Source organism: Colletotrichum karsti (genome assembly GCF_011947395.1).
Source record: "Colletotrichum karsti strain CkLH20 chromosome Unknown Scaffold7, whole genome shotgun sequence".
Taxonomy (NCBI): Eukaryota; Fungi; Ascomycota; class Sordariomycetes; order Glomerellales; family Glomerellaceae; genus Colletotrichum; species Colletotrichum karsti.
In genome coordinates, this window is record NW_024065907.1 from 1,140,797 (window position 1) to 1,206,862 (window position 66,066).

The window sequence follows — 66,066 nt, forward strand, 5'->3', positions numbered from 1 at the left end:
TATTGGTAATTATTACCTGAAATAATTAAAGTCATAGGCAAAGCAAAAAGTGGTAAAAAAAAAAAAAAAAAAAAAAAAAAAAGGAGAAAAAGGACAGCGTAAGGTCATGCGTGACACCTCATGAAAAGCCAACCTTTTTGGACATTGACGGACATCAAGCGACCTTTTCAAACTTTTTTCAGTGCGACTAACCATGTTTTGTTCCAAATGAAAGAGAAAATTACGTTCGGAGTGTTCGTAGCACATTTCTTCGTATCAATGAGCCGCGGGAACATGGCTGGTCGTCTATCATCTGCTACGGCTCCAAGTTCGGGCGCCCGGCTGGAGTGAATTTATCCGCAAGGCTGACAAATAGTTACTGCTCGCGACTACCAGGCCTTGTCAAGGCAGTAATTGAAGGCGACTTAAATCAAAAGATGAGTTCTAGTATCATGGGGCCGCTTTGTGACCATTATAGAGAGAAGTTGAAAATGTTGTTGGACAGATAATCTTTTCCGGTAACCTCGGTTCATTCCGAGCATCATACACGTAAGACGTACTTCTCTTATAAGGTTATGAGATTTCCAATTGTAAACTAGATGAGAATACCAGGAAGAATGGTTACGTATCTTTTCGCAACCGAGTGGTTTCCTATCAGGCGACCTTGAGGCAATTCTCGTCGCGAACCAGTGATGGCGAACCATTAGTAATTCATTATGTCGCAATATGTACAATTTACAAGTCGGAGTCGGTCTCACCATTGGCTCATACCCTGCCATTATCAATGACTGCCCACTTACAGTTATGACTGTCCACTATTACATGTTTCTCAGTCACGGTCACGCTATGTCGTGCCTCCAAATCCGCTTCAAAATCTACTTCATCATAAGACTATACGATATCTAGAATCTGGTGACGAGTGCCACGCCGTAGAGGTTGACCTCAATTCAGTCACGCAAGCTCACGTAGGCAAGGTGCATCATTCCATCATCGCCTGATTCTGCCTGGCTCTACCTGGCTCACTGAAACGTTCGGTAAAGGACAGGTATCTCGCGTTTGGCAAGGCGTACGTAGGAAACACCATGTTGGTTTCCCAAGACCAGAGCATATTCCCTGGTTCACGTCGTAATTATCAGGATTAAGGCAAAGAAAGCTTCCGAATGATAGGGAATGAGGCGTCCAGCATCAACACCGAGATTTCGCTGGAAAATACGAATAGATTCTTCAAGATGGCCATACTAAATGCCTCTTGCAGGCTGGCATGCCATTCATCAGGGAAGAATTCCACACATGATCCGTCTTTTGCGGGTTGGCATGGTCGCCTCCAGGCCAGGCACCAATCGATCGCGGGTGGCAGCCGTCTGCATCTCTTTCGGGCGTGCAACTGAGTTGTTGTTGTCCACACAAAAAAGTGTTCTTTTTGTACATTTGAGGACGCAGTGAGGCCCCGTAGCCCCGTAGCGGCCGGCCCCTCAGCTTCGGTTGGGGGCCCGGGCGGCTGCTTTGGCGCCCGGTATGTTGCCGGCATGGTCGGTTCTAATTCAATGATCAGCAATGAATGTGCATTTTAAAATTGCATATTCGACCCCGATCGTTTTCTATTCTATTAATAATTTGGTTCAATTCCTTGCAAATATCTTAGCCACGAAGGAATGCCTAGTCCCGTGGCTTTTCGAAAGATCCCTTGCCCTCCCTCAGTCAGCAAGGGGTTGAAGGAATGCTTTTCTTAAGCGCCGCCAACCAACACAATTGAGACTGAATCTCTTCTAATCATCCCTTCCGAAACCACGTCTGCCTATTTGCCTCACAATTCTTCATCATCATTGGAGAGTTTGCCGATCATCCCGTCGCTTTGAGCTGCTGGGCTCATCGCGGTGATTTTGTGGTCAGCGGTTGGCTATCACTATTCAATTCTGAGAGCAAACAACCATCATCTCCCCAACCACGTGCACCCTTGCAACCCAACCCAACGGCCGTTGAGCCCCATTCCATACATGGACAATATGCGCATTGTTTCTCCCTATCACCTCAGGAAGAGCTGCGCCTCGTTGCCTGGCGGAAATCTCGAAACGACTCTCAAAATGACTTTCACTTATCGACATCCATTTCAAGGGTCTTGCCAGGGTAGACGCAGGTTGAGGGGCACCCCTGTATCCGTAGTATGTCCATCATCTGTCCTGTCGCAGGTCTTTCTTTTTCGCCGCTTCGCAGCCTGCATTCAATGCATTCAGGTCGTCGTATCTAGCCATGTCAGGGCAGCAATGTTTCGAGTCCTGATACGCCGTAGTTATCGGTCTTGCGGGCTCACAGGCAAGCTTCACTAACCTCCTTCGTCTCCGTCAGAAAGATTCCGGTCGAGAGGTTGATATCGCGGGTGCTTGCAGGGAGGAAACTGTCAGCTTGGAAAGCGAACTCCCGATTTGGCAAGGCTGCTGGAGAGGAAACAAAAATGACGGGTTACACAATTGCATCTGCTCCGGCTCGGGTAGAGACATGGCCGGACGGAGCGTTGCGGACAGGGCCCCGTATTCCGGCTCTCCACCTATGTCATGTCTCACTTGGATCCCGGCCGGTGCCTGCATGGACTACGGCCTTATCTTAGCAAGGCCCGACGACCCAGGGACTCAACCCGTGCATGAGACTGGAGATGTGATAGGAAAATGAAACTTGGAACTGCCGAATTTTGTTACTCGGTCTTGCGAATACAGGGTCATAGAGCCGGTCGATGACCTGGTAGTTTTTCCCGCAGGATTTGATGATTCCTTGGATCCTGAACACGAATCATCATCTTGTCCCGAATGAGGTCTTGTGCAACACTTATTGACCGAGCCGACTGACCGATGTTCCACAGCGGTCATCTACACCCACCTGCTGAACAACCCAAACAAATGGCTTTCACTTCCTGCGGACTGTCGTTGAGACGATAGATCACGTGGTCTATTTTTCATCGCAGATAACTGCTTGGTATCGTCAATATCTTTCAATAACGGGTTGCATTGGGCTGCGACGACCTCAAGGCTTGTCCTCTTCACCACATTGGTCTGTCCGCCACGATGCATCAGTGGCCCCTGTTCCAGATCACCAATCTAAAAGTGCGGGACGGGCCTCATCTCTATCAGTGTTTCACGGCAACATCTGGGGATACCTTGATCGCCCCACGGTCGCCTCTCAATACTAGCAAGGAATCGCGTGTTACATGCGTTTCTCATGTGGTATCGACATCGTCGTGTCATCATTCTATTTGAGGATGTCAATACTCACATGTCTTGCTTCCGATAATCGGCCATCCTGACATGTCATTAAGACGAATCCAGCCATACTTCACCGGTTGTTGGGCTGAGGAGTGAGCATGTCTGGACGTCCAAGAAAGGAGCAGAGTTCAAAAAGTCAGTGCTCATGATTCATGTTTTCGCTGTCGCGCCAGCCGCGGCTTCGAATATTGAAACAGCAATTCAGAATTGGAATCCAAGTGCTTCTACTCGGACTTTGGGTGGCACTCCCCTCCCGATCGATGCAGGCGAATCCTGGATGTTGTCGGACTTCCCTACGGACTACCCGGCCGCCCATTCATGGCAGCGTGGGTCATGGCATCCAGGTCTCTCATTTGTTGCAAAGGGCCTACTAGTAGCTCACTAATGCGTTGCTTTGCTTCAAATACCACTTCGATGCCTCCTCACAGGCGTTGCTGACTGCTAAAGCCCATAGCACAGATGCACCTCGGAAAAGAGCTTTACAGCAGGCATGGTTCGCCAAGGTTGCATTATGCGTGATGGCGAAAACCACCCTTGCGATTTTCAGGGGAAGCTTCGGCATCCTTTCTCCACGACCGCCTCACTCGCAGGGTTCATGGTTGAAACATCTCGAAGCCCATCGAACACCTACCATCGTACAAGGAGAGAAATAGGCGACACCGGAAACGATGCTATCGCGACAGCCGATACCGAACATGATGATCTCTATGCCACTTACAAGCTGCTGCCTGACGCTGATCTTAGGCAAACTCTTGCCTTGCTCGCCTTACAAGGCGAACTCCGGAGAGGATCGCTCCAGACTCGGCTTACTTGTTTGAGGTCTACCTTATCTTGAACGACTTGATGACTTGAGGACTTGAAGCTGCTCAAGCGGAGGCATCTTCCATCAATTCCTTTCTGACGGCCCACAACCGTCCATGTTGAAGTTCCATCGGCGAAGATAAGAAGATGACACATTGGCAATTCCAATTATGTTGGTCTACTCGAACATGCTGGAAATATTTCAGGATGGAGTCCTTCTTCTTGTTTTTCCTCAGAAGGAAAAGAAAAGGCAATTTCCATATACTGCCCTAGAACCAATGATATTATGAGTCCGGCTTGGCACAGCACCTTACGCACCGAAATATCATTGCGCAACGTTGAACAGCATGAAGACTCGAAACACGACGTGCATCTTCAGCAGAGCGGGCGGGAAATCATGCACAATGCCATGAACTCCGGGCTCGTGCGGTGTCATGAGAGACGAGATGTCGAAGGTATTTTTGGTAATTGCTTTTTGTCAGACACGAGGCATGCAAGACATTCTTGAGTGGGAACGCTGGCTCAGATGCCTCATTCATTGTGTTACATCATGCTCAGCTTGTTCCACCACCTACCCACCGAGGTGAGGCCATGTTACGTTTGTGGCAGATTCTGGACTCCGCGAACAGGAAACATCTCAAATAAGCAGACGCTGTAATGTTATTCAAGGATGAACAGGAAGAAGCCTAAGAAGACATGTGTTTCTGGCATGGCCGCTGATGGATATTGCAAAGACAGATACCGTCCGCCTGATCAGCATGTCTCAGAGATCTATGTGAAGCGGCTCGCGGTGTGGACCGTCTAATGTTCATGCGACATGGCATGGCAATGTCGGTGAGCACATTGCTTAACGAGGTGAGGTCAAGGTAGGAGTGAGGCAATTGTTTCAAGACGGCATAAGCGGTGAGCTTGACTGCTTGACCAGGATCAGCCACTGGCGATATCGTCGCTGCAACCTCTCAGCAGATCAAAGTTCCACGCCAGCAGCTATCGCCAGCAACTCCATTCCCCCGCGGACTGGATCTATATCAGGTGAGAACCTAAGAAAAATGCCATCAAATCTGCTAAACCTTCGCCTACCTTTGTGTCCTGAACTAGGGTTTTCTCACCGCTGGCCCCCGCCCGCAAGCGAGGGCATGGGCAGATTTTCTGTCGCAACAAGTCCTCAAGCATGCTGACTCTCTTGAAGTTTGCATCGTTCGAAATCATTCCCATTCATTCGCATTTTCCTGATATGCAGCAGGAGGTGAGGTTGGGATGACGTCTGTTGGTTGCTCTCCAACATTGAGGCCTCCCGCATTGCTCTGTTGTTCGACGGATGATGGGAAACCATTGAGTGATGTCATCACTACATTCCATTCATGGGTGTAGGTCCGTTCTTGCAGCGTAGCCGACATGGAGAATCCAGTATTTGTTTTGGCTGGGCAGCCGCCTGCATCAAGTTCAAGAGGTTGGGTCCAAGAAGAATGCCCAACACGCCCCCACGCTGGCACCCACGATGGCGCCTGATTCAATATTGGCCATAATTTGGGTCCTCGTTCGCCCAGCATCCAATCATTCCCCTGTATTTTTGCAGTTATATGAGGCAACCAGACACGGGTTGAGTTGTCAGTTCAGAAGAGGTTGATGAACACCTTAAAAGACATCAAGCGTGGGAGTGTGGTTGAAATTGAGAAAAATGCGCTTTTCTCAACAAGAAGAAGTTCTGCATGAAAAGTGCATTGTTTTGCTGTCGTCGTTGGTGCTGGCGGACACGTGAACATAACCACAATTGGGCCTGATGCCCATTCGGGTCGACGTTGTAGACCAGAGCGTTTCTGCCTTAGCAGACATGACATGGCCTGCTGCAGACCTGTGAATATACTCGATAAGTCTTCTTCGGGCAATCTCAATGTCATGAGCCTCGTGCGCCTGCTTGAGGTTGGAGTCCGAAAACGGAACCGGGGTCTGCTCCGTCGATGCAGGTTTTTAGGATGAAGAAGTAAGTTCGGATGAGCGAGGACATCAATCCGGGGTGCATATGTTGTGGATCTTCGTTTGACAGCGGGAAGTTTAACTCAAAGTTTAATGACCCAGGCAGGCATGATACCAAAATAGTCATATTTGCGGTTCTCACAAGGTAGTTACTGGGCGAGTCTCCGAAATGAGACTTCATCATGCGGCCTAGATGTTTGATGAATATATTCAAGAAACTTCCCACAATACACAAGTAACGGATAACAATCTTGGGACCGTGTCCCCTATCTATATCAACTCACTTAGCAACAATTTGATGTTCAATATTATATCCAGTACGTATATTACTAGTCATAGGTAGAACTGTTTTGCTCTTGCCTAAGGCTAAGGGGGACGATAATAAATTATGGACGGATCACAGCTCAACCTTAGCAGCATCTAGATGAGCGTATCAGGACGCAAACCTGCTGTATATCCACGGCACCCAATATGCAAACGACTATGAATAACGGTTTCACCGGGGGTGTAACTCAGAAAACTACGTCTTGTGGATTGGGCCTACGAGCAAAGGTTTGCTCAAACTCGTAAGGGTTCCGTTGCCCGGCGGACTCCGGAGGTCGGCCCACATATGTCGGACATTTTAGCCACTCCGGCTGAGCCGTGCTCCGTGACCCACCCGCCGAGTTCTCGGGGTAAGCTAACAGAACCTAGAGACGGAAAGCCCCCTTAAAAGCATTTTAAATTGTCATTCGGTAATCTTTGGAATGAGTTTTATTTCGAAACCGTACAGCTGGGAGAAAGGGGTCCACGCACTCCCGGTGGCGACGTGGCAATTGTGGCCCCGGCCAGATCACCCATGATGTGGCTGTGCGCACCTGCATGAAGATGTGTCGGAGACTCCGGAATACGGGCAAAAGTTATCCTAACCAGAACTGACCTACTTTCTATTTCAAATGCCTATTGAATCCAACTGTTTCGTTCGGATACTCTCTCGGCCGATATGTCTTTGGAGCAATTACGAGACACAACCAATAGCTATGGTATTGCCGAGCCGTATCACCGCCCACTGACTAACGGCATTCGTGTAAGTTGGAAAACCTCAGCTTTGCCCCTGGATGAAATAACTGGACACCACCGCCAGTAAGAATCATTATCTTAGTAAGTGGCAACCTTTTGGTTTTGATTGGTAATGCTATCTAGCATGTTCGACTCCCGTAATGTCGGATTATTTGACACCATGGCGAATCACGCCCGGGCCTGAGGTCTCTCCACTCAGTCATGTCAATGCCTCAACCTTCAGGTAGATGTTACTACTCGGCTCCATTATTAATAAGGCAACCTCAAGCAAAGCTGAGCCTCGAGCTTGCGTGCCTAGTTACTTCTGCCTTGTCATTTTCACCTCATTGCCGCTGGCATCTACTTGATAGACTTGGTGAAGTACGCATGCAGTTCACTTAGCTTCACCTATTCAGCTTGGACTGTCGTGCTAGGTTTCGGTATCAGTCTGACAAGGGTCGTCAGCATCTCCAGTCGGCTTGGATCAGCAAGGGGTACTGCTGGCAGGCAGCCATTCATAGATGAAGTCTCCTTAACGTCAACTCTGCCAAGTCAGGGCAGCTGTGTGAGGCAACCGCAGGTAACCATTATTCACGCCGGAGGCCTCGTTTCTCACGTCACAGTCTTGATCAACAGGGTTAATTGGTGAGAACATGTGATTAGATCTTGTGGTCTCGGCTTGCACTTACTCAGTAAGGCAACAGTCTTAGGTCATTACCTCAAACTCATTGGGCGTCTCGTACGCCAGATCTTCGGGCCAGGACGATCGGTGAATCATCTTGCTCACTGTGCTGATACGAATGGACGCCTCAAGCCACCATGCCATTTGGGCTGTCGTTTCAATGGATACTCTACCTCGTTTTGGATGCTGTTCGGCTGCCTTAAACGCCATGGTCCATGCTTAATCCAATCATTGTACAGCATTACCCGGACGGAGATATATGTAAACACCAGGAGGCTGGAGATCTTTGTAATTTAAGCCTCAGACCTTCGAGGCAGAAAGTACCTATCCTGTGTCGTCTCGACACGTCTAGCTAACGCTGAGTCTATGGCAACCACTTCCGACATCCACGTGCGATTGTCCTTCAACAAAAACATGCTTCATTGGGTCCTGTTTTATTGTCATAACTCAAGCCGTGATACTCGTGACTCTAAACCTCGATGCAGATCAACGTGGCTGGCGGAATGGCGGAATGTCAGCCGTGGCGTTTTGCAAATTTTCAAACACCAATCGATGTCCAAGGCAAGTTGAAGAATAATCTTGAAGCAATTTATCTTAGATTATGCCGTGCCGTTTATCTTGCCTCACTTTAGGAACTGACTGCTACTTTCTGGAGGTTTTGTTATTTGCCTGGAAAGGCACACTTACATCAACGAGGCTTCCGCTCTTAGAGTCAGAACTTGCGTGGTCTAGAAACTGACCTATCAATCAACACCGTCTGGCTGTCAGATTGGTCGCTTCACTGCTCGAGCGGCCAACTAGAACTAGTTCAGTATGCTGACGATTCTCAGCAATTGCCAACCAGATTTTCAGGGCCGGAGACGTTATGCGTGTGCCATTCTCTGTGGTCCAATGATAAGATGCATCATGCAGCATGATCTTCCCAGAATGCGCGTCATTGTTGCAAATGAAGCGAAGTAACTATAATAAAAGAATAATATATAACGCGTTGATTTTTAAAATTATAAAAGACCAGAGAACGTTCAGGGCGGGAACTGCTGATTTGGAATCGAATCTCTAAGCGATCAAGTATTAAGAGTGCGTACAGATAATTATTCTTGTGGTCTGATACTCAAGTCAAGAGAATTTGTAAGTCTCAATAAAACTGAAACCCAATAATCTATCATATAATTTCTCAGGGAGACATTCAGTACAAACTCAAAGTCGAAGTTGTTTGATCCTAAAGTCTCGCAGAGAATATGCCATCTTATCGATAATGTGGGGGATGATGCCGAAAGTCCGGGCCTGCCCGGAGCCGGAGCCGGTGACCACAAAATGTCGCAATGCAGGTGATATGGCATGCTGCAAGTCACCTAAAAGATTAGCGAATGGGTCCCTCTTATTGGTCAATCCCTTCTAATGCTGCTGATCACACGCTACAGTGGTACTCCCTGGATTTCACCTCCCTCCCTGATCACTCCATCAATCGCATTTCTACCTACGCCCTCAACCATTTTTCCGGTTGTCGCAAAGATCAGCGCCTAGCTGTGACGCTCGTTTCCTTTTTAATTCGTGATGTCCGCACATCAGAAACTTATTCTGAAATGTTTCTCTCACCGATCCTGCAAGCTCAAACGATGGGCTTGGCTCTAGGGAGAAAGAGACAAGAGGTCGACGACATTCGCGATGATGCCAGACTTGGACAACCTGTTCGAGTCGCAAAACAACCATCACGCCACTGCTGCACATTATGTCGTTTCTCATCATGGCGAGCCTAGTATGCCCACTATCAGCCGTTAGTTACCAATGTTCGCCACACTTACGCATCGGTATTCAGCATGCCTAGAGGTCTAGTATGATGTCTCTCCCGTCACCGGTCACCGAACCACCTGATATTGCCGTTTCTACTACTTCAGACAGATCATCACGAACGGGTTGGATCAGCCAATCTGCACCATTCCGGTATCGCCTGAGTATGCCTGGCAGGCGGCAGTCTGGTCAAGCCATCATTTCAGAGAGCATGCGTCACGAGCTTCAAGTTCTCGGCTTCGGTGAGCCACATGCGAGGGATCTCATGTTCGTTGCGAGTACGAATATGCCCTTCGCATGCTACCATTCAGGGCCTGGAAGGCAACCGGAAGCCTGGCGTTAAAACCGGAATGCGGCTTCTAGCCAGGCATGTCTTGTTGCATAAGTATGACAGGAGTATTTAACTTTGATGAGGCTAATCTTATCCCTTCCAGATGCGTCTGTCTTTTTCCAGAAGAAGCCACCTGGCGTCGATATGCGAAAAGTTTCGACTTGGTTGTGCCAGGCAAACAGACAGGCGTTGCGGCCGTCCATTGTTGGACCCCGTCATTTGGTCAACGAGCCGGTGCATCAAGCGATGTAGCCTAACGCGGTGGAGGTTTTGTCACAAACCGGGCGGGTGGCTGCTTCAAGCGCGGCGACTTTCTCAGTTTCATGGCTTGCATTCGCCTGCAAACGATTCAATTGAGCCTCCGCGACGTTAAATCGGTCCACAGAGAGTCTCCAAGTTGATCTCAGCTCTGTTGCCTACCAAGCCCCCTCGGTCGCCTTGCTCATGAAGCCAAGGGATGACCAAAAGTTCTTCCCTTCAAACCAATATGGCTTTTTAGCCATACATTGGAATTGGAATTGCAACCATCTGTTTCCCTCCTCCAGGCTGATTGGACAGCGCTTATCGACCCCGCGCTGTGGCTTCGACCCTTGTAGGAGCAGCAAACATCTCCGTTGGTTGCAAGCGAGCAAGCAGTTGTGGTTTATACTCACCTCCCAGGCTCCCTGCAGTCATTTAACCGCCCTGTTGGTTCCAACGACCGCCTGCTTTCTCTTCTCCCTGCTTGCAAACAAAATCGCCTGGTTGCCTCATGGACCAACATTTATTATGGTGTTGTTGCCGGGGTTCTTGAGTGCGTGAGGGTCTGCCCCCAGCCGCCCTGTCTCCCTCGTATCTCATGCTGCGGGCGCTTTCTTATTTTATCCAAAATGCCTTGCATTCATTCATTTTCCGGACAAGCGTGCAACGTTTCTACCGAGGCCCGTCGATTGGCCCGTCTACGAACGATAGACCAGGCTTTGGAACCTTTGCCGGCCCTTCGGTGTCCAGCACGAAGGCTGAAGTTCTCGTCTGCACTCTACCGGGTGTGGTGGCCAATTATTCGGCTGCTTGGAGGAGAAAACTATGTATGTTGCCGGCATCAGATCTTGAAAGTGCAAAATCAAAAGAGAAAACTTGCCGCTTTCAATTCTAAGTCGGGGGTTACACAGGTAGATCTCTTCAGCTAGGTGACACGGGTAGCCGCAGCGCCACCCGGGCATGGGAGCAGCAGACGCATCGGCGGCTGCATCCACCGATGTTTCACTAATACGGCCCGGGATACGGAGCCCAGCCGGCGGCTGCATGAACGTTCCGCATCACTGTTCGCTACATAACGTGAGCAACACCAGACAGTCGGGTCCTGGACGTTTCAGATCTGACATGCTGGCAGTGCCCTCGAGGATGAAGACGCTGGGCATCGTTCCGGTGATGGTCAAGCCGCCGATCAGTACACTTGAGTAGGGCGGTTACACGACGCTTCACCGGTAGATCGTCCAGCCGCGAATATGTGCGACCAGACTCTGACCGAGGGCGTTTCACGACTGCTGCAAACCACTAAGATACGGACTTCATGGCCTTCTGATATCGTCCCTCCGCAAATGAACGTTAAAAGAAAGCTTCGCCTTTCTTTTCCTGACGCAACGGATTATCGTCAATACAATCCGACAAAGCGCCGCTCTGAGGCGCAAGCACGCCACCTGTTTTCTACGAAGCCTGTCACCCAACTCTTGCCCGTCTTCCGATATGCCAGGAGGTCTCGCTCCGACGATCTGCGGGACGGGACGGGCCTCAAATTGCGGGTGCTGTTTCACACCAGACATTCTGCTCTCCAAGTTCGCCTCGCGGTTGCCTTCTTCATGCTTTCATCTAGCCCTAGCTTGCGTACGTTACTGATGTGCCTTTGGCATTGTCGTGTTCACACGTTATTCGAGGACCTTCTGTTATGGGGTAAGCTGCATCTGGTCATGGGGTTTTGATACGTCTAACAGAGGCGGGAAGCCGCCCTACTTTAGCACACATCAGGTTCAATATGCTGGATGCCCAACCAAAACCTCGGAGCATTGGGCTGGGCTCGGAATGCATTATCGCATTGGCGCTTTCAGCGGCTTCGAAATCGAAATATCGATGCTAAGATCTAGGACCACTGCCTGTTTGCTTTTGCAAAGAATTCGGTGCCGGTCCTTACCACTCCAATGCAGGCCGCTCTGAGAAAGCCCTTCCAGGCTTCCCCGGATGCCCGGTTGCCAGTTGATGACGCCGTGGGTCTTACGGTTCCAGTCCTATTTGTCCAGCATAACTAGCGACATCACACTACTGCGCTGTCAGGGTCTAAATATCGACTAATCATCTACTAATGAGGCCACTTATATGCGTAGTCTTCCAGAAGCAGTCCCCATGCTGACTGGCTATTGCCTCGGGCGCATCAGCAAGTGAGTGAGCCCTACGGCAGACATTGGGGATTGCGCGATCCGCGAAGGTAATGTGGGATGGGAGTGAAGTCGAGAAGGGAACACCCTTGCGGATATTCCGAAATTACAGGATACTCCCATCACGACAGCCTCACTTCAAGACTTATCAAAGCTCACTCGAGATCTAGTTGTGCTCGGCGCAGTAGGCGACACCGGGACACAATGACATTGTGATAGCGATCCGAAAGGCGACGAGTCTCGTGCCATCGATTAGCCGCCGTTCTACCTTGACGATCGTAGGCAGATCCATCGCCTTTCCCGCCTTGCCCCGCCTGGTAAGGCAACTTGTTAACATGCAGGTTCCGGGTTCACGATGAGGGGCTTCGAGACTCTTGACTTCGCGTTCGGTGAGTTCAGACACTTGGGTCTGATGCGGAGACGGATTCCAGGCAGCCGCGATCCTTCATGACGGCCCACTGCGGACTCATCGCTCGAATCCGAGGACGACCACGCGCGACCCCGAAGCCGACGTGTCCGAAGTAGGCAAACCGAGATCCCGGGAATGCTGGAGTTTGTGTTTCAACGTCCAATCTGTCTGAATCGGTGCTAATAGCAGCAGAGGATATCAGTGTTACGGCTGCGCCCAGAAGTGGCCCGAAGTTGAGTAATTCGATGTGTTACGCAGCGTCAGGTTATCAATAAAGAAAACGATGTGGTGATACGATACCTTTCGATCTTCAGTGACCCGAGGCATAACACAGCGTATGTCAGGGATGGAACGCCCGAACACCAGGTCCGTGTGGTCTCGTGTACAGTTCCAGAAGCAGGATTCTTTGCGTTTCTTAATCTAACCTGACGCAAGCCAATACCCGGTTCACTCAATTTAGAACGATGAATCAGATGCCTACTTCTAATCGTCGCACATTATATTCAGCTCGTCCTACTAACTTTCTGACCTCCCGGTGAGGTCGGTCAACCTCCGGTAGCATCTAAATCCTATGTTCCAGGAGGTGTTCCGGATATGTAAGCTGGAGCTGATCACGGTAAGCAGGATGCAGAGGAAGAGGCTTGAGATGTCATGTGGTATTCTGGAAAGGCGGTCAGGATAAGGCAACTACAGCTGAAGACGCCTCACGGATTCTTTCGTTGTTGAGAAGCTCGTGACTCTTTCCGCCTAGAGAATGGCAGGATTAGCAGTATATGGCGATATGTCGGTGAGCACCTCCCCCACCGAGGCGACGAGGTCCGGTCGGGGATGCGAGCTGGTCTAGGAAGCGGTGAGAGCCGAGAACAGTTGGGTAAACCAGAGACATCAATTCCATTGCCATACGCTCCCAGCAGAATCAACTGCCGGACGAGGACATGAGCGATCGTGTAGAATTCCAATCGGTTTTCTTCCCTGACCAGAGCTAAGCCAGGTTCAGGGCTCTTCACCGCTGTCATTAGCGAGACTAGGCAAACTTACAAATCTTGGAAGCGAACATTCCCAACCCCGCTGGTTCTACCTTACCTGCCTTCTCGAAGTCTGTGCGGGAATTCTTCAGCAAACACCCATGTGAAATTGTCATGGATGTTTCTTGTTTGGCTCCCGGTGTCGAGACCGGCACTCTCAACGACTTGCTGTTGTGCTGTTTGCCAACGTCATTGACATCAGAGCACATCATTCTTCTGTGTTGTCGTTATGTCATCGACATGGGTCGATTAGGTTAGAACGCCCTTGCAGCTTGACTCTTTATGAACAACTTACTACATCATTCGAGTGGGCAAACTGCATGAGTGAAGTTGAAAAACGTCGGAATCCGCCCAACACAACATACCCCCACGCTGCGCCGGAGCCCGACCCAGGAATATTTCAAATCTGGATCTCGTATCTACACATCCAATGAGAGGCATGAGTTCGTTCTTGCAGTTTGGTAAGGCAGCCGGAAAGAACACTTTATCAGATCATGTGTCGGGCCTTGAGACAGAATGACTGGAGTCATCTTCCCATTGTCTCGTAGACACAATCGTTTCGGAAGGCTATAGAGATGCATATTGGAGGAAAGTTGCACTTTCAACCTCCTCACAGACAGCGCATACATACTGCATGCGGGTGGGTTGTCACTGGCGGTGTGAGCCAAATTCCAACGGGAGCCTGATGCAACTGCTGTTGGGCTTCAACACTTGGACAGATGTCTGCCTCAGCTGAATTGCCTGCTGCAGAGCAGTGGATAATGCTGCAGAGACGTGTGTTCCTCGGAAAATTGTGCAAGACTTGAGTAACAAACGATACAGGATCTGACTGAGGAAGTGGATGAATATCACGAGGGACGGACGTGCCTTCTTCTGAGGTGGGCGGGTGAGAAGAGAGCATGGGGTCTGATCAGTCGACGGTGGCCCGGAACTCGGCCTGGTGGGATGAAGGGTAACTTCGGATGAACGAGGAGATCAATCCGGGGTGCATGTGGTGGATCTCCGGCTCATGATTCAATGACAGCGGGAAGTCTAAATTCAAGGTTAAATGATCCCCGCAGCAATGCTGGCTAGATAATACGTAGATGATCGTAGTTCCTATGAAATATTGAGACCGGTTAGATATTCGGGACATGAATAGCTTTTGTTCTGGCTACATGTAAAGTGATCAATTCATGAGGTCTTCTTTGATCAGGGCTTTATGATATCCTGCTCAGATGTTGTGTGAAGCTTGACTTGCCCGAGGCAATGACTGGAAGGAATCGAATACTTCCATAGATAACAGAAAAAAGTACTCCAAGTGAATCGGTTTATTATAGGATATTATGACGTTGACCAAATCCCGGGCAAGATGATCTCCTCCAAGATCGTCCAGCTTTCGTGATGACCTCACTCCAAGTAAGCTGTCTTCCTCAGGGTTCCGCACCCCTCCTTCAGCACGGTTATGAAGATCAACTCCCTCAGGAAAGTCCCAACTTTACGAGAGAACGGCTAAGTACACACATCTAATCGATGACATGTCAGCGATCGTAGTCTCTATAATAGGCTTCTCGACAGGAGCATATCCTGTGCTGGTGGCTGATGAGTTGATGACTGCCCTGACTGATGGAGTGGCCCTTCTATCTTGTATACTTAGCATCGCGACCCAGCTTCGAAGCCAAGATCCACGATGCCCTTAAACGACATGAACAAAGTTCTAGAATAATAACTATGACTTGAGCAAAGCCCGGGATCATCGAGTGTCAGTCAGACCTACATCAAGAACTTGGCTCAGCAGCAGCAGGATCTCCCGGGACCAACCCGACGAAGCTTTCCACTGGCAGCGTATACTTCACCGGCACGGCGCTGAACATGCTCGGGAGGCTTTCTGTCGATGCAGACGGTAAACCTAGGACAATGCGTTCCCATCTTCGGCAATTTGCCTGACGATTACTTCGTGTTTGACACTTTCCTGGAAGAGGACGAAGCTACAGACGGATCGCGACTCAACTTTAGTAACGCCTGGAAGAAGGGAGGAAACAAGGGGCCGGCCGTTTATCGAAAGCAGCCAATGGGCCATCTACATCGGTTCCCGAGTGCGAACAATCACACAGCATGGATCGGGCTTGCACATGGTTGTTTGCTCAAACTCGTAAGACTCTATTATGTCATGTCATATCATACACTACTTTTACTCCTATGCCCATCTCATGTTTGTCTGCTTCTTGCGTACCTAAGATATCGTTAGTAATAGACATGACAACTAGGAAGCGTATGACTTACGATCGGGCCCAGGACTGCAACACCAACAGTCAGGGCAAGCACAGTGGAAATGAGGCTGATCTTGTTGAAGCCCTTTCCAAGAATATCGAAGGCAAAACTGGGTGCGGCACGGGTGCCGAATACGTCAATGCCAAAGGAGAAGATCAAGCTGGTGCTCTCCACAATGGTAGGGGACGTGATGATCTTCTGGACGCCGATAACATCGCGCTGATGAGTGATGATCTGTCTGGGATCGATCTCCAGCGCCGGGTGGTACTTGATGAGGCCCTCGGCCTCCATCTCGGCCGGCGTGGGGTCACGGCCGACAGGGCGACGCGGCTCGAGAAGCTGACGAGGCAAACTGACGATGGAGTGGGCCAGGGGGAGGTAGCCGAGCACATGACGGCTGGTGATACCCTGTCGAGTCTGGGTGACAGCCAGAGAAGTGATAGGGGCTGACAGGATCCAGGCCTGGCTGACAATCGAGGGAAGGGGGATACCGGTGGGAGTGTCGACCGGGTCGGTAGAGGAAAAGTTGGCAGCGTCGCCGAGCGGGCCACGGTCGTTGGGGTATTCGCTCTCGTACAGGTCGGAAACAACAATCTGGTAGCCTTTGAGAGACTGACCAGACTGAGGCTGACCGGCATCGTCCTTCAACGAGTATTCACCGAAGAAGGTGCACACGAACCAGTTCTCGGCAAGAGTACACTCAATGTTCTTGTCAGTGTCGACGCCCTCGTACGAAGAGGAGTGAAGGACCTGGCCTGACACGGAATCGACGAGGTAGACGTTCAGGGTGGACTTCGCGCTGTTCTTGGCAGACACAACGATGGTGTTGGGGTTCAAATACTTGTACTTGACCCGTCTGTCACCGAGGACCCTTCCGATCGATGCAATAGGGTCGTGGACAGGCAGAGTAGCGATGTCGACGATCTCGTAACCAGTGGGCGGTGCAAACTCCCAAGCAACCTGCTCTTTGGCGGTAACGTCTTCGTTGATGTAGGTCAAACCCTTCAGCTGACCGTTCTCGCCGCGCACCACGACGACCTGCGAGGGAGCCCAGGCGACAGGGACGTCGCCGATGGCACCACCGATACCAACAGGGGCCAACCACTGACCAGACGGGCTGTCGACAATGGCAGCGGCTTGAGTCTGAGCCCAGGAACCCTCGGGCATAGCGTCCACGAGTTTTCCAGTATCGGTTCGTGCGACCACGTACTCGCCATGGTATCCACGGACAGTTACGTGCGATTTGGCATCCTCAACAAAGATGCCCTTGACGTCCCAGGCACTGCCGCGGGGAATATCGAAGGCGTTGAGCTTCCAGATGACCTTGCCGTGTTTGCCAACGTCAAGCCCGAAGAGCTTGCCTCTGCGGGTGGCCAGAACAACGAGCTTGTTGAAGCCGAAAGCATCGCGCGAAAGACCACCGCTCTTGGGTGAGATCTCGGATCCGGTAATGCTGCTGATGAGGCGTTGGGGAATGGAAGCAAGGTAGTCGGGAAGGTAGGCAAGATCATCAATGTGGCGGGTAACACGATGAATATAAGCGGACAGGATACTGCTGTGCGCCTCAGCTTCAAGAGTCTTAGCCAAGTCTTCGCTCTCGGGAATCTCAGCAAAGGCAGCAGCGACTCCGCCAGTGAGCCCCTCAGGACGGCTCCAGGCCTGCTCGCCGTTACGAACCAAGACCCAGTCATCAGAAGTAGTGACGGCAGCGCATCGGACGGCGAAACTGTCTCCGCCCTTCTTGATGACTTCTGAAACGGCGTGAATGGCAGTGACACTCTCAGTGCCGGTCTTGTAAGACCAACGTCCCAGGATAGCGTGCGAGCTAGAAGACGTCAAGATAACCTCCTCTTCAGTGATACGCGTAAACCAGACATTGGCGCCCTCTGAGCTGGTAGAGAAAGCACCTAGCCCAGGAAGGAGAGGGAGCTCATGATCTCTGGTGACAGCATTGTTCTTGATGTTGACGTGGTACACCTCACCCTTGTTTCCAGCCTTGGTGCGGCTGTGGACCAGGAAATGCGGCTCAGATTGCAGGTGATGCGGCGCATGGATGGCAACTTCCAAAGTGTCAGGAGGAAGCGGGAACTCCTGCTTGGTCTTGGTACCAAGAACGTTGACCTTCAGCTTCGAGTGGGCGGCGTCAGTCCAGGCGACAATGGGAGAAGCCGAGTTGGCGCCGACAAGCAAGACGTCTTCCTTGCTCTGGACATCGCCCTTGGTTCCGAGGCTAATATCGTCGGTGCGCTTGCCCGTCAGAGTGTCGTGGACAGAGACGCGCACGCCGTACGAGCTGACGGATCCGTAGAGGCTGACCACGAAGATCTTCTCGATGTTGTTCGAAACCTGGAGCGGAACAGTCTTGCTCGCATCCTTGAATTCCCAGACAACGCTGCCGTCGCCGCCGTTGAGTCTCCTCAAGGTCGAAGAACCGTCCTCTTCCTCAAAGAGCGCCAGCACATCCTTGCGCCCGTTCTCCGTCAACTCCATGACCTCCAAGTCTCTTATCTCGCCCGTGAACTCGCTCCACCACGCGTTCCTTCCCGACAAGGCATTCCATGCATGCACTGAGCTGCCGTACGCAGACGTGACCCAATCCTCTCCTTCCGCCGCTCGTAAATGTCCGCCGCCATTCGTGATGTTGCCGGTCAAGTACTGCCGCCAGACGACGGCGCCATTGCTGGGGTTGACGGCTCCGACAACGCCGACATCGCTTAGTGAGTATAGGAGGGAGGCTTTATCGTCTTTTCTCGGCTTGTGGAAGAATGTCGTCTCTACTTGGGGGACGCCAATGAGTTCGTGGTGATAGTCGATATCTCCAACTTCATCCACGAAGACTGCGCCGACCAAAGATGAAGCTGCGAGAAGCAGCGTCGGAAGGCGCATCGTGGTGGTGTTCTGAAGCTTCGCGAGCAGTTTCACAGCTCTGAGTCGAAAGATGAAGCTTGAACGTCACCTTGGCCTGACAGCGCAGCTGCTGATGGTATTCGAAAGCTTTGCGGGATAGCTCTGGAAGATGGAGTTGGACAGTCGTCACTTGCGCGGTTAGGTGGGTGGGTACGTACATGTCGCTTTGGTGTGGGGGAAGAGAAGTGTGGTCCGTGCCCACCATCGCAATTGAACGCCGACCTGGAAAGTTAGGTCAACGCCTTTTGAAAGTGCGACCGACTTCCTCTTCCACCTGCCTCACAAAGTTGAACACCCAACCCCCAGCCCAGGAAGCCCGACGCCTGCCCGGCCTCAAACGCTCTCAAAATGGTAAGCGACTCTTGATTGTGTACTCAAACTGGTGCCGGCTCTGAAGAAGCTGTTTGGCGGTTTCGACACACAGTTCACGGTTCTTCGTCAAAATGATGCTGTTGGACCTGTCGGATTGCTAACAAGTGCAGGCGCGAAACTCAGAAAAGGCGCAGTCCATGCTGTTTAGGTTCCGCGAAGCACAGGCGGCGGACCTAGGTATTATCGATATCGGCAGAACGAGACGACCCAGAGTCATCACCGAAGTCGACTCGATCCCCTCTTGCGAAAAATGGCGCGGCCAGGTGCTCAAGGAGATCTCGCGCAAGGTCTCCAAAATCCAGGACATCGCGCTGAGCGATTATCAAATCCGCGATCTGAATGACGAGATCAACAAGTTGATGAGGGAGAAGTACATGTGGGAGGTACAAATACGGAACTTGGGAGGACCGAATTACATGCGCGGAGGCGGCAAAATCTACGACGAGCAAGGACGAGAAATACCCGGCGGCGGCAAGGGCTATCGCTACTTCGGACGCGCGCGAGACCTGCCCGGTGTCAAGGAGCTGTTCGATGCAGCAAAGGCGAAAGCAACGGACGAGAAGCCACTCGAGACAAGAGACGATCTGCGGAAACAAGTCGATGCTGCGTACTACGGTTACGCGCCAGATGAGGAGGATAAAGACCTGCTGGCGTACGAGGCCGCCAAGGAGGAGGAAGCGTTCGAGCACATGGCCAAGTCAGGCAAGAAACAACCACCAGCCGACTGGGAACCTCTGCCAGGCGACGCGGGAGACGGCAAGGGATGGGATTTACCGACACTAGAGGAGGTGCAGGAGGAATTGATCAACAGAAGGCGGCAGAAGCTTCTGGATCAGTTATAGCACTCTTTCGCGGTGCTCACCTCTCGGGCGCACTTATGATGGCTGGTTAATTCGTTGAGGGTGAAGAAATAGTGGGAGATGGAGTGTGCTGTTGTATCATATTGCAATGTTAGGCGTCCAGACATAGACTGCGACGACGGCTGGCGTTCTCGGAAGGGCTTTGGGTTGCTATTCATACCAAAATTTCTCTCGGCTATTGTTCCTGATTTTCCCTCTTTTTTTCAGATAAGTACGAGGAAAAAAGAAGGATAAATGATGCCTTGCGCGACTGGGAACTAAGTCGACAGAGAGCTATGACAGGGATTCGGTCGGCGAGCTCGCTCGGTGAACGATAAGATAAGACTGCCACGTGACCACCGCATTCTCCCGCGCCATCAATTCAAGCCATCACGACTGGATCTTTTCGAGTGGACAGCCGCCGACGACGCCGAACAATCCTCCGACCGCCGCCCGTTCAAGTCAACACTTCTTGAACCCGATACCCCGACCATCGACAGCGCTGTCCAATCCCCCCAGCCACCGCCAAAATGTCGATGTTCCGCGCCAAAAAGCTCGACCTGGGCTGCTTCGTCAACATCCGGACGATTCGCGACCACACCAAGCGCCAGGTCTTTATGGAGAACGAGCCCGAGAGGTCCGCATTACCCGAGATACCTCGACAACATCTAGACGAATACTGACATTGCGACCATCATAGACAAGCTCTCCGTCACATCATCCGCAACACGACCCTCCCTCCCCGTACGCGCGCCGAGGCGCAGTTGCAATTGTCGCAGATGCACTGCTACACCCGCCCGACACAGATCCGCAACCGCTGCATCATGGGAGGCAAGGCAAGGGGTGTCTTCAGGGACTTCAAGATGACGAGGGTATGTCGACTTCTTGAGGGAATCCCGTAATAAGTGCAGCTTTCTAACGGTTCGACAGTTCAACTTCCGTATGCAGGCCTACGAGGGCAACCTTCCCGGTGTGAAGAGAGCCAGTTGGTAATTGGGTGTACGACAAGAGACGACGAGGACGAGTACGGCGCGCAAGTGCCTGTGTAAAATACAAAACTGGCCGAGATGCCGTTCCAAAGGCGTAAGCTATGATCGATTTCGGCGACGTATAGACGAGGAGAATCAGGCGTTAGGTCGCAGTTTCGACACAGCTGGGGTCAAGACTTTGACGAAATTAAAAATATGTAAAATGTACAACATCTCCCTCTTTGATTGTCGACAGATCAGCTGGACATCCATTGGTCTCTTGTGACGTAGAAGGAAGTAGGGGCCCGCGGCTGCTCTTTCAGCAGTTATCCGAGACTGAAGACTTTTACTTCTGCCCTACTTATTTAGACGCTTCTCTTGTCTTCTGGGCTTTACCACATTCACCTCCAACAACAATCTCACAACATCTCCTCTACAATCCACCCTGCCCTCAAAATCTCACAGGGCCTCTTCTTACCTACCTTCCTCCATCTTGACAGCAACTAAGCAGCAGAACCCCAGCTCACCAACCACACATCTCTTTCGTCATCACCACCCTCCGACATGTTCCGCCGCCGCTGGTCTGGTCTGCCCAAAGACCCTAAGTTCCCATCCGACTTAAAGAAGCTTGGGTGAGTACCTCTTGTCGACAATAGTACGAGGCAGGAACTAACCTCCGTAGCTACTTCATCAACGATGATGATGAGATCCGCAACATTGACGAACCCGATGTCTACTTCAAGTACTTCCTGACCAAGAATAGCCGAGTCAACGACCGTCAACGCTTTCACTTCAACGGTAAGCACAACCTACTTCTATCCACGAATTTGGCTCAGCTAACATCTCACAGAGGCCATTCGGGATGTCGTTCATGCCCGCCTTGAGAAGGAAGACCTAACGAAGGTCCTCCTTCCCTTGGGCACGCCGGCTACGTCACCCAACGTTCCTATCTTCACCAGCGCCAACGTTGCGTCCGCCTCCCGCGTCGTCGTCATATTTGGTGAGCCTTGCCAGGACCTCGGTAATGTGGCTCTCCGTGTCGCCAATAGATCTGGCGGCATCGACAGGGGCACCATGATATCTGTCGTCCGAGAGCTTCAGAACCAAGCCTCAACCGCAACCGATTCTTTTCCGCCCGGAATCATCCTTGCAAACGCTGGTGAGCTCTGGTGGTGGCCCGAGGGCAAGAAGGCACTGAGCCCCGTCTCCGCCACCGCTGTACCGATGAAGAGCATGGTTCACCACGGCCGCGCCCATAATCCCAAGCTTCACTCGATCCCCAAGAACGAGAGCCCCATGGCACACGCCCAGTCCGTTCTCGATGAAGTCATCCCCGCCCTCACCTCCGAGACTGCCCTTATCGACATCATCGGCATAGGTCTCAGCGCCGACAATGTGACCAAGGCTCTCGACAACTCGGCCACCTTCGCCACCATCGGCCACAGGATCAACACGCTGTCTGTCTTGGGCAGCAGTACCGACGTCAACGAGCTCTCTCACCAGCCATTCAAAGACTTCCTTGTCCGCCGCGCCCGAGCCTACATCGCAGATGACGCGGCTGCCCTTACACCTCTTGCCAGGCCCGGAGGCAACCCCAACACCGCGTCGTTCACACAGCACGGCTGCACCGTCTTCGCCTCGGGAGAGGCCTACTACATCGAGATGATGCTCATTACCAGTCGCACCCCGATTCTTGCCTGGCCTGAGGAAGTTGCCAAAGCGGGCTCCGAGTACCGTCATCCCGATGTCGTACCCGTCGACCCGCCTGTCCCTACAGAAGAGGAATGGGCTGCTACCACATCTGCCTTCGACGCAGCCTGGGAGAAAATGCCTGAGTTCGCCAAACCCAGTCTGGGTTACGCTATCCCACGGGAAGCCGCCGAGGAAGCCCAGGCACTGGAGGGGTTGCAAGAGCACATTGAGGCCCAGGTTCAGAAGCAGCTGGCTGAGGACCCCGACACCAAGGACAACGGTCGTGATGCCGATGATCAAGCCAATGAAACTGCTAGTTATGGCATCTCAGTTCCTGCAGCTTCGGCGCGAATCGCTGTTTGATGTCTGCGTTACAAACGGCTGTCGTTCTGTTAGAGCGAACCACATTCGTTTTGGACACACTGATTGTCCACGGAGCTTGGGCCGAGATGTTAATTAGAACGAGTGAGGCATTTGGGCTTTCATGGAAATGCGACATCATGGTGCGATGAGACATGCAGTAACGAGAGCCATAGATCTGAAGGTAGACCGGATTTTGGAGACCGCTTGGCTGCTTCATACAGAGCAACGGCATTTCTAAAGCCGGTCTGGAGTCTAGAGAATTAATTCTTCTGGTATCATTGGTCCCCCGGCAATTTTGACAGTGTTATACATGTGATCCTCTCACGTGGACCTTACGCCTGGAGCAACGACGCGAGCCCAGCAGCCGGCGGCTCAACATTGAAGAGCAACTCCCTCGTGCGGCGTATCCTCTCCTTGACGACCTCCTCTTCCGCCGCCCACCTTCCATCAACAGTCTGTGTCTCGGTCCAGAAACCGAACGCGGACTTCTTAGGGCCAGCCTTCTTCTTCTCCTCCTCTTCCTTGGCCAGCCTCGCCACCATGGCCTTCCAGTTGTCCAAACCGGCGCCCAGACACTCGCGGCACGTCTGGCGGGCCTCCTTGTCGCCTCCCGCAGTGCCGAGCTTGCGGAGCTGTTCCTCGGCCAGATCGACGGCGTCCCGGGTCCAAGCGAGACCTTCCTCCCGGTTGGCCTTCCCGTCCTTCGACGAGTACAGGATCTCGCCGATGTACAGATTCAGCCCGGCCTCCTCACACAATTCCTTCGGGTGCCTCCAGGGAGGGCGAGAGCCGTCATCGGGCGGCGGCGGGTACTTCGGTGCCGAGGCCAGGTCCCAAGCTCTCTGCCAGAGCGTCTTGGGGACCTCCTGAGGACGTTCCTGGCCCGGGAGGGGCGTCGAGGGCAACGAGCGGCGGGCGCGGAGGACAGAGATGAAGATGGGCAGCGCGGCGGTCACGTCGCCGGTGCGCGCCTTATGCGCGGCGATCGCCGTGAGGACATGCAGCACGTTCTCGGAGGGCAGCGTCGTCTTGTCGTTGATGGTATACGTGCGGGCGTCGACCAACGACGCGGGAGCCGTCTCCGTCGCGAGGGACAGCGCCCACTCGTACATCTTGTCAGCGGCGTCCGACATCTTCTTGAAGTCGAGGAACGATGCGTACGCCAGCGCGGCGTCCATCTTCTGCCGGTTCGTGAAGCCCTTGGTCATCAGCACGCGCAGGTATATGTTATCCGCGGGCTCGTACGCGACCACGCAGTTCTCCTCCATGGGCGCCTTCTCGGAGCCCGGCGGGATCGGCTTGGGGCGCGGGTTCGACGGCCCGATGACCATCTCGGGCGGGAAGACCATGTCCCGCGTCGTGTCCCTGACCCAGCCGTCCAGCTGCTCCGCGGCCTGCGCTGTGAGCATCAGCACCTCGTAGTAGCCCCTCCGCCAGTTCTCGCTCTTGGCCGAGACGTCCTTGCCCGCGGCCCCCACGCCCTCGACGGACAGCGGCTCGTCGAGCAGCTCCCTGATGCCCGCGCCGTCGACGGCGGGGTCCTCCAGCCTCTTGAGCGCCTCGATGCACGAGACGATGACCTCGATCCAGTCGACCTGCCTCTGCTGGGGATGCGCGGCGGCGACCTTTGCGCCGCGGATGCGCATGCGCGTGATGACGGACCACTCGTGGGGCGTGGGGAACTCCTTCTCGAGGCGCTCCTGGTTGAGGAGGAAGACGATGGCGAGGATGCAGAGGGCGCCGCCCCAGATGGAGACGTTGTAGCGGAGGAAGAGGCGGGACTCGAACTTGAGCCACTGCTTCTTCTCGGTGGTGAAGTAGCGGGCGCGGGGCCGCGTGGTGATGGGTATCGCGAGGAAGGGGAGCTGTGGGCGGCCGCGGCGGGAGGAGGTGAGGGCGGCGGTGTTGCTGGTGAAGGGGCGGGTCGACGTCTGTGTCTGGAGCTGGAAGAGCCTCTGGAGGAGGATTCGGCGGAGGGCGAGGCGTTGGCGCATTGTGGCTGCTGCGGGCCGTTGGAGGGGGGTCGTCATGCGGATGTTCGAATCGCCATCTGACGCGGGTAGCGTCGAGATGTTTTTCGCCTGTTTGGAGGTGCAATGGCTGCTGGGGGCAGCTTCGAAGGCTGTGATGTCGTCCAGTCCTACTCAAGGTTTGGATTGCGTGGGGTTGGTAGGTTCAGTGCTCAGATGTCGCTGTGGGGTGCCGTTGTTCCGCATGTCGACGGCCACTTCTGATTGGCTACTCACCGGACGGACTTTTTAATTATTTTTTTTGGTTTGAGTCCCGCGATGGCGACAGACGGACTTTGAGGTTCAGACCCATTTGGTTCATAGAGGGTCGCACCATTCTTTTGAGAATTGGCCCAGATCTAGGTTTTTTCCTTGGAATCCCTAGCTATCTGGATGTTTTAAGGCGTTTCTCATGTACATCATGAGCACACGACGATAAAAATGTCTTCATTCTTAGCCAAAGCGGCGTCAAACCCGCATATACAGTTGGCAGCCACCGCTGTGCTGTCCGGCGCAACAGTAGCATGTCTCATTTTTGGATACCAAGCATTCGAGCGCGAAGAACGAATTCATGACCTGAAGAAATCGATACCCGCATCTGCCGACTCATCTGGAAGCGTATGTCACTCACGTCCCTCCCACACACTCAAAGTCATCACTCTTCATCCTTGGTGGATCTTACTACACAACGTTCAACTCTTCAGCCAGCTAACCATCACATAGCTCACTACGTACGGCGCCGCATCTCCCCCTGTCGACAAGGAGGATGCCCGCAACCAGGCCCTTGCCCGAAGAGCCCAAGCCGGCGACTTCGACGAGGAGCTGATCCTCGAACAGCTCGCCCGCAACAGGGTCTTCCTGAAAGACGATGGCCTCCAGAAACTCCGCAAGTCCTTCGTCGTCGTCGTCGGTGTCGGCGGCGTCGGCTCCCACTGCACCGCCGCCCTCGCCCGCTCCGGCGTCTCCAAGATCCGCCTCATCGACTTCGACCAGGTCACCCTCAGCTCGCTCAACCGCCACGCCGTCGCGACCCTCGCGGACGTCGGAATCCCCAAGGTCCAGTGCCTCTACCGCCGCCTCATCGCCATCACCCCGTGGGCCAAGTTCGACCTCCGGAACCAGAAGTTCGAAAAGGACGTCGCGGCGGAGCTGCTCGCGCCCTGGACCGAGGATGGACAGAAGCCTGATTTCGTGGTTGACGCTATCGACAACATTGATACGAAGGTCGCTTTGTTGAAGTTCTGCCACGATAACAAGATTCCGGTCATCTCCTCGATGGGAGCCGGTGCCAAGGGCGATCCTACGCGTATCAACGTTGCCGATATTGGAGCCAGCACTGACGATGGTCTCTCGAGGGCTACGCGCAGGAAGCTGAAGCTTCTCGGCGTGACGAGCGGTATCCCTGTGGTCTACTCCAACGAGGTTGCCGGCGAGGGCAAGGCTGCTCTGCTGCCCCTTTCCGAGGAGGAGTTCAAGAAGGGTACCGTCGGTGACCTGAGTGTTCTCCCCAGCTTCAGAGTGCGAATCCTCCCTGTTCTTGGAACCATGCCCGCTGTCTTCGGATACATCGTTGCCAACCACGTTATTCTCAGCATTGCTGGTAAGATAAGCCTACCCGCATGGTACCGCCCCTTATCGACTAACTTGGATGATAGAATACCCCCTCGACTACGTCCCCGCAAAGAACCGCGACAAGCTGTATAATGACATCGTCGGCTTCATCCAGGCCTCGGAGACCCGACTCGTCAAGCACAAGCACGGCGTCGAGGAGTCCAAGGGCATCAGGGTCCCGATCTCCCTCGGCGACGCCGCTTTCCTTACCGAGGAGCTATGGAAGGGACGCAGCGCCATCACGGGCCTCATCAACAGGCTGGTGCTCGTCCGGTGGATGAGGCCGGAGGGCGAGACGAAGCTCACGATCGGCGAGGGCGCCGAGCAGCAGAAGTGGACCAACATCCGGTTCCGCGACCTGGTTTGCATGACCAGAGACGAGGCCATACGCCACGAGAAGGAGTACCTCAACGGTGCGGCCAAATTGGAGGACTTGTATGCTGCGGACGTGATTGAGCGTGTGGAGGCTCGGTTGGAGGAGGCGGCTGAGGCCGAGAAGTTTAGACTTTAGACGTTCCACGGGAAATGATGCGATTATGAAAAGGTTTCAAGTTAGGAATAGAATCTCAAAAGTTAAGCTGTCTTCTTACTTAGACCGATAACACCCCCGACGTTCCCATTCTTTCGTGATGATATGTGGCTGGGGGCAGGCACTGTAATGTGGCGCAATCCCACTCAATTTTAAGTGGGTCTTGTCGTTTTCAGGGTACCGGTTCCACTAAGCCAGGTCGCGTCCGCAGGTGGTCTGGTCGCGACTTGAACTTCTTTCTTTGCGCAAACCATCCATCCATCAAGTAGACCTCACTCCCAACTTCTAGGTCGTCGGAGAGATCGCGTCGTGCCGTCTTCTCAAGTCTCGCATTAAGATAACGTCGCGCGTCCTGTATATTTTCCTCAAATCACCGAGGTTGTGTTCGGCCATCGAAGATCCAAGATAACTGCTGGTGAGAAGCTGCGTCTGCACCGCGAAAGTGAAGCACTGACGATTCTCTAGATGACCACACCCGTTTGCCGTTCCAAATGGAATAGATTCACAATTTTCTCAGTGTCGCTGTTCAGCGACAGCTATCGCATCGTCGCGTTCATTTAACCAATGTCCCGCTTAACATACGACTAGAGTTGTTGGCTCCCGAGTGGGATGCCTCGCATTATCAACCGCCCAGGCGTACCTGCCTATGTAGATCTTGACGATCATGGCGTCTTTCGTTTTCAGGGCCTTCTTTTTGTTATTCTTACCTTATTTTCTTACGAAGTCTCGTCTGCGCTGAAGAAAACTCTCACATGGTTATGGGATCGTCAACGATGCGGTTTCTTTCGAAACCCTTCAGCCGATGAAAGGACCAGCACCAAGAACAGAAATCTGAGCAGGCGCCGGCTGGGAAACCAGTCCGGTACACTCGTCGTGTCTTGTTTCTTGGCTTGCGCTCGTTCTGGGGTCATGCGCCGCAATGACGACAAATTGCAAAGTCTAGAAGCGCCGTCCTCGGCTCACGGTCGTGCCTGCAAGGGTCGCGGCTTGCCTGGACGACACTCGTGACAGGAATTATATAGTTTTCAATCGGAGCTGGCCGGTAAGTGGACTTCCCCAAGGTCATGTCAGAAGCATGCTAATCCGCGACAGATCTCAGAACTGCTTGCCAAGCGGCAGCACGACGAAACAAGAATTGCCCGGTGATGAACCAAAGTCCATTAAGCCAAAGTTGCAGACAGCACGAGGGCATATCCAGTCACTTGTGGCGGAGCCCGTCGGCCGTTGTCCGTGAGAACATAAGAGAGCTAATCTGAGGGCACATTTCTTCTTGTCGGACGGAGGAATTGGAGTTTTCTGGGTTTGTTGGAGCGAAGCCAAGTAGCGCAGATGTGGAACGTCAGTACGTTAACGAGACCAGAAGGATGGAGGAGGCAATCGGATAAGAAAATGCGATACTCCGTAGCCCGAGTTAATATCCAGAAGATGTCACCACGAAACAAATCAGCGACATAATTATTCCAGTCTCAGTGCACTCTCGGACGTCCTCGGCTTTGTCGGTACAGGGATCACAGCTCGGCGGAGCTCACCCCGCGGACCACTGGCGCACCTGCGGGATTAGCGCGCAGTCCCTGGAGCTATGGCGATGTACCTGAGCCGGGACGCACATGTCGCAAACGGTGACTCGATGACTTTTGCGCCCGGCGAATCACAGGCGCCGCGATCTTGGGGATATCAATGAGCTCATCCGCTAACACGCTACCGGATCTAGGGACATTTTTAATCATGTTCCATCCCGTCTATTTCCAGCCCTTTCCTACACCAGCCGCGCGGGTTTTGAGTTAATATTATCACAGACGTTCCACTTCTCTCACTGCTAGCCATGTTTCTCTCTTTCTCTTCTCCCAATGTATATCCATCAGTGCCGGTGATCGGAGGACCCCCTTGACAAGGACGAATCTGAACTCTTCCACGGGTCTATATTCGTACAAAACCTTATCTCTGTAGGAAAAAGCAACATTCGGAGGGGCATCATACAACTGATCGCTCCCGACCAAGTCCGGCTCACCCTGCCTGCGCAATGGACCCAGCCATCAACGCAGAGCTCGAGAAGAGCGCCGGCGACGGCATCGCCTTCCGCGCCCGCCCAAACCACGTCCACCACACCTGGGCCAAGACCTTCTACTCCCGACCCGAGCTATACATCCAGCCCGAGTCCCTCGCCGAGATCGAGAAAGTCGTCAACCTCGCGCGCAAATGCCGCCGCCGCATCGTGACCGCCGGATGCGGCCACTCGCCCTCCAACATCACGTGCACCTCGAGCTGGCTGGTCAACCTCGACAAGTACAACCGCATCCTCTCCGTCGACGACTCGAACGGTCTGGCCGTGATCCAGAGCGGGATCCGGCTGTACACCCTCTGCGACGAGCTGGAGCGCCATGGCCTGACTATGCCGAACCTCGGCAGCATCAACCAACAGTCCATCGCCGGCGCGATCTCGACCGGTACCCACGGCAGCAGTCTCTTCCACGGACTCATGTCTGAGGACGTGCTGGCTCTGAAGATCACTCTGGCCAATGGCACGACGGAATCGTGCTCTCGCGACGAAAATCCCCTGCTGTTCCGCGCGGCGCTGCTCTCCCTTGGCGCGTTGGGCATAATCACCGAGATCACGTTTCGCGCTGCCCGCTCGTTCACGCTGCGGTGGACGCAGACGATCGATACGGACGTGAAGATGTTCAATGCCTGGAAGAAGGATTTGTGGACGCAGAGCGAGTTCGTCCGTGTGTGGTGGTTTCCCTATACTCGGAGGGCGGTGGTTTGGAAGGCGGACAAGACGAACGAAAAGCACGTCGACCCTCCGAAGAGGAATTATGATGGGGCGTTGGGTTACTACATCTATCACAACCTGCTGTACCTCGCGCAGTATGTCCCCAGGATACTTCCGATGGTCGAATGGTTCGTGTTCGGCATGCAATACGGCTTCTCCAACGGATCGACCATCTCTGCAGTACAGCCAAGCCGTAAGGCCCTTCTCATGAACTGTCTCTACTCGCAGTTCGTGAACGAGTGGGCTATCCCACTGGCAAGGGGCCCCGAAGCCCTGCGCCGCCTCTCTTCGTGGTTGAACCACCTGACCCCAGCAGACCCCGACTACGTGCCGCATAATATTCCCTACTCGGCGGAAGGGCTCTACGTGCACGCGCCGGTCGAGGTCCGTGTCAGCGACACATCATTGACCTCCAACGCGAGACCGCTCCTCGACCCTACCCTCCCGGACGGGCCGACATTGTATCTTAACGCGACTCTCTACCGCCCGTACCTAATGGACCCGCCGTGTCGAGAGCGCTACTACCAGGCCTTCGAGTGGCTGATGACGGAGATGGGTGGTAAGCCGCACTGGGCAAAGAATTTTGTCGAGAGTGAGGCCATTGAGGACTTCTACGGCAAAGAGCTCGAGCAGTGGCGGTCCGTCAGAAACAAGGCCGATCCGGAGGGAATGTTTGTCGGGCAGTGGCATCGGGAAAAGGTGCTTGGCAAAGGACCAAGACTGGCGTTGGAGGAGGTTGAGCTGGAGAGGACGCCGGCCAAGGGAGGTGGACTGTCAATCACCGGTGCCGTGGGAAAGTCCCAGTGACCAGATATCAAGCGATAATTCTTCTAAAAGCCTAGAATCAAATTGCACGTACGTGCCACCAATGACGCCATATAATACCCCTTGCTACTCATCGTACCAGGTACTGACATGAACAGGACCTGCGCATTCGCCCCAAATCAAAACAGAGCGAGTCGAATATAATCCGCACGCGAGTTGGGAATACCAAGATATGATAACCAACAGCCGTATCACGGAATCGACTGGCGCATGCTGATAAGGACCAAAGGTCCAACATTTCAGTTGGAACCGGGCTTGGACGCGCATCTCTCAGACATTTGGAGCCAACCGATTGGACGGGCGAGCCAAGTACAAGCGGCAGACCGCAGTTGCGGCATCTTCCCTGGCTTGTCAGCGTCGGCGCGCTCGAATAGGAAGCTGAGATTCCGCGCCGCAGGGGAGACGATCGACGTCTCGGCGCCTGGATAAGAAGCTCGCGACTCGCAAGACGTTGGTCCCGTCGACGCATCTTGATCTTTGAATCGTACGCTCGGTGCTTCAGTCACGCGAATTGCGATAGCGTGTGACGATGAGTGGTGTTAGTGACGATTACTTTGGCCCTCAGGTCAACGGCTATTTCGACTTCACCGTCCTCTTCGAGCAAGCCATTCTCTCTATTTTACCCACCGCCTTGCTCATCATCTTGGCTCCCATCCGCATCATATGGCTTCGCGGCAGTGATATACGCGTTCGCTCGGGGACACTCCTGTGGCTCAAGCTGGTAAACGACCCCCAGTAATGAGATCTTGCGAATTGTATTAATGACAATTTCCAGGTCGCCATCGGGGTGTTCACCTGCCTTCAAATAGTTCTCGTAGCATTATGGGCCCTTCCATCGACACCCAGCACGCGCACCTCGGTCGCAGAAAGCGTCCTGGGCCTAGTCGAGGCCGCCGCGATCGCCTCACTCTCGTACACCGAACATAAACGCTCCATCCGCCCGTCCGCACTGCTAGGCCTCTACCTGGTCCTCACCATCGTTCTTGACATCGCCCAGGCCAGGACGCTCTGGCTCAGGGACGGCCTCACCTCCGTCGCGGGCGTCTTCACCGCGTCTCTGTTCGCCAAAGTGGTCATTCTTGCCCTCGAAGAGACACCGAAGCGGGTCCTCCTGCCCAGCAGCGAGAAGGACGTCGCCGTCGAGTCGACGACGGGGGTCGTGAGCCGGAGTCTGTTCTGGTGGCTCAACTCCCTGTTCTTCCAGGGCTTCCGGCTGCTGATCGGCCTCGAGGACCTCGGTGCCATCGATCCCAAGTTCGATTCGGCGCGTTTGCTTGGCATGCTTGATCGGTCATGGGCCAAGAGTAGGCTTTTTCCTCTCCTTCGATAATGCGTGTTCTGACAGTATACAGGCAAGAAGGACAGCAACTGGAGCTTGGTCTTCAGCACTTTTTGGGCGTTCAGAACCACGTTCCTGGCCGGCGTCTTCCCTCGGCTTCTTTTCGCGGGCTTCACGTTCGCGCAGCCGTTGCTTGTCAATCGCATTGTCAACTTTGTCGGAAGCCCCTGGACGGATGACTCGAAGAACATCGCCGCTGGTCTCGTTGGAGCTACGGCATGTATCTACGTCGGCCTTGCTGTAGGTTCTCGACGGCGCTTTCCAAGATGTGTGTCTTGCTCTGACAAATGCAGGTTTCGCGATGCTGGTACCAACACATGACTTTCCAGCTGGTGACCCTATTCCGCGGCGGTATCGTGTCTCTGATTTTCAAGAAGACGCTTAACCTAGACGCCTCTGCCATCAAGGATTCGGCACCCGTCACGCTCATGAGCGTTGATATCGAGAACATCGCCGTATCGATGACGTTCATTCACGACGTCTGGGCCGCTGCGGTCGAGCTACCGGTCGGTATCTATCTGCTCTATCGCCAAGTCGGCCCGCCTTGTTTTCTCCTTCTCATTCCTGGACTGCGTGAGTTACATTCAAGCTCTCCGATTGATGGTCAGAGTTAACCAAGGCTTAGTGTGTACGGGTATCACCACGAAACTATCGGCGCGCATGGCTCCGGCGCGAGTGGCTTGGAACCAGGGCGTCCAGAAGCGCGTCTCCATAACATCATCTATGCTGAATCAGATCAAAGGCATCAAGATGATGGGCCTCACGGATCACTTCTCCAGCATTGTGCAGAAGCTGCGCGCCACGGAACTCAAACTGTCCGTCAAGTTCAGGGTTCTCATCACCGGTCTCAGCGTTATAGGTAAGTCTCCTCCGCCAGTCGCCGTCTACCGGCTGCGTGTCTGAACAATCGCAGTCGGAATCGCTGAGCAGATGACACCTGTGGTCATCATCGCCGCTGCCGTATTTTGGACTCGATCCGAGCAAGGGCTAAGCATCGCCGAGGCCTTCACCGCGCTATCCATCATCGTGCTGGTTTCCGGCCCGCTGATGAAGCTGATCATGTCCATCATACAGCTTATGGGTGCCTTTGGCTGCTTCATGAGGATCCAGAGTTTCCTACTCCTGGACGAGCTTGAAGACCAACGACAGATCTTGTCGAAGTCTGAGAAGGCCTCTCTCGACTCTGTACATCCGCGACCGAGCCTCCATGGATCAGACACACAGCCCCTTACCCCCAGATCAGCCGAAGTATTGGCAAGTGGCGTCATCGAGCTTCAGTCTTTGAAGACGAAGGATAGACCGGTGTCAATCGAAGCCGGTAGGCCTCTGGTGACCATCCAAGACGCGAACTTCTCGTTGAAAGACGGCACCGAGATTCTCAGAAACACATCTTTCACCTTACGGGCCGGTACTATCTCCATGGTCGTGGGCAAGGTCGGAAGCGGAAAGTCTTCCCTACTCAAGGCCATCCTCGGTGAGCTCAGCATCAGCTCCGGCACCGTCACCCTGTACACTTCCTCCGTCGCATTCTGCGACCAAAGCCCCTGGCTGCGCAACGTTTCCGTCAAGGACAACGTCACCGGTCAGGTTCCGTATGACGCCACGTGGTTCTCCGCAGTCGTCCGCGCTTGTGCTCTGGACCAAGACATCAGTCTCTTCCCCAAAGCCGAAAACACACTTGTTGGCACAGGGGGCATCACGTTGAGTGGCGGTCAGAAGCAGAGAGTGGTAGGTCTCGTCGAACGTGATGCTTTTGGCAGCGAAGGCTAACAAATGTCTAGGCCCTGGCCCGTGCCGTATACTCTCGCAAGAAGTTGCTTCTGCTCGACGATGTCTTCAGCGGGCTTGATAACTCGACTTCCAAAGCCGTCTTCCAGCGCCTTCTCGGACCGAGCGGCCTCATCCGTCAAGCTGGCATGACGGTCCTCCTTGCAACCAACCACGGTCTGTCGATACCTCACACTGGCTTTCCTACTTACTGATGCTTCTTGCAGTCAACTTCCTCCCCGCCGCAGACTACATCACCATGATCGACGACGGGGCCACTCTCCACAACCAGATCACGTTCGACTCCGTGCCGCGCTCCGTCTGGGGCCACCTCGCCGAGGACGTCAAGGGCAAAGAGCCCGTCCCAGACGACGCAGAAGATTCCGATGAACACGTCGAAGATGCGAAGCCATCCAAGGCCGAGGCCCCTGTGTCTACGAACCCGAGGGTCACGGAAGCGGAACTGACGAGACAGACCGGCGATACGGAAGTCTACAAGCTTTACTTCAGGTCCATGGGCTGGCGCATGCTGGGCCCGTTCATCTTCATGTCCGTGCTATTCGTGGCCCTCGCCAAACTCCCGCGTAAGAAAGATGCCCATTGGCGTACACAATTGTAGCTCGACTGACATCTGACACGTTCCAGAGATCTGGCTGCGGATCTGGACCGAGGAGGGCACCAACGAGCGTCCCGCCATGTTCTTCGGCATCTACTTGATGTTCGCCCTCCTCTGTCTAGTTATGAATGGCGTCTCCATCAGGTACGACCCTTCCCATGTATTCATGCGGATCCCACCTAACGTCTCAAGTTTCTGGATGCTCATCGCCATCCCCCGTTCCGCGCGGCATCTACACCAGATGCTCCTCGACGCCGTCCTAGCGTACGTCCACCCCTCCCAAACCCACGATCCAAAAACTAACAACCACCCTCCGCAGCGCCCCCCTCCTCTTCTTCACGACAACAGACAGCGGCGTCACCCTCAACAGGTTCAGCCAGGACATGGCCCTAATCGACCACCGCCTCCCCATGTCCGCCTACGCAGCCCTCCACAGCATCCTCTTCGTCCTCGCCGAGACCGCCATCATCGCCTCCGGCGCCACCTACGTCGCCGCCCTCGTCCCCCCGTCCTTCGCCGCCCTCTACCTCCTGCAGAAGTACTACCTCCGCACCTCCCGCCAGCTCCGCCACATCGACCTCGAGGCCAAGTCCCCGCTCTTCACGCACTTCACAGAGGTCCTCGCGGGGCTGCCCACCCTCCGCGCCTTCGCCTGGCGCCCCGCCATGCTCCGCGAGAGCCAGGCCCTGCTCGACGCCTCCCAGCGGCCGTACTACCTCTTCTTCTGCGTCCAGCGCTGGCTGAACGTCGTGCTCGACCTCTTCGTGGCCGGCATGGCGCTGGTGCTCGTCGCGTTCGCGCTCTTCTTTGGCGGGACCACGACCAAGGGCGCCATCGGGCTCGCGATGGTGAACATCATCAGCTTCAACCAGACACTGGGCAACTTCATCGAGATGTGGACCATGCTCGAGACCAGCCTGGGGGCCATCACGAGGTTGAAGTACTTCGTCGAGTTCACCCCCCGCGAGGACCGCGAGTGCGAGAGGGAGCTCCCGCCGCCGACGTGGCCGGAGAACGGCAAGATCGAGATCGGGAACGCCACAGCTTCTTACAGGTACCATCATCCGTCGCCCCTGATTCGCTTCAAAACTGACATCCCCCCCAAAACAGCGACGATACCGACCCGGTCCTCAAGAACATCACCCTCACAATCCACCCCGGTCAAAAGGTCGGCATATGCGGCCGCTCGGGCAGCGGCAAATCCTCCCTCCTCCTCGCCCTCCTCCGCCTCCTCGACCTGCAGAACCCCTCCGGCACCCTCGCCGTCGCCTCGCGCTCCCTCCTGACCGCACCGCGCTCCGCCGTCCGCGCCGCCCTCACCACCCTCCCGCAGGACCCCGTCCTCCTCCCCGGCACGGTCCGCGACAACATCGACCCGGCGGGCCACAACCCGGACGCGGACCTCGTCTCGGCGCTGCGCAAGACGCGGGTCTGGGACGCGGTGGAGGCGCGCGGGGGCCTGGACGCGGAGATGGCGGAGACGGGCCTGTCCGCGGGGCAGAAGCAGCTGTTTTGTCTGGCGCGGGCGGTGCTGAGGAGGAGGAGGGGGGGCGTGGTGTTGTTGGACGAGGCGACTAGCAATGTTGATCACGCGACCGACGAGGAGGTCAGGGGGGTGGTGATGGGGGAGTTTGAGGGGGTTACTGTTGTGGAGGTCGCGCATCGGCTGGAGGCTATTGTTGGGTATGATGTTGTCGTCGTCATGGATGAGGGGAGGGTTGTGGAGGTTGGGGATCCGAGGGAGTTGATGGGAAGGGCTTCGAGGTTCAAGGCTTTGTGGGATAGTCGGGGGGCTTGAGGTTGGCTCTGTATATCCTCTCCTTATCTTTGATACGCTCTTCGGTTGTCTCTTGGATACGTAAAGATGGCTCGTACCGTAACTGATTCGATTCGAGTCCAATATTTGAACACATCTATACGCCACGAAGATTTCCACCTATCCAATGCAATCGACTGCTATTCTGCAGCTTGCAATGCCCTCTAGGCTTATCAAAATGAAAACGCAGGAGCATCTTGTTTTCTCTTCACAACCCGCAAGTTGTTCGATACAAGCCAACAATTTCTATTTCATCTCCCTATCGCAAGACAAGAGTTTCGTTCTACGTCGATCCATTCGCAATGTCGAATACCACACCTTCTTCCCAATTCCGCCGCTTTCGTTACCAATTCAGCATCCGTGATGGCGTTCCTCATCGTCGTCGCTAGCTTATTCAAAGAAGACGCAGACGACGACGACGACGACGGTGACGGTAACAGAGACGGTGACGGCGAAGATGACAAAAGACTAAGAACGGCCACAGCACCCTGTTCAGGCATGAGTCCGAGTTAATACCTCTTGAACACCGACTTGTCAACAGCATCGTCGAGTCACCATGGCCCTAATTGTGATTTGTCTCGTCTTCACCGTTCTCGCCCTCCGCCTTCCCTCTCCACCTCGAACCCCGGTCTTCGCCATCCCTCATCGCAGCCCCTGGCAAACATCTCCTGGAAGCCGTGACCATCAAAGCCCAACTCGTCCCCCATCACCGCAGCACCATCACCACATCTCGCGCGGGACCTTAACCGCAGCCCTCAGCGAAGCCATAACCTGCACCCTTGCCCTAAGATCGAGCAAATCAGGATCCGGTCGGAGCTCCGGGTCCCCCCACCGAATCGTAAACTCATCACCCTCACAAATCCGACGGCGCCCCTCGAAGCAAGCCACATCAAGATACCGCTCCCGCGCACCCACGGCGCGGAGGACGTCCCCAGGCTTGGCACCCAAATCGCCCCTCCATCTAAATCTCGACTTCCGACCGGTCCTCCGATAAAGAAATCGAACCCGGACCGTCACGCCGCTCTCGTCGTGCGCGACGGGCACCAGCGCGATCGTCCCCGCGTCCCAGGCCCGGCGCACGTCGGCGTGGAGGCTGAGCATATTCTACAGGTTCTCCAGCGGGGGGGCCACCAGCCGCGGGCGGCCTCGAGTGAGGCGACGACCTCCACTGCGTAGGGACCCCCAGAGTTAAATGATGCAGCTTATGTGTACTCCGGATCCGAGGGCGACGAGGGACGCCGCTCACATCGAAAAGAGCACACTGAAATTGTACACGTACATTGTCTGTGTGAAAAAACATGGCTACCGCCGGTCCGTGTTGCTAGTGATCAACAACGGCTGATCGCGCAGAGGAAGAAACGATTCGTTTAATACCGAGTTCTTTGGGATACGTTTTCCGCGTTGCACGTGACAAGAGTGTATTCTGGGAGGGATATATCGTGCTCATCCAGCTTTGTGTGCATGTTGGTGCCGATTGGTCGCCGTGCTAGCAACGTAAGCTACCCTTAGGATGACGAAGATATGAGATGATAGTAATGGGAAGACGAATTCATAAAACGACCTCGTGAGAGTGTTGGTGTGGAAAGACTGCTTGTTCAGTCTTGTCTGGCGTGGGTTCTTAGCCCCAAACCGGACGATATCAGGATCGGCCGGATTCTGAGCAGTTGCCGCAGGATGCCCCCCCATTTCAACAGTTGAAACGATGGAGCAGATACCTCGGGAACGAGGATTAGAATGCGAGCCCTGGTTTCTCAGTTTGATACTTTATTGCCGATTCACAACAGATCCTCATCTTCACAAACGAGTATGATGACACATATATGATGGCCAAATGAACATCAGGCTGAATGATGTGTAACCCTCGGGCATTCAGTCGTCTGACCAGTCGAGGTAGGCTGCGCTGCAAGCTGATGTAGGCTGTGAATCACTTCCCCCAAACAAGCGCTCCGTCAATATCAATCATCAAGATCGGATGGCAATTAGGCTTCACAGCGGACATCAGTCATCATCGAGTTATCGAAGCAGGCGCCTGCTGTCAGCACGGTGGCTTTGAAGAAGACAGCTGCGTATGGCTTGCCAAACACATGTGGCCTCGACAGGGACCGCGAACAGAACCGAGGTCAAAAGTGTGCGAGAGCCAGGAATCAGTCGGCCCATCATCCTGGGTGTGATTGCAAGCCATAGCCTGATAATCGTCGCATTAAGCGCTTCGCAATTGCGATCCAACCACCCTGGAAAATCTCGAACCGCCAGCACAGTGTCAGCCGCACAGCCTCGAAGAAAGAATTGGTAGATTAAAACGTATATCGAGAGATCGAACTTTCCACACAAATCCATGTGGACAGCTATCAGTCTCACGCCTTGGGTAATACCCCAACAAGTGAGATCAATGTCGATGGAAAGCGTGACTCGTGATGTCGAGTCGAAACCTGGCCTTGCCATCAAGATCGCATCCAGTTGTACAGCGCCGTGAGGCTTGAGTTTTTGTTTTCGTGAGACAAAAAAAGATGGGTATTTTTCAAACTTGAAGAACCGAGAAACTGTGCCGAGGGAAGAAGTTTTGATGAACTGCGTCGTCAATCAACGCCGAGGCATTGACGTGCAACATAGAAAAGAAACCAACGCCTTGCAAGTAAAGTAAACCAACGAGCCGTGAGGCTATTCCATCTTGTCCAGCCGCGAGGCCCTCTGTCTTGATATCACCCGATGCCCGCCTTTTCTCAAATTCAAAGTGGAAAGCTTCTCCAATGTTGTGGCTCAGATGCCTGTCCCCGCGGTGCTGTATGTTCCCGCTTGGGACGAGGGGGCTTCCGAGCCTTTTGTGTTTTTGTGGCGGTCGTGTAACCAATATTTCTGTATCCCAGCACAAGTATGAGACATCTTCAGACGTTTCCCCCTTTCGACATTTGTAGGTATAGCCATATAATGAACGGTTGCTGTCCTGGCTGAAATCGCAAAGCAGCCAGTGAAGCTACTGGCATGCATCCTGACGAGTGGCTCAACGTCGGTGCCTGCGTGAGCTCTCGTGGCCAGAGCGGTGGGAATGGCTGTGTCGATGCGACGAATGATGTCCTTCCCTGTGTCTTGACGACGAGCCGCTGCCGCTTCGTTCCAGCTCACGCTCCATCTCTTCAACCCGAGAACGGTATCCCCTCACGATTTCCTTGATATGCCTTATTCGATCGAAGTCGAGCTCGAGCTCGTCGAGCTGCTGGAGGATTTCGTGATATCGCTGGATTTCTGCGTCGGCACCTTCTATGAGGTTGCCTGCTCGGTCGAATTGTGCCATGGTGAACATTTGGCTTTGTTCGCTGAGGTAAATGATTTGCTGTTCGATTTGGTTCATAACTCGGTCAAAGTATCTCCCCAACGCCGCCAACGATGTGCTGTCCAGCAGCAGCAAGCCCTGGCTCGAGGCCCTGCTTGCGGCGCGGGACGAACTTGACCCGCCTCCTCCGGTTCCCTGGCCCAGCGCAGCCTGACCTTGGCGCAGTAGTTGTATTTCTTCATAGCTCAACCCCAATTGTGAGTCCGGCACCGCATTCGTATGGGTGGTCGACATGGCTCGGTGCAGCGCACCGTGCGCAGTTGGGCGGGAGGTCGACTAGCGTTCGTGGGTGATGCGCTTCGGTGTGGGACGACTTTGTCTGATGGAACGTCTTTCTCCAGCGGTGCAACGGCGGCGGCGATGAGTTTCGGAGTCTTGTCCCTGTCGGAGGTGGGGTTCGAGGGAGAGGAGGGGTTCGACGACAATCGTTGGTGAGGGAGAGAGCTGTAGCTGCGTGCGCGAATGCGACGAATAGCATGAGTTGTTGCTTGGGGCTGAGAAACGTAGCGGCCTTTGTTTGGGCGATTCTAACGCGCACAGAGTCATGATATCGACGAGGCGACAGAGAGCATTACTGGCGATTGGGGTATCAGTTCGGAGCAGGCGATTTCAAATCGAGAGCCTCGTGTGGGTGGCGGATGCGCTGCAAAGTAGTGTAGGCCAGCGGACGTCGGAGGAGAGACCTTAAAGGAGTGTCGTTGAGGCGTGGAGTGCGAGAGAGAAGTGTTTTTAGGACGCGAGGGAGAGGAAAAGAAGGCAGAGGACGACCGGTGTTCGAAAAAGTGGTGGGCTCTGCTCTGCGTCTGCGGTCTGCGGTGATACAGAACCGGTGAGTTCGCACCCTCCAAGACCGTGATGCTTGCTACCTACCCGCACAGGTCTCGGCTTTGGTGACCCAGACTCAGACCAGGCCTAGGTCTCGGCCGCTTTGACCTGTTGAGGGAAAAGAGCGCGAAGGCGTCGGCGCGCAACGGGAGCAACAAGGGAAGGGTCGGTCCCTGGCGACGGCACGGGTAAGTTGGATAACGGAAAAGATTTGAGTCGTCTTGGTTGAGAAGGGTGTTGTTTTTCCCCCTTGCGCAATGATGAAAGCTCGGTATCAGCTGACGGGCGATCTCCCAGGTCTTGGGACGGCGCAACTACTAGTGGCCACGGCGATGTAATGCTGCAGCAGCACAAAAGCAATGTCGGCACCAGTTGACTGACTGCAGTGCAGGGCTTAAGTTGGAGCAATAACCATGGATAATGGCGAGGACGAGACGGGAATTGAGCCGGCAATGACAGCGGAATCGGTTGTTGGTTGAGTCGAGGTAAGGTACTGAATGCTGGAGCGCGAATGCGGGAAAATTGGATCAAGATGTGAATGGTGTGTAGGAACAGGAACAGTGTGACAACCCTCGGGGGTTCTTGTTAATTGGAGACAAGCGCCGGGTTTCCGCCGTGGTGGTATTGCGAGATTATTGGCCTTCCTATTTGGATGGCGATTAACGGCGCTCGTGATGATAGACGTTGGTGGGTGTGGTGGTTGATGGTGGATGGGACTGTTATCTTGGGAAACTGAGACACGATGCTGCGAACGCCTCGGTTGCGAATGGTTCGAATGGAAGGAAGTGAGGGGTTGCTGGGTAATTGAGGTATTAGTTGGTAAGGTGACGTGAGAGAAGGAGGAGGATGGAGATGCCAAAAGCCTGTGAAAAAGAAGAGAGGCCAGGTGAAGCTAAAGCCAAGGGCAAAAGAGGTAGAGATGATGTTTTGAGGTGAAGACACGAGCTGGAAGCTACACCGGCGAGATGAGGTAGGCGCACGGTACCTGCCCTTCCTTCCTTCCTTCCTCGCCGTTCCTGCTTCGGATCGCAACAACGGGAAGGGACGACTGGAAGGTATGGTCGATGGATCGCGCCTGCTAGATGTCCAAGTATTTACGAATGTAGAAAATTAAAATGCAAGATGGGAGGAAGAAACTTCTTTACTTCCACCCGAGGCAGGCTTGTACTTTTCTGCACACTTACATCTCCCTCCCTCAACTCACATGTTTTTATTTCCTCGCCACACTGCAGAGTACCTCACCTCACGCGCGGCCTCCATGCTGCACTACCTCACCTTACCTTGCCGACCTCATTCTGCGCGGGTGCCAGTTTCTGAGTTCCCCGAAATTGACTTGATTCACACCGTTTCTTCATTTCGGTCACAATCACCCAACCCAACCTCGCAACCTCGCCTCGAGGAACCGTGGACCTCGATGGAGCATCTGAACAACAACTTGGCTGTCTAGCGTTTCGAAACCTTGAGACCACGAGCCACCGCAGCAAGACTGTCCAAAAGGAACTGTTCTTGTCCTGTCGGGATAACCAAGCGACCAGTGCCCTCCCTAAAATCCGTCACACTGGCTCGCTCGACGCAGGGATAATAGCTTCATTTGATCATCCAACCGGTGTCCCGGGGAACTCGGCTTGGTACGGTCAGGCGTCGCCGAGCCCAGCGCCGCTCCGGCGTGGCTTGCTTCCATGGCCAGCCGAGCAGGTGACATTCGACCCCAACGGCTTCCTACCTTACTTGAGACTACCGGTCTGTGAACCTTCCAACGCTGCTCGCGGTGATGTCGCTTTCCAACGCTCTGGCCCGGCTGTGGTTCGTGTTGTTGGTAGTGGCATTACGGCGTCGATCCTGATCAGCGGCACTGACAATCGAAGCCAGGAAATCTTGCGAAAACAAAGATGGACGACGGAAGCAGACCTCAGCCACAGGATGCGCCGATTCAGATGCAAGATATTAAGCAGCCAGATTGACTGCAGCAATCATACATATCCCGTATGCACATCACCTTGGGCCGTGCAGGGCGCTTGCTTATGGGGAGGGTACCCCCCTTGTTCAGCGCTTCGCTTTCTTCAGCCTCAACAGACGATCGTCGACTCTACACGCTCGCCAGCTGCTAGCCGCTGTCTATCAATACTCCTCTCGACGTTCATGACGTCCTGCCTAATCCCAGCCATTCAAGTCCCAAGTTACGCGCGCGTTTGCCCAACACTCCGGGAACACTTGGGCCATGTCCGGTCCTGGCTGGAGACCGGGCGCTACGGCTTCGGCACATGGGTCTTCAAAGCTGCCGAGAGCACCTCGCTTCAGTGCGACCTAACGGCTCTACCATCCCCAAATTTCCGCCCGGCCGGCCCGGCTTGGGGCGTGCTTTGCTCCGGAATCCTGCCCAGTAGCCAAATCGACTGCGCCGATGGCCCACATTACATCCCACCTCGCAGACCACCTGCGCTCACCAATCGGGCGCGGAGGGTCTTCCTCCGCCGGGTTTCTCTAGCGATGAACCGAATCGCGAACCCGGTTGGTCCTAGGCATGAAGGCCGAAGATCAGTTTGCCTGTGAGTTCGGGTTTATTTCGTTTCAAACGCTTCGAACGGAAGCAACTTCCAACACTTTGAATCAATTGGGTTCGAAAGTTGTATATGTATGGATCAATTTTCACCCATACGTCAGCAGCGAATCTCAGTTCCGGCCTCTGAACCCTTAACCCTTCAAACCGGAGTCGGAAGCGGTTCATGACCCGAATAGCCGGCATGCCGTTTGCATATGACGAAGAGGTTGGCAAGGGTATCGAATTTCCCGCTCATCTCGGTCCTTCTTACGCCGGACATGCTCTTAGTCTAACTCGTCGTGAGGGGTCAACAGCTGCCAGGCTCAAGTCTTGGATAGCTCAACTGTATAAGAGGCATTGTCTGCATTCAAAATGTTTGGTTCCGTCCGCCAGATGGCTTGATCTCGTCCAGCATCCTCGGCATCTGGTTAAGATTCACGAGCTGTCACGATGATCGTACCTTCGCTGGCAGTTGTGCTCACCAACATCTGTGCCGTGGCGGCTACAATTCTTGAAAACGGACGCCCAAGGGTTACCAGCTTCCCCGACACCCAGATAGAGTTGGCGGAGAGCGACTACAGGACTTACAATGCTGATGCCGAAGAGATCTCATTCAAGGGTCGATGGGACTCCAAAATGATCTCTTGGTGGGCGTAAGTTTGTACTCCCGTATGGTAACCTCGTGCAGTACCTAACGTGCCACAGGGGCCCAGGAATCAAATTTGGCTTCACAGGTCAAACGGTTGCAGTCACCTTTGGGAACGAAACGATCAGCAGTACTCTTGTCGCCTACAGGATTGCTGGGCTGGATTGGATGCATACGAATGTCACGGCGGGCGCAACTCACCTCTTCGTTAGTCCGGCAACTCCAGGAATCGAACTCACTGGACCTATTAGCCCCGTAACCTTCGAGATGAGGGTTACGAACTGGGCCTACGGAGTTCAGATCGATAAAGTACATGTGGCCATCGGGGAAAAGCTCGTCAAAATCCCTGACTACCCTCGCCGAGTAGAGTTCATTGGCGACAGCTTATCGGCAGGCATGTACAACACGTACGAGGCTCTTGCTGGATTCGCGTATGGCGTCGGAGCAGGACTAGGAGATACGGAATACTCCATCACGGCCTATCCGGGCATCTGTGTCTCCGACCAGGAGTGCTGGGGAAACCCTAGGGGCCAGTCTCACCAGTGGTTCTATACGTCCGACACTGGCGGACGAGCAAATGAAGTTTGGGGAGGTATGTCATATGCCTATTCATCGGAGCATCGACACGACTTCGCCTATTCGAATCAAAGCTTGACTCCTGATACTCATCGGAGTATATTGGCGAGAACAACGCGACTAACAAAATCCTGCACAGATGATCCCGAACCTTGGGACTTTTCCAAAAACCCGGCGGCGGACCTCGTAGTCATTAACCTCGGTACCAACGATGCCAATGCTGCGAACAACGTCAGCAAGTCCACTTACGTAGAGAGTTACAAAAGACTCGTTCAGGGCGTTCACGGAAAGTGGCCCGAGGCTCAAGTTATCATCATGGTATGAAATTTCGGATACTTCCAAGTGATGGACTGCGCTAAATCATCTGTAGCAAATGTGGCAAGGCTTCTTTCAAGACGGCAATACGTATGGTCAGAACACGGACCTTCGGGATGAAGTCTATAGTGTTTATGAGTACTTCAACACGGAAGAGTACCTGAGCAGTCCGACAACGTGGGATGCTGTCACCAACACGACGAAGAAGACAGGCAAGCCTGCAAAGCCATTCGTCCACTTCTTCAACACCACTGGCATCCTGCAGCACAATGATATCGCACCACAGTGGCACCCCACAGATGTTGGGCAGATCAAGGTTGCCAGCCATCTCATACAGTACATCACGCTGAAGCTTGGTTGGCCACTGTACGCCAACGGACCCGAGTAAGCCTCCTTCCTCTACCATGCTACGATCCCGTTTAAGCTTGCTTCCTCCTGCGATATGCTGGCTTCGTCCACACATCAACTCGAGGAGGCGTGTATCTTGGTTACACGTACACTGACCCATATACAGGGTTTATCATGAGACGCTGTACTGGAACGACCAGTCCAGCTATTGAGACGCCCCGAGAAGAAGGCGCTATACAAAAGATGACTTGAGGGGTACTTCTCATGGCACAGACAGTCAAGGGCTTCGCGGCAGCCTTGTCAGGAAACGCCATCTGTCACTATAGTCTATATGTCGCTGCGATATACATACAAGCAGCCTTCCGAGTTGAAACGCCGCCACTGCTAGGCGATGAGTCGAAACAGGTCGGCCCGCCCGTCAAGTGATGACAGTCGTTGACGTCGAGGAAAACACTTGAAAGCCAAGCTTTGAGCCTCAACAGATCTTTCATGCCAACAGGGGCTGTTCCCCTGTGCTGTCTCAATCATTCTTTCGTCAGACAGGATGCTATTCTTGCATCCGGACGAGCCAGCCTCCGACCTCTGTCCCCCGCATCGGGAGCCCACACGAGTGACAGGTGTCTGGCGCGTTCACCGTTCCAGATGCTTCATGGTTCAGGGTGAGGCGCCACAGGACTACCCTGAGGGTCAAGAGCATCTCGCACCTAGACCACAACCCCGTGAAGCCGAGATGCTGCCTCGCATGCTTGGCTATCCCACATTCCAGTCGGATGAGTGGCAGAGTGCATCAGGCTCGGCTGTCAGATCGGGGCAGGCTGAAAAACTTGAGACCAAAACGACCCAAGCGATGCCTAGAAAATTTCCGGCGAGGATGAGATGCCACGCGTTCAAATCCGCTTGACAGTGGCAATCGCATAGAATGTGTCACATTTGACGTGAAGGCAGAATACAGACGAAACTTGACGCCTCGGTGGCAGCCGTTGACAGAGCGAACGGCGGGGATCGCAAACAGCGCTGGATGACAAGAGGCGTTCTTGAACGTAAGCCTTGTCACCGACTCCCTTTGCCTACTCACGAGATGTGTTGCGGCATGTTCTTCGCCTTCCTGCTAGTCCTCTAGATGGGTTGTTTCTCACCGCCGTCCTCGATGATTTGCCGGCAATGCATCACTTGTCGGATCATCGCGAATAAAGGCCTGTTGCTTCCGGTTTAGGGTTCGGGGGATTTTCACACTCTATCGACGATCTTTCGTCCAGGAGATTCTCGAAACGCTTACCAAACCACAAATCCCCGGTATTCAGGGTCTTCTTGCCTCCCAAATCCCCCTGTTTTCCTTCACGGAAAGCCTCTCTCCCGTGACCCCTACGTCTGCAGACAAGCCATTCGAAGCGGAGTCTTCGTGGACTCCTTGAGGATATTCACGACCAGGGCCCGCCTCCAAAAAGACGGTCTGGCAGCACCCATGCTCGCTCGGAGTCGGCATGGAAACGTAATAGGATTCCCCAGCTTTGTGGGCAAATAACAGACTGGATTAACAAGCCAAGGGACACAACTTCACAAGTTGGGACGAAAGGGGAGGGGGCGCCATGCGCAATGAGACGGACAGTGCATGCGTGCGTCACACCCAAATCATGAGACGCCTTGCATCCAATACCGGCCACACTCTCGAGGAAAGGGAAGTCAGCGCCGAACAGAGACCAGGGCGGCATCTTCCGCCAACCGTTCATGTCGTCTCGTCGTCCTTGTCGTTCGTCGGCGCAGGGGCGTGAGCCTCCGTCATCTTATCGAATGGACGTCTCGTCCTTTTTGGCATTTGCCATTTCTTCCCCCCACAGATACGCCCACCCGGCACTGCGCTAGCGTCCGGCGATCCCATGAGTTAGACTTGGCCGCGCCCTAGGTTTTGTCGATCTCTCTTGCGGCGGCAACGGTTTTCGCTGTCCTCGAGTCAATCAGACTCGCTCTTTTTCGGCACACGAGAAGAAGGAACGAAGCGCCACTACACAGAAAAAAGACGAAAAACCTTAAGATGAGCTCGGTCGGTTGACAAAGCTGTTAGTCAAAAAGCACCGCCCGGGAGCTCCCAGTGATTGGCAACGCAAAGTTCGCTCCGGCGTCCGCGATCCCGCTTGTCAAGACTTCAGAGGAGGCGACGTGCCGCAACCCAGTCTCAACCACCTGAAACGGGAGGGTTGTCACAGACCTGGACGAGGGTCTCTCCGCCTCTACCAAACTTGAGTCTTGACTGTCTCACTCACCCTCATCTGCCATCGAGAGGCTCTTTGCCATGCTTTCTGAGCTTGTTGACCTTGTCAAGGGCGTAGCCGCAACAGCCGTGCTTAATGCTGGCCTTCTTCTCCAAGGCCCTGTGTGCCGGGGCGCGGAGCACAGGCGGAGAAGGGAAACACAACGCAGGCAAAACACGGAAAACCATGCCGGCCGCGGCAATGCTGAAAATCTCGGAGAAGAAGAATTAGACTTGATACTTCCTTTCCCCCACGAAGAGTAGTGTCTCTCGCCTCGCTTTCGGAATGCACTGTCGCGTGGCTCAGCAGCGCTGGTGGCCTGCGATGGAATTAAGGACGGCGCGAAATGAGAGCAGCAGTCGGCAGTTGGCTAGCTGCAAACAAGCGCTCTGGGAGCCAAGCAAGGCAAGGAAGACTTCCAGAGCCTGACGGACGGTGGTGGTTGTCTTGAAGCCACGGCGCCGTGCAGCTGTCGAGGGGTTGATCACGGTGATCAGTTGATCTTGGATCGTCCGGGGGAAGGGGGTTGCAGATGGGATGTCGAGATTCCGGTGCAGGGATGGGAGATGGGATGCGTGTCCCCTTGCCCATCTTCCGCCTTGTCCTCCCAATTTTCTCCAGCGCATGGCGTTGCAGTTGGCGTTTAGGTGACATCGCAACGCTGACGTCCGAGCGGTGTAAAAGAGAACGACCGTTTCGCGACGGCATTGGGCCTAACTGGGCTTGGCGAGGCTCTCAAACGTTGACGTCTCTCATGATGCATAAGCGAGGCATTGAGGTTTCTGTCTCTTCGTCTCTTTTCATCAGACTGTTTCGGTCGCGTGGCTGGTGGCAGGCTTGGACATTGGGAAATCTGCGGACGGAGACTGGTCGCTCCGTCTGAACCGGCCTGTCGCGCTACCATCTCGTCTGTTTGTGCAAGCCTTACGAGCCCAGCATCACCTTTCCGCGGTGCGGTAGAGGCTGGACACACCTCGGTGCGGAGGAGAGTTGATCAGATGAAAATCTTGAAACATTGCGCGTGGTGGTTTTTCCTTACTCCAACGCCGCGGCGTCTCTCCGCACGCCGAGGGAGTGAAGGGAGCGGGAGGTGTGCGCATTCGAAGGACTTGGTCAATGTCAACGACCAATAACCCGTTGATTAAGACGAGGAAGCGTCGTTTTGCAGAAAGCGGCAGAATTCAGTATTGAGAAAGGGATTCCCCGTCGAGAGATGCCCGGTCCAACGGGGCTGCTGGTTCCTCGATTGCGAATGGGACGGCGCTAAGAATATGTTGGTCTTAGTGCGAGTTCGACGGAGAGTCCGTCGTGACGGCCAAGATGGAGCCGTGACACTCCCTCGGGACGCATGTCTTTCCCACCGCCGCAACACTGGAAGAGCGACGATCTGAACACTCTTTCCAGCGAAAACTGCCGCGGCGGCGTAGCATCGCCAACGTTACAAAGTCCGGAGAGCAGATGCTGCGACACAAGGAAAGCCTGGGAAGCGCCAGCAGATCCTCCCACCGCCGAGCAGTTACTTCCGTTCCCCTCACTCCCCCCCTTCCACTGAATCGTCTGAGGTTCTGCATGGCAGGGAATGCCAGTCTTGAGCTGCGAGTGCCGAAGACGGTGAGCGTGGTCCTGAGTCGACTCTGCAGGAACAAGCTCCATTTGACCAACAGGCCCCCTGCTTAGAGTTTGGCAAGGATGCTGCTGGTCTGAACTTTCTTCCAGTCCAGAAGAGACGGAGCCGGCGCCGTGAGGATGGGATCTCCCGTCTCATTCTGAAGTACTCGTACCAGTGCTCAGTACTCTCGCTCCCTTTCGGGTAATGTTGCAGCGAGACTCAGCAGCGGCAGCACCGATTGATACAGTTGCAATGGAAGCATTCCACCGCTGCATCGGAACAATAGTCTGCAAACGCCTCCGTAGTAGCAGGCCTGAGACCTATATCCGCGTCGTCGATATGATATCTCGCTCAAATTCAATGACAGCAGCCTCACCAAGCCCCAGAAGGCTCTGCTCACAGGCGAGATTTGCAATATTCATGCCCGACATGATTCGAACGAGCGATATCAGGCCATCTCATCTCTTGGCTCGTCGTTCTAACTTTTTAAGGGTCGAATTACCTCAAAGGACCAAAACTAGCCAGCCGCGTCGAGCTGCTAATGGCAATCGTCGAAGGAAGAACACACGGGCTGGTGCTTGCGTCTGTGTTAAGCTAGGCATTCCCGAGAAACGGTAGGACAGGCCACCGCTGCCATCCTCCCGGCACGCCGGTTGACAGGGTTCTTCCCTTTTGGCTAAGGATCGCGCCCAGGCTAGAAGGATTTAGGTCGGCGTCTAGCGCGACATGGAAGGTCTAAAGCTAACTCATCAACTTGCATTGGGATTTGGCAGAGCCGATTAGGCTTCTCGAGGGCCCTCATCTTCCAAGATTGAAGGCCGCGAGAGAAGCAAGCATCACCCTTCGCGGTCGATATCGTTGGAAGTCATCAAAGTCCACTTGCCGGAGTCGTCCGCTATGACATCGCCAGCATCACACTCCCTCTTTGACGCGAGATCCTGTTCTTCCACGCCGTTCCTGCGTCTTGTGCCTGGCGCCGCAGGCATCGACCTTTCTCGCCCTGCGAAATGGCGATCAGCCATGCGGGTCGCAAATCTTCCAGTTGCCGGGGAGTGCCCGACGACTCAATGGGGACAAGCTCAGGGACATGGAACAGCAAAAACGCATTGAGACACGAGAAATAACAACAACATCGACAGAGTCAGCGAAGAAAGGCGCCCCTTTGCAATACTTTGTACATATACGGACAGAGATAGAGGAGACCCGGCGCTTGAATGCCTCATCTCGGGGGCTCGGGGTCGCCTCAGATCCACCCCGTCTCCGAGATTGGCTGTACATTGCCAGTCGGCTCTCTCGGCCCTCGGCCCAAGTACCACGGATGTGGGTTCATTTGGCCCATTTGGGCGCTTCTCAAGAGGTACCGTACCCAGCCACGTCAATTGCGAGCAGCAAAACAAAAGCTTGGTATTACGAATTCATTGCAGATTGATGAATTAAGGGTCCAACTGATCCATTCCATGCAGCAATCAGCGCCCAGAATGAACAGGACATTGTTCATGAACAGAAACAAAGTTTCTCACCTTCTTATTGTGAGAGCTCAGGATTAATTAATTGTTGGCCAGAGAGAGTCAAGCACAACAAACCCTGAGGCGAATCATAACACATAAGGTTCCCGAACCCTGGCTCCGGGCGGATCGTCAGACAGACTCTTGACAAAAAGAGGATCTGAAGAAACGAATTGAAAGAAAGGGGGCCGCAGAACGACAGATCGATATCAACTGACGGGTATCAATAAGTCAGATTCTTGTGGCCCCCCGGCCTTTCAATAATGTATAGGTTAAAGGCCGAAAAGAGAGGCTTTGAGGTTGCAGCACCGAGTCAGGGCAACACGAGAAGCTTAACGGGCGGATTTCCACATTGTTGCGGAATACGCGCGCGCAACAGGTTTCTCCAGTGCTGTACGGATACCATCACGCTTATTCTTGAGCCTTCAAGGCAAAATCCAGTGCTACGCTGCTGACCATCTTGGCATCGCCGCCATGCCGCGACCGGAGACTATCCCCAAGTCAGCCGCTTTCAACGGCCGAAGAACAAGCTTGAAGCAGAAACCAGGACTGCCTCTTCCTTGTCCCCCGTCCGATGTGACGGTCGCGTTGGACCTTTTATTTCTCCCATGGGAAATCCAATCAATACAGCCCATCCCGATTCCCACCACCCCCCGTTTCCTCCCAGTTTAGAGTTGAAGTTTTTGTTTCTCCCCCCTGCTCTACGTCCCCCCGAATCGCACGTAGATCGGCGTACGGCATCCCTTCATTCCCACCCCACACTTGGCTACTCAAAGTAAAGTTCTTGCGCCTGTCAGCAGTCAAATGATAGACTTTGCTCGTCTTCGGTTGACGGTTCGGACAGTGGTCATCGTTTGCATTGGAGGGGAGGGGTGCTAGGTGGTCCTTATCCTTTTGAGAGAGAGAAAGAGCCGAGCTGAACCAGTCAAGGCGAGAAAGCCGAGCCGCGCCCAGTAAGTTTGACGGTCAGCCGTGCCGTCTTAACTCTTTGTGTTGGGCTGCTACTCTGCCCGCAGAATCTCGGACTTTGAACGTGTCAGTCGTCCCGCCGTGGTATCGGCGTTTACCATAGTAGCACTGCTACGGGCGGGCCAACCCCCCAAGCGGTGCAATTACCGTCGTCATGATTCTTGGCCGAACGAGGCTGTGTTCAGAACCGAAAGAGGCAGAGTCAACTCCTCCGCGGGCCATGGTAACATAACACCACTTGGCGCGAGCGAGGTCAGTTGTGTAACGGATCGTTGGTCGCGGCCAAGACAAGAGAAGCGTGCACCTACCATACCTACTCTGTCTACCCTGCCGGTCTTCCGTCTGGTGTGTGTGGGTGAAGTCGTTGAGCAATGGCATCACAACTTTCAGCGGACGAAAATAACACACAGACACACATGGCTGGAAACGACGTCGAGGGGGGAAAGCACCACTCCGTGACGTGCACGAGACACTCGAAGCCTTATTATACATGGCTGACAGAGCAAGAGCATGAGCCAGTCGGCAGCACATGCTGCGAAGGCGGCTGCGACAGTGCGTTCAATGCAAAGCAGAAAGATGCAGCAACGGCTGAAAAAAAGGGAATATTTTGGACGGGATAAGGTATGGGATGTCAGGCAAGGGCCGGGCCCGGGTCCGGGCTGGGGTCTCCAGTTCGTTTCATCGGCTGAAGAAAAGAGACAAAGATGCCCTTTCCCACCACCCTCTTTTGCCAAAGGAGAGTCGCAGAGTAGCGATGAGGCGAAGACGCGAGAGGTAAAAAATTGACGAGGGGGCGCGACCTTTCGTTCCTTTTCGCATGACTTATTCAGCAGCAAGAAGGGAGCTGAAAATAAAAGTCTGAGCTTGAGAGTTTGAAAGTTCATCGACACCCATTCTACGATGAGGGTAGAACGATCAACCTTGGAGATGGGATCAACGGCGCAAAGACCGGCCGAAACAAAAAAGGCAAAAGCAGACAACTACCGACAACTCTCTCTCTACGCATACACACACACACACACACACACACACGTCTGTACAGACACGATCGTATCAGACTAAACACATAGACGTCTACGGCAGTCCTTACCGTATCGTAGGCTACCCGTGTGTAGCAACAAGTCAGGACGCACCATTTTTAAGCGTAAATTTTTGACTGTCTCATCCCAGGGCTGTGACACTTTCTGCAGCGTCGATCATCTGCTCTTTTTTTTTCTCCTCTCTCCCTCCTTACCCCCGGCCGCTCATCACTGACCTCCCCCCCTGGTCTTCGCCTCAACTTCGCACTTCTTTCCGTCACACACACAGACATCTGCGCGTAACGGAAGAAGTTTGGTCGATCCAATAGAAACGATGACCGCGGAGATCAACCAAAAAAGGACGAGTTAAGACCGAGAGGAAGGGAAGGAGGAGCAGCAAGCAGAGTTCGGCGTGCCTGTGTCAGAACGAGCTGTCATCTCACGACGATGCGGTCGCGATCGGCGCGGCTCCCGTCCGGTCTCATGCTTAACTCTTACTCACCCTAAGAGCGTCTCAACTTGCGTTCACTCGTGTTTCTATAGGCTATGTGTGTGTGTGGACAAGCACGAGAGAGCGTGCTCGGATCAAGCCGGTAGGTAGGTCATATGTCGCCTCTTGGTTCAAGTTGTCTTCTTCGGTCCCAACTCCTCAAGCAACCAAGTTCGCCTCAGCAAAAAGCCCACACAAACAACTCCACAATCCTCAGCGGCGCACGCGCACGCGCACACGGGCACCCAACTCTTGAGACGAAGATGCGGCGATGTTACACAAAGAGTCCCCATACCAAGAAACTGGGCACTCCCCCCATCCATCCATCCATCCCCTCCAAGTTTCCTCTCTTTCCTCTCTGCTTTCGCGGTCACGATGATGTCAACACGAAGGCGAATTAAGCACGGTAATGAACTTGTTTAGTTTGTGACCAAACTTTCTTCGTCGATTTTGTGAAGGCTTCTTCTCTTCTTCGTTCTTCTTCTTCTCTTTTCTATATACATTACCACATAATCGTACATAAAGTTTTGTACCGTTTTTGAAAGTGAAAAACAGAAAACAACAGATCGTAGGTAATAGTAGAAAAATCCAAAACATTGTCAAGGTGGGATGAACCCGGAAAAAGCCTCGACTCTGCCCACACACAACGAACAACAACAACAACAACACTCGAACGGAAAAATGACAAACTCGAAAAACGCCCTGTAAATGCCCAAAGTTTTGTTCATTGTGCTGGCCGGCGGGAAACACTCTTTTGCGTTCCCGCGAACCAGTTTTGACCCCCCCCAGCCCGTGTGATTTCACGCCTTCTTGCTCCGGTAAAATAGAAAAATAAAAGTATTCCGCCCTCCAAATTAACACATGTTGGTGAAGGTTAATCAAATCCCTTTTTGACTTTCCTCCTAATAATTGTGTTGGTTCACCACCCACATTCCCTCTCTCCCCACCGCGCGCCTTCGATCCTTGAAGACTGCCCCCTAATCGTCTTGTGTAGAACGCCTTTTTGGTCTTTCGTCGTTGCTGATTATATGTAGAAATTTTTGATTGTGGATGTGTTGATGTTGATGATGACCCAAGGCGTGTGAAGTTTGCAGTTTCGCCGGTAGAGGTTGTTTAAGTCTACCAGCGTGGTATCTTTCCCGTTGAAAAACCGGATCCGAATCCCCCCCTTCCCTTCCCCTTTTCCGACTCTTTGCGCGCGTGTGTGTGTTGTCACACATCCCCCCTCCCCGGTTTGTTTCTAGCCATCCCCCAGATGATTCGTTGTTGGTCGTAATAAAAGAGAGAGAGTATAATGGAAAAAATAAGAACAAATAAAGTTCGTACAAAGGCGGGATATTCATCATATCAGATATTACATTGTCGATCCGGAGCCGCCGCTGCCGCTCTCGAAGTTGTGGCAGCCGCGCTCGTGACGCTTCATGTTGCTGCGGACGCTGAAGGCCTTGCCGCAGCCGGCGTGCGGGCACTTGAAGGGCTTCTCGCCCGTGTGGGAGTGGGAGTGGATGCGGAGGGAGGACGGGCGGGAGAAGGCCTTGTTGCAGGTCTGGCAGATGTAGCGGTCCTGGCTCTGGGGGAAGGAGGCCGCGGAGGAGGGGGAGATGTAGTGGTGGTGCTGCCACGGGTTGGCGCCGCCGCCGGGGGCCGGGCCCATGCCGACGGGGACGGCCATGGGCGGGAAGGCCTGCGGGAGGGGCCGCTGGTAGTAGAGGCCGGAGATCTGGGCCTGGGGCGGCGGCGTGGGCTGCATGGGAGGGTAGTAGGACGCGGCGGCCATGGGGTTCTGGTGAGCCGGCATGTAGGCGGCGGGAGGGAACGGTTGGGGCTGGGCGTAGGCGGCGGCCTGGACGGGCATCCTCGAGACGATGGAGGGGCGGTGGACGTCGGCTTCCAGGGGAGGCGTCGACTCGTAGTAGTAGTTGCTGTGAGGCTGGGAGACGACGGAGAGCTGGGAGACGGATCTCGTCGAGGGCGAGTTGTAGCCGTCGAAGGAGGCGTCTGAGCTCATGGGGGGCGTCGGGGGGAGACCCCGCATCGCCGAGCCGCCATAGTGAGAGGAGTTTGGTCTCGTCTCGGACTTTTGGGAGGATGCTGTGTCGAGGGTCAGTCTTGGTGTTGCGGCGCCGCTGCTGGCGGATTGTTGACGTCCGTGTCGTTCCGTACCTTGTTGTTGCTGTTGTTGTTGTTGTTGTTGAGGGATCTGAGGGTGCGTCTCTGATGTGGGAGAGCCCTGGTCTGCGAGGCCGAGGAGATTTGAGATGGAGGGGAGAGAGCACTTTGATGTCTCGTCCATCGGGGGCGAAGGAGGCGGTTGAGGCGGTTGGACGTATCCGTAGTGTGCGCTTTGCTGAGCAGCGTACGGGTTCGATATTAAAGCGGCCGCCATTGTGATTAAGGTGTGGTGAAGACGGGTTTGATGTATGGCTGGTATGATATTCCTTGCTTGATCGATCTTTTGTCGTCGGTGGTGGGAGAGGGCGAGTTGGTTGGTTGTCGGCGTTGAATATTAAGAAACACAACAAGTATTAGATGTAGAGTGTAGTGATTAGCCCAAGTGCCAGCTGGATACTAGAGGTTGATTTTGATTCGGGAGGTTCCAAGATTCCAGGGCAGGAAGATGAGGTGTGGTGAAGGGGGGAGGTGGGTAGTTTAAGTATGAAATGCGTCCTGGTCCGAAGAAGCTTGTTGGTGGGTGGATGGAGTAGAGGTGGCAGATGGGGGAGGCAAGTATATCAGATCTCCCGAAGCAGAGTGGAATGGGTGATCAAGCGTAAATCCACACGATGATCCCTGGACGATGGGATGCCACAATCGCCTGTCACAAATTGTGTGTGGGTCCGAGGCAGAGAGAGTGGGATAAGTCTTGGGACCGTTACGCCAGGCCTGGGGACCGACCGGACGAAAGAGACACGACGGCGATGGGATGGGGGGTGTGTGTCGTTGAAGGTAAAGGTAGTCGGTGGGAGGAGGAGGAGAGAAGCTAGGCAAGGGTCAGTCCAAGGTCCTCGTCCTGGGTTCATCGATATGGAGTACGTACTCGTCGTACTGCCAGGGTCGACGACAAGGGGAGGGAAGACGGGGTCATCGGTACTGGTTAGACAAGACTGGGGACTCGACGAGGGATGCAGAAGAAGAAGAAGAAGAGACAGATGGGAGTGAGAGAAGGAGAGTGACCTGAACCTGACCTCCTGGCTATAGCGCCTCCTGGATAATGGGATGACGGGGTAAGGGTACAGGGCCCGTTTCTCTTACTTGGGATGCATCGGAGAGATGCTTGTTGCTGTTCGGGTCAGGTCAGGCACGACACGATACCAGAGAGAGATGTCGAGTCTGCCTCTTCTTCTGCGTCTGTCCTGGGCAGAAAAGTGCTGGTTTGGTGATGTGGTAATGGGTATCCGTGTTGCTGGCTGGCAGCAGCCGGGATTGCGGGTGAGATCGAGGGAGACTGGCCCCCGTCTAGGATCAGGATCAACGTCAATGGGATCGCTCGAGGTCAAACGGTCACTGGTTTATGCAACGGCAGGGTCTGTTGGTCCAAAAGACACCCCAGCCGTCCATCCCTGCTGCTCGTCAGGGCCTCCTCCTCCTGCTTCTTCTTCTTCCTCTTCTTCTCCCACACGGGAATGTACTGAGAGAGTCCCCTACATGTCTTGGCCACACGCCCTCCTGCCTCTCTCTCTCTCTCATATCTTCATGGCACACCCATGCTCACACCTCCCCGGCTACCCCCTCCCACGGCCATGGTCCAACACGCCCAGAGCTAATCCGAATCTAGTGCTGTTATGCATGGCACCACTCGGACCAACATTTCCTAATCTGGATCTTGCTCCCGTTCCGAGAACGGGGCAGACAAGGATGCTTGTACCCTGTCCTGTCACGAAGGCTTGTGTGTTTGGGACAGGGGCACCGAGGGGTCGACTTACAAGCAGAGACATCGTTGAACTTGACCTTGTGTGTGTGGTGGGTGTTCGTCGACGGGGGACACCCACAGACTTTTTCTCCGCACGCGCTGATGCTCGCACTTGAGACGAGAGCAACTCTCTCTCTCTCTCTCTCTCTCTCTCTCTGAGTGTGCCTGAACTGACGTCGGGGGGCGTGCGGCGTGTGAGGCCCCAAGGGCTTCATCGATACCCTGCCAGCCCTGTGCTGCGACCGGATTGTCGAGCTGATCTTATGCCGTTCGTCGCTTCTGCCTCGCGTGTGCGCGTGCGCACGCAGATGCCAGAACGTCATCCCAAGGCTGCGACCGCGAGAGGAGAGAGAGAGGGGGGGAACGGTGCTTCGACGTGCCGTGCTGGGTCCCATGTTCGGATGACTGGTGTCTTTGTTCCAGAATCGTCCTGATCTGTACTCTGCTGTGGGAGAATGTCCATGATGCAGATTGTCAGATCCAAACTTGCCCCCTTCCTTCGACTTTGCCGCCGATGCGAGATGATCCCAATCTTGTCTAAACCGCCTCTCCTGGCACACATACATACACATCACTCATAATAATGACAATGAGTTGTTTCTAGTGTTGTTGTCCGCCGCTTATCCGGGGGGGATGCCCGTGTCAGTGCCAGGAGGCACGGCAAAGAAACCCCATCCCCCGATCATGGGACATTAATTGCAATAATGTTCCGGATTTGCTGCAGGGTTGGTAGACGCGCAGGCAAAAAAGCGACATGGTGGTTGATGTGAGTGTGTGCGTGTGTATCCGTACACGTGTGTGCGTGCTTTGCTGTTTTGGTTGTCGCTCATCATGTCGCTCTTTTAGACAAGCTTAACGGCAAAAACCCCAAGAGGTGGAAACGGCTGTTCTTGGCATCTCATGCTGGATGGCTGATGAAGAGCTACCGGTATCGAGGCGTTGCAGAGGCGTCACTTTCGCAACGGCAACACCCGGGACGACTCTGGACCGTGTCGTGAGCGTTGCAGCGTTCAGGCAGTTGCCGCTTGGCAAAGCCGAGAGATGTTGCCAATGATGAAGATCCTTCAGTCGCCTCTAGTTGAATGAGTGATGGCTCGCCAGGCATTCGGGTCGGGCATCAGTCCGAAGGAAGAGTTGCGAACCCGAGTTCAGTCCAGTTGAGTCGAGTCGTAATTCAACAGAAATAAGCGCACCCCAGATAGAGTTTGCGACCGCAGCCCGACTCGGTGGCCGGTGGCTTGCTCCCATCACGTACTTCTATCCCAGATGAAGTTCGTTCTCCCGTAGTCGCCGCAAGCTCGCGAGGCAATGGCGCTCCCGCTAACACGGCGCCGTCGACATCGCTTGCAGCGGCGGCCGTGCGAAAGGGCCGCGCACGTCAAGAAGCTGTCAGTGACTCGAGAAACTCCTCGATTGGCTGCTCCCTCGATGCTGCTCTGACATGTCGACGTTGCTTGTGACCCCCTCCCTCTCCATCCGTTGTGGACATTCCGCAGAGGATCGGACAGCGGCGGCGTCAGAGAGACGGCACGGCATCGATAGGGGAATTTGGGGACCACCACAACACGGGGCGCCGAGAGACTGTTTCTTAGGGGGGCAGAGGACTCCATATTGAGATGGCATGAGGGGTGAGCAAGATGTGTGTGAAGGGGGTGGTAAGGGGAACGGGGGGCCAGAGAAACAGACAGCCGGAAACAAAGGCTAATTACAATATGATCTTCAGTTTAGCTCGGGCGCCAGGAAAAGCCCCCCTCGCTTGCGCAGGGTGGCTTGAACCTTGCAAGGACAAGGTCTAGACAGGGGCAGCATGGCATGGCATGGGCATGGCATATGGACATGGGAGTAGTTACCAAGTCTGAGTTCTGGCGCCGGCTTCTTTCTCTCTTTTCTGCCTCTGATTCTCGGATTCTTGTGTGTGTGCGAGAGTGATTCTCGCTCTGGGCTGGTGCTTGCTCTCCCAAAACAAATGATCCCCTGGGCCCCGGCCACGATGTCTCGGCCGTCCCCTGTCCGCTGCAAGGTGCTTGTGCCTCTCTCTGGCTCTCACTGCCCTGGTAGAAAGAAGGGGTCCGTGATCGACCTGGAGACGGGGGGGTCGGTCGGGAGTACGGGATACATCGTGGTTGCAGTGTGAAGATGGGAGGAAAAGGGTTTGGGATGGGAATGGGATGCACACGGAACGGCAACAGGATGCCAGGAAAGTCTGGGTTCCAAGGGGTTGGGGGGCTCCCTTCTTCTGCGGGCCAAGGCATGAAGAAGACGTCGACTTCCGAGAGTTTCGCAGGCACAGTTGTGCATCAGAATGCGATCGGATGAAGCGGTGACTCGTCCGTAGTTGTGTTGCCGAAGGCCAAGTTGACAGGCCCCGTCCGTCAACTTGTCTTGTCCCGCCCATGTCGTCCCAAGTTCTTTCCGCCCGTGACAGCTCCGAGTCGCTCTGACGTTTTGCGACTTGCCCGTTGCTCGCGCGGCTCATGGCAGCAAGAGTTGCCGATGTTCTGCGCGTGTTTCTTCGCAACCGCATGGGCTTCGAGCCGAGCAGATGGCAGATTGATGCATGTGGTTGTTTTTGCGTGTACCACTGGTATGTGCCTGTGTCTGAATCTGCGACTGCCCATGGCATCGTTTGCATTCCTCTGCATTGGCCGCCTCTGCATTATCGCCATGTGCGTTGCGTCGTGCGTGCGTGACAGAAGAGCCTCTCTGAGACCTGACGACATCTTGGCAGAAGGGCACTCGGAGGAACGAGGAACACGTACCCCCAGCGGCTCATCACGCTTGTTGCAAGGAACGGGAACGGGGACAACGGGAAAAAAACGTTGAGACAGAGTGCAGACTTCAGACTTCGCTTGAGAGGATGGCTGGCGACGGCGTCATCTAGCGCCTCCTTGTCAAACTTCGCGAAAATGCTTAGCGCGGCCTAAGCACGTGAAGGTCAGAGACACTTGAGAGACAAGTTTCCCTGAGACTCTCCGTTGGGCTAGTGATGGTGGTGAGTTGTCAAGACTTCGCTACGGCTCGATGAACAGACTCGTTCATCAGTTACACCACGCACCCGCAACGACCTTGACCTTGAGAGACGACGGGTGTGACGAGGCGTCGTGAGGCTTGCGTGGCTTGAAGGGGTTCACGCCGACCGGCCGTTGCTTGCTTCTTCCACTTGCTAGGCCGGCGTTGAATGTCTATCCGTATGCCCCCCCGGAAGAAGCCATCACCACCGTGCCGCGTGCTAGCACAGAAGAAGTCGATTGTTCCGCTGCGAAGCACGCTAGATTCACACCAGAAGAGCCGTGGAATCCTCTAGTGGTTGCCAAAGTCTTGCTAACGTTGCTAGACACTCACACTTGCACATTGCTGGGCCGCTGGCCGACATAGTGCATCATCGCTGCACTCGACCCTGCCCTGCGCCTACATGTACGCAACTACTGAATTAATTAATTACTCTGTATTCGTAGACCACCTACGCAAGTACGGTATGTTCTCCGGACGCCTAACGGACGAAGGTCCCGCTCCGGCGGGCGCTTCGTCGTCGTCTTCATCGTCCTTCGTGGGATGACCCTCGCCGACCCAACCTCCATGATCCATCTCCCATCGGTGTAACACCTCGTTCTCTCGCCAATCGGCAGCAGCTGGCATTCCCCACCGCTAGGTATGGAGAGGATCGTGATGCGTGAGTACCAATAGCATCATAGCCTCTTGGCCGTCCGTATCGTTGGTTCAACCCTGCGGCTACGTAATCTGGTCATTCCCTTTGGCTAATTGCACTTGGCCCTATCCATCTATCTCACGAAGATTGGGAAATGAAGGGCTGAACGATAAATAAACCACCCCCGAGTAGACTACGTGCTGGCGAAGCCCTTCATACAAATCCCGTACTTTGATGAACCTGCAGCGGCTGCAGATCGCCGGCAGGCCGGCCACCCAGGTCTATTTGACTTTGGCTAGGCTTGATGAACAAATTGTCAACGACTCAGCACCCGCATGAAGCCCGTGAACCTTGTTGAATGGTCGTTTTGTTTCGACGGATTATTCCTTTCGCTGTTTTGGAGATTCCCGTCTTCGCGAGCTCGTGTCAAGAATAATGATCCCCCACGGCTCACTGACGATCTTCTTGCCCACAACGAGCAGATACAGAGGGATCCATTCAAAAACGACATGGACCGCAAGTCCCGTGATTCGGGCTTTGAACTGAACCACGTCGTCGGGCTTTGAACCTGCTAGCGCCGCGAACATGAGCAGCACCCCAGCCGCCCCCAGCGCGTCCGCCTCCTCCGCTGTCGATGGCGTCTTGGTCTTGGGGAGGTGGGAGGTGGGAGGTGAGGGACAGAACAGATCTCCGTCGACAGGCTGGCAGGGCATGCTTCTTCTCTTCTGAGTCCAGCCTGCCTTGAGCTTAGCTGGTGCCAAAACGAAACGGCGTCCATCCAGATCGGGTCCAGCGTGTGGCACACCCGCCAGGCCTCTTTCGTATTGACGTATCCCTTCCTTGGACGTTCCCCCCGCGCCTGCTCACTGCTGCTGCGGCGTCGTGTCGGCCCTGCAGTATGGGGTATCTTGTGGTGCGAAGCGGTCGTACCTCGGAGCCTCTCTTGGGTTGTCCATCCTTGATATCGAAGCCGTCATATGCCTTCGTTTTCGTCCGTCTCAAAGAGTCGTTCTTGGACGTTGCAGCGCTACTTACCGGACACCGGGCTGCTGTGCTGACAGTCCGGTACTCGTAAGGATGGAACGTTGGAAACGTACGTACTCTGTAGATCAATCACCGTCCCTCATACCTCGGTCTCGGACCACGGTAAAGCTCGTCCCGATGTGACGAAGCTAGTTGAGCTCGCCCTCACATTGCGAATCTGTGAATGGGCTCACGCTCCTCACCGGTGAGGCGTCTTCTCTTCTCATTCATCAGACCTCTTGACCTCGAACCAATCCACCCATCCCGCCGCTGCTCATCTCCGGTACAGGGACACAAGAAGGGCTGGGCTGGCCTCTTCTGCCCCCTTGTACCTTTAACCGAAGTGCACTAAGGTGATCGTCCTCCAAGTCCCTTCGGGTATCATCCCAGAAACGCCCTCTTGGGAAATCTTGGTCAGCAAGAAAAGAGACTTGAGAAGCAAGCACGTTGCCGCGACGCCGCGACCGCCGCCGCTGGTCTGGTTGGGGTACCCGCGATGCCGATCTCGAGGAAAAACATCCCACGCACCCGGACGGGGAAGAAGTTGATCTCACTCACCCACCCACCCCCCATGAACATGACGGCCGATGATGTCGTTGAAGCCGGCACTGCGTTCCCCGTTCGGCCCCCCCAGTCCACGGACGACGACGACGCATCAATGAACATCAATTGCCCAAGCAACGGCCCCGGGAGAAATCCAGACGAGACCATGTTCGTGGATCCTCAAGGAGAATTTCTTTCGGCTCCATCAGACACGGCTCACCGTCGACGAAATGGGGACGGCTGGGCCGCAGGACCGCCTTATCCCGTTAGAAAACATGGATGACGATCACCGCTTGTCCGTATTATACCTACATCATCGTCTACGTATGTGTGTGTGTATCTTCACACGTCTCGGCCGTCAACGTTTTGGATGTCGAACCCCGCGAACGCTTGGTTCCTGCGGAGAGTCTGCCATCCGGAATCCTGCCTCGCTGTTGAATGTCCCGTGCCGGAGAACCCTAAGAAATTCAAAACCGTGACACCGACTTGTCTTGCAACTCGTCGCGTGCCATGTGCGCCGCTTGGCGCCTGCATGATCGTCCTGAAGCAGGAGTGGTGTCACGGAAGACCGGCCGACCGATGTGTGTTTGGTGCGGATTGTGCTTCAGGTTCGATTCATGCCGGTTGGGTATCCGAATATCTTAGAAAACCCCCTTATTACGGAAACATGTCAATTGCCCAGCCGCAGATCATCGTCTATCGCATCGTCGTCGACCCGCCTCTTCTCGCTGGGTGATTTTATTGTTAAGGACAAGGGGGCCTGACGACGAGGCGGTCAGATATAAACCGATGGCTGGTCTCAGTGGGCTGGAATCGAAATGGACCTGAGAGTGCCACAGTAAGACAGCCTCGACCTCGTTTGCGTCATGTCTTCATCGTATGTCTTCAAAGTCTCCGAGCTTATGTAAAATTTGACTGATGATCAACAGGCGGAATTCCAGGCCCGCACCACATGGCAAACATGTTGGCAGCTCATGGCGTTCACGAGCGGACAAGACACTACGCAACTGCCGACCTCCTACTAGGCTCCGCGCGCTATTGCAGTAAGTTTTCGTTATAGTTGCGCGCCGGCTGCTTCAGCCACTCGGCACATTTCCAAGGACGAAAACGTCGCGGATGAATTCTCGGAGTTGCCGCTCAAGAAGAAATGAGAAGCATGAACTTCTCCGTTGAGTGAGAGTTTGTTTGAACGCATCTCGAGAGGCAACCGCCTCGTGTGTCGATGTGTATACAGCCCCCCATGCTATGCTATCTGATGAAATGAGAAAGATGATGTCGTACGTTGGGAATCCCGCCGCCAGCGCGCATCTCGACCAATGGCCAGCGCCCAGTACCGGTTCGACGGGCGTCACACTCACCCAGGACCTTCATTAGCATTTGGCCTTACGCGGCAGGTTCCTTTTGGGCGGCAGGGTCGCTGACCGGGATGCGGAGTCAAACTGTACGAAGACGTAGAAAGGATCTGTCGATCAGCACAGGGGCACCCGCCCAATCCTTGACTCTCATCCCATCAACTTGCTTTTGGGAGCCGGTGTGTGTGTGTGTGTGTCTGCTCCACCACCACTCTTTCTGCCTCTCTGTGCCTTGTTGCTCCTTCAGTCCTCCTCCAAGAATTTCCCTGCCGGACAATGAGATGACGAAACGGCGAGAGAATTCCGTTGCTGGCTCTGGGGAAATGAGGCTCAAACACAGGCGCGAGACATGTCGAGGATAACGAGGAATGCGTGGCTACGAGTCTAGCTCGTTCTTCCGCCGTCGCCTCGCCTCGCCTCGACCGCCTCGTGCTAATAGAACGTTCAACCGTCATTAGTTGGCTGAAGCGGTGTCTTCCGTCAACGCTCGAACTAAGAAGGAAACTCATCACACCCCTCGACTGTGCCCCTAGCCGGTCTGCGGAACGACAACCCTTCAAAGTGGGGGATGGGATGAAGAAGGATTCAAGCACAGGCCCTGCTCGCTCAATGTGCTTCCGCAAAAGGTCGGCCGCTAGTAGCTGCTTTATTAGCAATTCGGAGCCCGCTCCTGCATTTGCCATTTCAACCCGCTCGCATTGAAGATGCCCCGGCCGGCGAGATTTGGGTAATTCAACTCAACAACAACACCGCTCCGGGGGGCGTTCGAAACTTGCGCGGACAATCTCGATTAGATCTCTCCTCGGCCCCAGCGAGGCGTCAGATTGTCCGGACTGAAGACGACTAACCGAGAGTTTCGGCTACAGCTGTGGCGGTGGATGTCTACGTCTACGTTCCTGAAGACGCAGACTAGTACGGATAGGCATTTGGTCTTTCGGCCCCCAAATAATTGAAGGCCACACAAACTTCTGACTAAGGGAGCGGCAATCCTGGTTTCCTGCATTCTGCAAGCCGGCCTCGTTCGATGGGGATGATGGCTTCGAGAAGAACCGACATGAACCTGCGCAGTACATACACAACACTACTATGATACATACAGACCACAATCTTAGCTTTCCCATTTGGTGCCAACGTTGCCTCTCACACTTTCTCCAATTCCTACCTCACGTCCTTTCCGGCCGGCAATCCCATTGGACGCCTCTCTCCAATCCTCCCGAAAGTTCCCTACATCCACGGCCGGCCTACGAGAGGGTGTGCGTGTGGAAGCCGCCCAAGGGAAAGTCCGAAAGAAGCTGAGGCCCACGGGACAATCCTGTGATCTCCAGCCTCCATGACGATCAGCCGGGACTCCCCTGCCCTGGGAAGAAAACACCGCTCAATGAGTGGCCGGACGCCAACGGGGCCACCACGCGAGAGATGCAACCTGTTCTGAAAGCGTCCGGCAGAACCGTGGTCGAATGGCGACGGTTGGGACCTGGAACCCTTCTTTTTATCCATTACGCTAAATAAGGGCCCTTGCTGATGGATCGCTCGCCGCTGGTCGCGAGTCGGCCTTTTGTTTTGCTCTCCACATCGCTGAGTCGTTGTCGTTGACGGTCTATCAGACGTACATACGAATACTCACATCTCGTCGAGGTATTGCGAAGGTTGCTGTCTCTGGCGTCATGCAGCTGCTCATGTCCTCTTCTCATTCCTCCACCAGGGAAACTCCAGGTTGGTGACTCTTCTCATTGCATCGTACATATTTTGCTGTCCCCTTTTCCAAAGTCTGTCAAGAAATGCAAGGCCCCGTGCAGATCCCCTAAAGATCGTCCATCCGGACGTCAGAAAAAGGCCGGGAAAGCACGCGCTGCGGCGCTGTCACTCTTGTTATTCCTCCGCGTCGTGCTCCTCACTCGACGCCTTCGGGCGTCATTATGGTCTGACTCCAACCGTTTGTCACTTATTTGCCGTATTTCAGTGTCATTGGCTTCTTCAGGACTCAGGGAAGGGCGATCAGTCGCAGCTCTTCTCTCTGCCCAGTGACATACAGACACACAGACACACACCAACAGCTACTAGCCGTTTCGATCCCTCCAACGTCGCTTGGTGGACAAACATTCCAGTCAACGACATGTTGTCTCTTCCTCCGACCGACCCTTACCCCCAAGCAGACGGCCTAAATGCAGACATCATCTCTCTGCATTTGCAACATGCTTCCATTTACGGGAGTCTCAACGGGCGGTCTTGCTTTGCGGGGAAAATGTTGTGTTCAGAAGCCTGGATACTGTTCTACAGATTTCTATTAATAACATCCAGCGAGCGAACCTGTCAATGCGACGAGATTACTCAATCTGGGTTGCGGCCGGGATGGGACGTCCAATCGTGTTTCTGTTGTTTTGTTTTGCTTTTTCCAAACCGCCTGTCTCTCAATACTGCAACGCCAACGACAGAGCACGAAGCAATCCCGAGTCGAGATAGATCCAGGTTCCTCCATATTGTCCCTATATTGCCTTCGTTCCCACAGAAACTCGAATTCCCCGGACGGCTGCATCAATGGACTAAGAGATAGGGGGGGATCGAGGGGCGATTGCTGTCTCCCGCGACAGCCACGCAATATCCATGACCAGCACATGCTTCCTTCGCCCTCGAGAAATGCCGCTTCTCGGGAAACGAAAAGCCAGCGAATGGCACGCGCATCCCGTCCGCAGGCCGGTTGCAACCCCTACGTTCGAACCGGTGCGCCCGTCGCCAATCTTTCGACACATATTACCCGTGCCTATGGGTGTGTGTGTGTGTGTGTGTGTGATATGTGAGTGTGTGGCCTGTGCCGCTTCTC

The 66,066-nt window shown here is 54.3% G+C and overlaps 11 protein-coding genes across 11 annotated transcripts; 8 read left to right on the forward strand and 3 right to left on the reverse strand.

Moving 5' to 3' along the window:
• Positions 1-15,862: 15,862 nt before the first annotated feature.
• Positions 15,863-18,822, reverse strand: CkaCkLH20_03138 (duf1620 domain containing protein; the record flags this gene model as incomplete). The annotated part of the gene is made up of 2 exons (XM_038885857.1): positions 15,863-15,898; positions 15,949-18,822. The coding sequence occupies 2 exons, from the start codon at positions 18,820-18,822 to the stop codon at positions 15,863-15,865; spliced, it is 2,910 nt and encodes a 969-aa protein (XP_038749056.1).
• A 308-nt stretch (positions 18,823-19,130) lies between these two features.
• On the forward strand, positions 19,131-20,057 carry CkaCkLH20_03139 (uncharacterized protein; the record flags this gene model as incomplete). The annotated part of the gene is made up of 2 exons (XM_038885858.1): positions 19,131-19,194; positions 19,339-20,057. The coding sequence occupies 2 exons, from the start codon at positions 19,131-19,133 to the stop codon at positions 20,055-20,057; spliced, it is 783 nt and encodes a 260-aa protein (XP_038749057.1).
• A 527-nt stretch (positions 20,058-20,584) lies between these two features.
• CkaCkLH20_03140 (mitochondrial 40s ribosomal protein) lies at positions 20,585-21,047 on the forward strand (the record flags this gene model as incomplete). The annotated part of the gene is made up of 3 exons (XM_038885859.1): positions 20,585-20,691; positions 20,755-20,926; positions 20,985-21,047. The coding sequence occupies 3 exons, from the start codon at positions 20,585-20,587 to the stop codon at positions 21,045-21,047; spliced, it is 342 nt and encodes a 113-aa protein (XP_038749058.1).
• A 539-nt stretch (positions 21,048-21,586) lies between these two features.
• CkaCkLH20_03141 (uncharacterized protein) lies at positions 21,587-23,077 on the forward strand (the record flags this gene model as incomplete). Its single annotated transcript, XM_038885860.1, has 3 exons — positions 21,587-21,654; positions 21,705-21,820; positions 21,873-23,077. The coding sequence occupies 3 exons, from the start codon at positions 21,587-21,589 to the stop codon at positions 23,075-23,077; spliced, it is 1,389 nt and encodes a 462-aa protein (XP_038749059.1).
• A 332-nt stretch (positions 23,078-23,409) lies between these two features.
• Positions 23,410-25,071, reverse strand: CkaCkLH20_03142 (uncharacterized protein; the record flags this gene model as incomplete). The annotated part of the gene is made up of 1 exon (XM_038885861.1): positions 23,410-25,071. The coding sequence occupies one exon, from the start codon at positions 25,069-25,071 to the stop codon at positions 23,410-23,412; it is 1,662 nt and encodes a 553-aa protein (XP_038749060.1).
• A 456-nt stretch (positions 25,072-25,527) lies between these two features.
• Positions 25,528-27,208, forward strand: CkaCkLH20_03143 (ThiF family protein; the record flags this gene model as incomplete). Its single annotated transcript, XM_038885862.1, has 3 exons — positions 25,528-25,704; positions 25,810-26,686; positions 26,742-27,208. The coding sequence occupies 3 exons, from the start codon at positions 25,528-25,530 to the stop codon at positions 27,206-27,208; spliced, it is 1,521 nt and encodes a 506-aa protein (XP_038749061.1).
• Positions 27,209-29,246: 2,038 nt separating this feature from the next.
• CkaCkLH20_03144 (sugar 1, 4-lactone oxidase) lies at positions 29,247-30,803 on the forward strand (the record flags this gene model as incomplete). Its single annotated transcript, XM_038885863.1, has 1 exon — positions 29,247-30,803. The coding sequence occupies one exon, from the start codon at positions 29,247-29,249 to the stop codon at positions 30,801-30,803; it is 1,557 nt and encodes a 518-aa protein (XP_038749062.1).
• A 547-nt stretch (positions 30,804-31,350) lies between these two features.
• CkaCkLH20_03145 (ABC multidrug transporter) lies at positions 31,351-37,535 on the forward strand (the record flags this gene model as incomplete). Its single annotated transcript, XM_038885864.1, has 13 exons — positions 31,351-31,542; positions 31,597-32,125; positions 32,174-32,400; positions 32,454-32,733; positions 32,786-33,019; positions 33,074-33,888; positions 33,942-34,104; positions 34,155-34,511; positions 34,573-34,687; positions 34,736-34,807; positions 34,863-35,597; positions 35,654-36,269; positions 37,119-37,535. 13 exons carry the CDS (start codon positions 31,351-31,353, stop codon positions 37,533-37,535), a joined length of 4,752 nt encoding a protein of 1,583 aa, XP_038749063.1.
• Positions 37,536-39,528: 1,993 nt separating this feature from the next.
• CkaCkLH20_03146 (uncharacterized protein) lies at positions 39,529-39,841 on the forward strand (the record flags this gene model as incomplete). Its single annotated transcript, XM_038885865.1, has 2 exons — positions 39,529-39,675; positions 39,719-39,841. 2 exons carry the CDS (start codon positions 39,529-39,531, stop codon positions 39,839-39,841), a joined length of 270 nt encoding a protein of 89 aa, XP_038749064.1.
• A 3,660-nt stretch (positions 39,842-43,501) lies between these two features.
• On the forward strand, positions 43,502-45,148 carry CkaCkLH20_03147 (gdsl-like lipase acylhydrolase domain protein; the record flags this gene model as incomplete). Its single annotated transcript, XM_038885866.1, has 5 exons — positions 43,502-43,704; positions 43,757-44,289; positions 44,413-44,591; positions 44,644-44,972; positions 45,103-45,148. The coding sequence occupies 5 exons, from the start codon at positions 43,502-43,504 to the stop codon at positions 45,146-45,148; spliced, it is 1,290 nt and encodes a 429-aa protein (XP_038749065.1).
• Positions 45,149-54,128: 8,980 nt separating this feature from the next.
• CkaCkLH20_03148 (uncharacterized protein) lies at positions 54,129-55,160 on the reverse strand (the record flags this gene model as incomplete). The annotated part of the gene is made up of 1 exon (XM_038885867.1): positions 54,129-55,160. The coding sequence occupies one exon, from the start codon at positions 55,158-55,160 to the stop codon at positions 54,129-54,131; it is 1,032 nt and encodes a 343-aa protein (XP_038749066.1).
• Positions 55,161-66,066: the final 10,906 nt, after the last annotated feature.